This window comes from Beta vulgaris, chromosome 7 (assembly GCF_026745355.1).
Source record: "Beta vulgaris subsp. vulgaris cultivar EL10 chromosome 7, EL10.2, whole genome shotgun sequence".
NCBI classification, from domain to species: Eukaryota; Viridiplantae; Streptophyta; class Magnoliopsida; order Caryophyllales; family Amaranthaceae; genus Beta; species Beta vulgaris.
The window spans coordinates 1578472-1650560 of record NC_079208.1 but is presented as its reverse complement, the minus strand read 5'-3'; the positions used below and the strand labels follow the sequence as shown (position 1 = coordinate 1650560).

At 37.0% G+C, this 72089-nt stretch overlaps 4 protein-coding genes across 4 annotated transcripts in view; 1 reads left to right on the top strand and 3 right to left on the bottom strand.

Moving 5' to 3' along the window:
* Positions 1-11653: 11653 nt before the first annotated feature.
* On the bottom strand, positions 11654-16753 carry LOC104898215 (uncharacterized). Its single transcript, XM_010685261.4, has 6 exons — positions 16530-16753; positions 16370-16420; positions 16176-16227; positions 15132-15190; positions 14220-14265; positions 11654-12301 (listed from the first exon to the last, which is right to left on the bottom strand). Exons 1-6 carry the CDS (start codon positions 16611-16613, stop codon positions 12180-12182), a joined length of 414 nt encoding a protein of 137 aa, XP_010683563.2. The 5' UTR covers positions 16614-16753; the 3' UTR covers positions 11654-12179.
* Positions 16754-20012: 3259 nt separating this feature from the next.
* Positions 20013-40677, top strand: LOC104898214 (regulatory-associated protein of TOR 1). The gene is made up of 23 exons (XM_010685260.3): positions 20013-20901; positions 21982-22084; positions 23300-23382; positions 23504-23662; positions 23746-23862; positions 23965-24116; positions 30496-30650; positions 30740-30884; positions 32344-32422; positions 32888-32989; positions 33504-33587; positions 33716-33826; positions 33962-34315; positions 34415-34598; positions 35129-35734; positions 35934-36263; positions 36363-36486; positions 38094-38218; positions 38341-38486; positions 38567-38668; positions 38892-38977; positions 39504-39588; positions 39706-40677. The coding sequence occupies exons 1-23, from the start codon at positions 20554-20556 to the stop codon at positions 40042-40044; spliced, it is 4119 nt and encodes a 1372-aa protein (XP_010683562.2). The 5' UTR covers positions 20013-20553; the 3' UTR covers positions 40045-40677.
* Positions 40235-44803, bottom strand: LOC104898213 (probable transmembrane ascorbate ferrireductase 3). The gene is made up of 4 exons (XM_010685259.4): positions 44576-44803; positions 43591-43639; positions 43091-43290; positions 40235-41697 (listed from the first exon to the last, which is right to left on the bottom strand). Exons 1-4 carry the CDS (start codon positions 44732-44734, stop codon positions 41440-41442), a joined length of 666 nt encoding a protein of 221 aa, XP_010683561.1. The 5' UTR covers positions 44735-44803; the 3' UTR covers positions 40235-41439.
* Positions 44804-67165: 22362 nt separating this feature from the next.
* Positions 67166-72089, bottom strand: part of LOC104898212 (alanine--glyoxylate aminotransferase 2 homolog 3, mitochondrial) — a 6896-nt gene continuing 1972 nt past the window's right edge. Inside the window, exons 2-9 of the mRNA XM_010685258.4 lie at positions 71203-71433; positions 70019-70189; positions 69481-69624; positions 69211-69390; positions 68563-68788; positions 68163-68276; positions 67968-68054; positions 67166-67466 (exon numbers count right to left, since the gene is read on the bottom strand). Coding sequence (XP_010683560.2) covers positions 67423-67466; positions 67968-68054; positions 68163-68276; positions 68563-68788; positions 69211-69390; positions 69481-69624; positions 70019-70189; positions 71203-71433 — 1197 coding nt within the window. The 3' untranslated portion in view covers positions 67166-67422. The remainder of the gene's footprint in view (positions 67467-67967; positions 68055-68162; positions 68277-68562; positions 68789-69210; positions 69391-69480; positions 69625-70018; positions 70190-71202; positions 71434-72089) is intronic.

Below are 72089 nucleotides of genomic sequence, written 5' to 3'. Positions count from 1 at the left end.
TGGAAGGGACGAATTACGACATGGGCGCTCCTCGCCCGATCGGGCCCACGTCTATTCTGGCTTAATGATTTAGTCGCCCGACCCAATCGGACGGTTTCGCCCGACTCTATCGGGCGGTGGCCTATTTTGGCTTATTTCGATGCGGAAACGCGTTTTTTTCAAGGGAGTATAAATAGACTTACCCTAATGCGTTTTTTTTTTATCCATTTAAGCCACGAAGGCGGTACAAAGTACAAAGAAAGGGAGGGGGGATTCGAACCTGTGACCTATCGTTCACAGCACCTCAATCTTAACCACTAGGCCAAGACATCCTTTGTTACCCTAATGCGTTTATAATTGTACTTACATTATTATTCTCAAATTCAAGAGAGAGAAAGCTAGAGAGAGAGTTCTTGGAGTACTTTTGTAATCTTTCTTGAACATTCATCGATTCCTAGTCCAGATTCGTGGTTTTTCTCCCAATTCTTGGGTTTTCACGCAAAAGTTCTCGTGTGTCTTGCTTTTTTATTTGTTGTTCTATTATTATTTGTTATTATTTGCTAGATTGATAGTCAATTGAACTTACGCTATATCAAGTATAGAAACAAAAATTTCAAATAGAGATACGTCGTCCTCTCATACAAATATATTTACTTTTAAATACTAAAAATTCGATTTTAATTAATTTACGCGCACCTTTAAATCTTCCTTATCTTTTATGTAATTTCTCTTTTGTGTATATTTTCTCATTGCACATTATTATCAATCATTTTCACTTTCCCTTCCCCCTTCTTCATTGTCATAACTCATAATGTCTTCTTTAATTTCTTCTCTTTCAGCTTTTGGTCTCTCTTCCTCTTGCTCTATAGATTGTAATGCTTAGTTGCATTATCATTGTCGTTTCTAGAACTCCTACTAAATACTCAGTCTCATCAACTAAAGATGCCACTTTTAATGATATTTCTGATATAAGAACTATAAACCGCGAGAAAAATCATATCGAACAACATAGCTTCAATAATTTTTCCAGTGAACCCACAAACCAACTATAGAAAAGTCCCAGTAGTGGAGTCACAAACGGCGAGGAGAAGGTTGGAGAAGATTATGTGACGATCACGTACAAGCCAAAAGTGAAATAAACGATCAAACTTAATGATAATCTTAATCTTCGTCTGGTAATATATTGAAAAAAATTTGTTGGCAAAGATAGTTTTTTGAAAAAAAAATATATATATATAAGGTAGTATTTCGATAAATGTATCTTATAAAAGGTAGTTCCTTACGAATTTGCCAAATTTAAATCATATTTCCTCCGTTTCAAGATAGTTGCACCGTTTGCTTTTTCACGTTTGCCAAAACGATTTTTTGAACGCTAATATCTCTAATTGCGTATAAGTAAAAATTATAAAAAGTTGATATTTGGAATCCTCGTGTTGAGACGAATTTCCACTTGACTATGTTGTTTCTTATATATTAGTGAAAGAAAGCTTGTCAAAGTTAGTTAATGAATAGTGACCAAATGTCAAATGGTGCAACTATTTTGAAACGGAAAAAGTATTGAAAACAATCAACTCAGTACGCAATTAGGTGCAGATCTGCAGATGAATTTTGCCATGTCTTATTCCAACTCCAATCTCATGTCTCATATTGCCTTTTTGCTTTTACTAATCTTTTGGTAGGGCATCTGATTTCTGGGTACAGGTTGGATGTCATATGGCCATTTATGGGCAACTAGCAAATAGTTGTCCATGTAGTACTTCTCCCTACTGCTATGATGCTATCATCTTCTTCTTTAACCAGTGACAAAGATGTATGAAAAATGATGTATCCCTTTTGCACATCAGTCAACAGCAGAATTTTTTTTTTTCGGCAATTAACAGCAGATGTATTACTCCATATTAGGCTTAATTGGAAAAGTAAGGTGGTTAGTCTTATATGCACGCTATGCATGCGAAATCATATAGAAATAAAATTTTCGACATGCAGGCTGCAGCCCGCAGGCCAGGCTCCAGTGCCCCCAGGGTATGGTGCGCCAAGGTCGTGGCCGGCCTGCACAGGTGGGAAATGCCAGCCAGCCACCGTGGGCCTTGTCACACTGACTTTGGAGTTTGTTGAGTCACTCTATCAACTCATTATCGCCATTGATTACCACCTAAAATACAGAATAATATATTTGTTAAATGGTGTTAATGTGTTATGTCATATCACATGTTTGGTATATCTGTTGAACAAGTTAACTAATTAGGTTGTAAAATAGAGTTGAATATTTAGGACAAGAATTCCGAACTTCTAAGTTAATAGATGTGATTGCAGCTTGGGTTTATACTTTTTTGCACACCTGAACTAGCCCAAAAGAATCATCAAAATCTGATCTTATGTCTAAAATTGACGAAATAGATCGTCTAAGAAAGATTGTATACCCTGAATTTTGGCTCAAGTCTCAACACTTGGTTTATCTAGAGAAATACACTTTGTTTATCTGTCACCGATGCAAATTTACTTCTTTTTTTTCTATGTAGATAATCTAGCTAGGTGCGTTTGCTAGTCATCGATTAATGTCATGTCTGTTTGGAAATGGGTGATGTTATAAGTGATGGTAATGATATTTTCATTTCGTATACGTTTGAAAAGTTTCAATGGCTATGGTAATAAAGTATATCTCCTAATATGTTTTTTCCTTTAAAATCATCATTACCACTCAAAACCATGTTCCTAGTAGTAATCAATGATCTGAAATCTATAGTAATATATCAAAAAGCGTTCCTAAAAACGTATATGTGCCACGTGTCACTATTTCTCATTCAATAGCATTTTATCTACGTCTTTCTCATATAGTAAAAAAAAAAAGAAGCATTGTTGATGTGAAATTCAAACCCACAAACTCGAGTATGAAAGAAAGAGATTGATCAAACGACAAACCATTCCTTGTTTAATTGTCCTCGAGTGTAGAAGGATGTTGATTGTGCTGCCTTTTGCGTTAATTCGTCGGACTTGAACCTATATGACTTGGTTGAGAGTTGGCGGGCATGGCGGCAGTTTGATGCTGTAAAGCTCTCGCGAGGCATTGTCTTGGCCTGGTGCTTGTGGAGGGAACACAACTAGTGGGCATTCCAAGGGAAGCGCATGCCCAACCACATTTTCTTCATGTGTGTCCAGTGTCCATCACTTGGTCGAGGAGTATGGAAAATATTCATCTAGGATTTACAGCACACAAAGTCGAAGCCTTGCGAAGAACCGGGTTCGAAGACTTGGCAGGCTCCCCTAGTGGCGTTTTAAAACTCAATGTCGACGCCTCCCTTGTTGTAGCTAGATGAGTTGGCCTTGGTGTTGTGGGGCGTGACTCGAAGGGTCGTGTTGTCTTTGCAGCCACTCAAAGAGTCAAGGCCTTCGGAGTCCGGAAGTTGCGGAAGCTAAGGCAATTCAAATGGCGATTAGGCTTGGTAAACGTTTTGGTTTTGATGAGGTGATCCTTGAATCAGATTGCCAAGTTTTGATCAAGCGTCTTTCAAAGAGTGCTCTCTACCTCTCGTATCTTGACATTATTCTACATGATATTTTAGCTTCTTGTTCTTCTTTTTCTTCTCTTGTTTGGTCACATGTTAAACGTGATGGTAACTTTATGACTCGCCATTTAGCAAAGCTAGTTTTGGAGTTAAACAAATATGGGAAAATCATTCTCCCTCGAAGGTGGCGCCTATGTACTTATGGACACTTTGTCTATGATTTAATCTAGCTTGCTTTTCCCCTAAAAAAAACCATCACTCCACCATACTATTATTGCTTATTTAATAAAAAATAATGACAATATATGAATGAAAAACTTTTGAAATCCATATAATGGATGAGATGACTTTTCAAAATGGGTATGCAATAACTTATTTAACATATAAATTTGTGGTTATTATGCTTTGAGAGGGAAAAAGAAAGATTTGTGGTTAGATATAAAGGTGAGTGTACTCATGACTAGGGGTGTTGACGAGCCAATCCGAGACCAAGCATGAGATTGCTTTCCTCGGCCCATAACTACTCAAACTCGAGTCGAAACTCGAGCTTTTTCGAGCTTATTGTATTTTCTAGTTCAATTTACCTCAAAACTCAACTTGAGTTAGAAAATTATATTACACATATTCCATGAGTAGGTTTTATTGTGCACAATTTTAATATAATTTTTCATTTAATTTCTATATTATACTTCCTCCGTTTCTTAATAAGTGCAACATAGAGAAAGTGGGGGAATATTAAGAAATATATAGAGAGAGAAAGTTGGGACCATAATAAAGTAGAGTAAATCAAGTGATGAAACAAAAAAATGGTGGTCCCCTCCTGCTTTTTGGTAGCATATTTGTAATAATATTGAACTTTTTTTACCATTTTGAGCTTGGTTACACTTATTGTGACTATTCCAAATAAGGGAAATGTTGCACTTATTAAGAAACGGAGGTAGTAGAAGATAATATACCTAAAATATATTTCGAACCTACTCACAAACTTTCCGAATTGATCTTTGCTATGCTCAGCTCTAGAAAATTTCAAGCTGAGCTTGAATAGTTTGCGAGCCAGCTAAGCTCATTAGCACCCTACTCATAGGCTTCATATATGGTCTTTTTTTTTTTTTTTTTTGGCAACAAGAGCAAACAGACAATCTAAAATAAGTTACCTAGTCTAGCCGCTGTTGCTAAATTATGCGCTACAACTAGATTTTCTCTCTTAACCCTCGTAATTCCCCATTGAGGAACACGATGAGCCAGAGCCCTGACATCATGTATAATTGTGGCAATCTCAACTGGTTGATGTAGACTATTCACTGCACGGACAACCTCTGCTGAATCTGATTGAATTTGAATATTTCGGTATCCTTTTGAGACAGCTTCATAGAGACCCCGATATACTGCAAGAGCTTCAGCTTGTAGAGAAGAAGAAGCTGAAACTTTGTCGTTACCCTCAAATATCTTATAACCGTTCATATAGGCTGTCCATCCTATTCCCGCTCTCGGAGAATTTAGATTATATCTCTTCCAAGCTCCGTCTACTAAAACTGAGCATACGTTTGATTGAACAATACGGAAAAGAGGCGAGTCTGACTGATGTGAATCCGATGCAATAGAACCCCTCTTAAGTTGCTTCCTTGTTATTTTACCGCTTTCTTCGAATTCTTCGAGAAGAAATTTCTTTCTTTGAAATATAGCCATCGGGTGTTCAGCTAAGTTATTAAACACAATATTATTTCGATAAAGCCAGATTGACCAGAGAGTAGTCACAAACTCTCTTACCCTCTCAGATTGTAGCCCGTCTTCCCGCCAAAAGAGATGTAAGAAATTCCGAATCCAATCGCCAAGCGGAATGTATACACTTGACCGCGTATTAATTCCAAGTACCGAAGCAGACCATATTCGAGAAGAGGTATCACAGTCTCTGAATAGATGCTTTTCATCCTCTGGAAATTGGTGGCATATGCTGCAGTTAACACTGATGGGAATATTGCGCTTTGCTAGGTTGCAATTGACAGCTAAGGCATTCTGGAGAAGTCTCCAGATAAAAATTTTCCATTTGGGTCTAAGATCTGACGCCCAGAGTTTACTCCAGAATCTCCTTTGAGAACAAGTGGATTGAGGACCACCTCTCAGTCCCAGAAGGAATACGTAAGCATCCTTTACTCGGAAATCCCCATGCCTAGATTCACTCCATGCATAGTAATCCTGAATATGCTCCTTAGGGATGTAGGTTGTGAGGATCCTAATAGACGATTCTGGCATAAATATCTTCCAGATGAGCTCCGAGTTCCACCTCTGTTGATTTGCCACCAATAAATCTTTAACAGTGCGAATCCCCCTGTCTTGCAACTGAATTCCATGTTTAAGCTTGATGGGTTCACCTGTAACCCACTTATCGCCTAAGATTTTGGTGTCCGAGCCATCGCCTATTATTTTAGTGAAACCTCCCTCGCAAGCTTGCACAGCCCTACAGAGACCCCTAAAACCCCAGGAAACTCTTCCTAACTTTACCTTATTCAGGGTCAAGTTGACTGGAGATGCCTTATATTTTGCTATATACAATTGAGCTAACAGAGAGTTATTGGAGGTATGAATTCTGACTGCTTGCTTTGCAAGCAACGCTTTGTTAAAAAGATGGACATTTCTTATGCCTAGCCCTCCGCTACTTTTAGGTAACTCCAGCGTTGACTTTCCTTTCCAGTAGATAGGTTTTTTGTCGCTTGTACCAGCCCACAGAAACCTTGCAAAAATGGAATTCAACCGGTTTGCTACAGTCTTAGGGATGAGGAAAGTACTGAGAATATTCAGACTGAGCATGGATAGGATGCTATTAATCAGTATGACTCGGCCAGCAAGTGAGAGTGAGAGACTATGCCAGCTTGAGAGCTTTTTCTCAACCTTTTCTACTATCGGATGAAACAATCTGGTATTCCTACCATTCACTTCGATATTCGCACCCAAATATTTTCCAAGAGAATCAGCAACTGGGGTACTAACTAAATCTCGCATTTGCTGACGAGAATTGTGAGGCGTGTTTGGGCTGAACATAATAAGAGACTTATGGTAGTTGATAACTTCCCCTGATAGTCTGCTGAACTTTGATAAGATACTCTTCACTCCATCACAAGACTTTGGATTGGCTTTGAAGAAAATTAGAGAGTCATCTGCAAAAAAAAGATGTGAGACTGAAGGACCCAGTCTGGATATTTTAAATCCCTCAAAGGATTTGTCAGCCATCCCGTTAGTTAACATTCTAGACAGAACATCCATAACAAGAATGAAAAGATAGGAGGATAATGGGTCTCCCTGTCTGAGTCCGCAAGTCGGAGAGAAACGAGAAGTAGGCTCTCCGTTGACAATGATTGAGTAAGACACTGTAGTTACGCATTGCATGATCCAATGACGGCATTTACTCGGAATTCTCATTTGCGCCAACAGCCAATCTAGAAAATCCCAATCTACTTTGTCATAGGCTTTAAACATGTCAATCTTCAGAGCCGCCAGATGCTGCTTGCCGGATGTTGTCTGTTTTATTTTGTTGACCAACTCATGGGCGATTAAGCAATTATCAACCATTTGTCTCCCGGGAACGAAGGCATTTTGGAATGGGGAAATCAACTCCTTCAATATTGGTTTAAGACGGTTAGAGATGACCTTGGATATTATTTTATAAATAACATTACATAGGCTGATGGGACGAAATTGACTTGCTGCTTCTGGTCTTTCAGTCTTTGGAATGAGGCAGATGTTAGTGTAATTCCACTCCCTGAGTATGTAGCCTGTAGAGAAGAAATGGGAGACCGCCTTCCAAATATCAGTACCCACCGTTGACCAATACTGCTGATAAAACTGAGCTGGAATACCATCTGGCCCCGGTGCCTTAAGACTGCCCATCTGAAAGACTACTGACTTCACTTCCTCAAATGTAACTGATTTTATCAAAGAATTCTGCTGATCCTCTGATAACTGTGGAATTAAATTCCGTATAGTGGAAAGCTCCTCCCAGTAATCACTACCGTGATGCCGACCTTGATAAATCTGAGCAAAGTATTCCATCATCTCCGTTTGTATTGCTGTTTGATCCGATATCCAGTTACCCGCAGCTGACTTAAGCATAAGAATTTGATTACGCTTTTTCCTACTCTTTGCTTTGCGGAAGAACCATTTGGTGTTTGAATCTTCCCAAGCTCGATGTTTACTCTTGACCCTTTGATTCCAAAATTTCACCTGCAAGGTCAATTTTTCCCTTGCTGATTGCACAACCTTCTCTTCCTGAGCACCCCCATTGAAGTTCAGCAGATTTGCCTGGGCTTCGCCACACTGATCTAAACACTCTTCCCAGTTAATATTATTAGATCTTTTGAACTCCTGGCACCATTTGAATAGTCTATATCTTATGTGACGACACTTTTGGGCCACCCTATACATTGGGGATCCATCAACTTGGGTTTGCCATATGTCGTTAATAATGTGCGAGATTTCCTTAAAATCTAGACACCAAGCTTCCAGTTTAATTGGAGATCTCCTACGTTCATGAAATGGGGAAGTGTGAAGGAAAATAGGACTATGATCGGATATTAGAATAGGTAGGTTAAGAGTCATTGCTTCTGGATTTTTTTGGAGCCAATCCTCAGTGGCATACACTCGGTCTAACCTCTCATAAATTCTATCATCTGCTGATCTATTATTGCACCAGGTATATGATTGACCCTGATAACTGAGTTCCGACAACCCCAAATGCCTTCTCCAGCTAGCGAATTGCTCTCTTCCCGGGATTACGTCAGATCCCCCCAATTTTTGATTTAGAAATTCTACTTGATTGAAGTCGCCTAAAATTACACAATCGAGATTATTTTGCGTCACACAATGTGTGATAGTATCCCACACCATACCCCGTGACTCTATGTAAGGCGATCCGTACAACAAGATAAGATTCCATTTATATATTACATTAGCTACTACATCAGATATTATACAACCAAAATGATTAGCAGAACTATCATAAATATGTACATCGACGTCACTATGCCAAAATACCGCCAGTCCTCCTGTGTTATTTATAGCATCAACCGAAGCTGCTCGAGAGTACCCAAAATACGCAGCAAGCTTGTCTATATCAGAGGCTGAGGACTTAGTTTCAGATAAGAATAATATGTTAGGTGAGAATTTGCGGACTAGCCAGCTGATAAATGGAACGGTAGGGGAGTCCGCCGATTTTAGACCCCTACAATTCCATGCCAATATCTTCATGGTGCCCCCGGAGACTGTTTAGGCCCAGTCTCGAAGCCATCCTCACCGAAAAACACCATATGCTTAAATTTCTTAAATTTGCGCATGATTTCCTGTCGTTTGTCAGCAATCCATTTATGCAAGTCCAAAGTGACCTCATTAATGAAACTGTCAAGAATTGGTTCGAACTCCTCAAATTTCCTTTTTTTGTCACATACCAACGCCTGAACTACAACACGTTTGGGCTTAGGTGGTCGGCCTGAACCACGCCGAGGTGGTTCCATTTCAGGTTTCCCAGCAACAATTAAAGTGTTTTCGATATCAGTCTTGACATTGGTTTTAAAAACAGAAGGAGAGGACTCCTCTAACTTTAGCTTATCGGGGCTTACCTTGTCCATAGCTTGCAGACTACCACCTGGAAGAGACTTATTTGTAGGAGCTAAGACTGCTGTGTCACTTCCCTCATGATTCCCAGTCCAAGCGCCCGTTTTACCTGGCTCAGTGCTCACCTCAGGTAGAACATCATGATGCTGAATTGGAACATCCACCAACCTCTCTTTTTTTGACACCGCAGCATCCAGTACCTCTGACAGCTCGTCGAACTTCCGCTTACGTGAATCAAAAGCTTCAGCCTCGACGGGATCCATCACAGGAGGTTGATGATTCGGCCAGCACGGAAAAATGCGAAGATCAGCAAATTCCGCTGACGGAAGACCTGCTACCACCGAATGAAACGAGCTGGACGATCCGGTTTGTAATGAAGAATGCGAACCTGGTAAAAGGAGAGGAGTTTGCGGGGAATGGACAGAACTTGATTCTTGCAGAAGAGTTTGAAGCTCGCCCCAATTTATGGAATCACTGAGAGAATACGGATCAGCGTAAAAATTGCCAGCATATAGTGCATCATCTGAGTTGAAATAGGATGACAAGCTGTTGGATGCTATTAAGTTGTCCCCCGAGTTTCCAACGTCATTGATATTGACGTAGTTGAGGTTGCTTTCTTGAGGGAATAAGTCAGGTAAAGTTTCGAAAAGAACTGAACTATTGAACTGAACATTATTAACTTCTTCTGTAGGTTGAGAGTGATGTATATTAAGTTGGGAGTGAGAAGGTTGGGTAATAGAATTGGAAGAGTGAGGTGATGAGTGGTTAGACTCCATATTGACTTGAGTATTTTCATGAGAGGAAAGAGAGTTTAAATTTTTTGATGAAGAGAGAGAGTGTGAAGGAGCATTTAAGGTGTTTATATTAAGAGGGAGGAATGACCCAAGTTGATGAGGTTTAGCAAGATTAAACGAGTTTAATTCCTCATGTCTGCCAAGATAAGAAATAATTCGATGAGAGAGAAGGGAATTATTGTCTGAAAATCTGATTTCCGCCGACTTACTCCCCATGACGCCAGGTGGCTGCAGTGCATTAAATGCACGAAAATGGTTTCCCGCATTTTCTTTGCGTTTCCTTTTAAAGGAATGAGATGTAACTGGAATGACTACTTTACCCTTACATGTCCGCTTGTCTTTATACTGTGCGAAGTGGGATCTAACACCTTGGGCCTCACACAATGTGTCCTGTTGACTAAAATGATGCTGCCTGGATCCGGGCACATTGGGCCTAACGGATGGACCTGACCTTCCACTGGCATGACTATCTTCATGACCTCTAGGAGATCCATTACCTGAGGACACATTATGCATTTCTTCATCTATCGGTTGATTATTATCTCCACCTCCACTATCATTATCCGAACTACTACTGGATGAGTATACCATTGGTACTCTCCTGGGCTCATCTAATTTTACGATCGTTGTCAGAAACTCTGGTGATGGAGGAAGCCCGATTATTTTATTTGAGTACAACGAAGCGTTGGGACTTCCGAACATAACAGGGGAATCTGGAATACTTGCTTTGGAAATAGCTTTTTCGATTGACTTTTTTGCTTTTTCCCAGGAAACAGAACATAGGGAGCTTTTATGACCAATCTTGCCACAACGCTTGCAAAAGATAAAGACTCCCTCATACCTGAGATCAATCCAAATTGACCTTCCTTCTTGCATTTCAAGATACATCCCGGGTATTAGAGGAGATTTGACTTTGACCCAGACCAACGCCCGAAAAAACCTTTTGAAACCAGGTTGGCTGGATGCTTCATCATAGTAGAGGACTTTCCCGATACGCGAATAAATGAGATTTGCCAGAGATTTGGAACTTATCACAATAGGTAGTCCTTCAATTTTAACCCATAACGCCGCCTCTGAGAAATTAAATGACTTGAAAGAATCAAGCGGTTTCCAAGCCTTTATAATAATCATAGCTCCTTTGAAATTCATTGTATCATATAGACCTAGAATATCAGACCTATCTTGTTGCTCACGGCAATAGAAGAAAAACAGATTATTTTCTTTCTTGACTGCAATTCGATCTCGTGTAAACCATGAGTCTACCCAATCTTGGATTTGTCGTACGGAGAAATCTCGATTATCAAGGAATTGCCCAACTAAAACCAATGAAACATCTTGAGGTCTAGCACTGAAATGTTCAATAGGGGCTTTTAGTAGAGGCCCATGCTTCCGGTGCCAAACAACGAAATTGGATGTAGATTGTGATTGATCCATAGAGTGCAAATTAATACATGAGAAAACAGATAATCGGGCTGAATTATGGGTGAGATTGATAAACGATATGATCAATGAAGATTTGAGCTGAGACAAAGGACGTTGGAAAGAGGATAGTTAATGAAACAGTAGAATAGAATAAAATGATAGAGAGAGAATTATTAAGAGAGTTTTAGAACTAGAGAGAGAACCTCTCGCCCTATGAGACGTTATTTTAGATATCGATGCTTTAGATGCTATGTTTCTTTAGTATATTCATATATGGTCTTGCCATACGAATAACTTCAGAGTTTTGAATGAGACGTATGTGCGTACCAGGAATGTGTTTGCGAAAAATGAGGCTCACCAAATATATTCTAATTGATTATTGTGATGTCAAGCAGTTTTACCTAATTCGTTATTCAGCCCACGAACCATGACCTGAAACGTAGGTAAAGACTAGCCAACTAATGTTTTCTCAAACAAGCCAAACATAAAAAGACAATCGATCCTAATGTTTCTCTTTAAACAAGCATATACATAATAATAATGTAAGGCCAGAGGCTCAAGATTACTGTAAGAAACCACAATATAAGACCCAAACTATATTGAGCATCACCCCAGAGAGTCAGAGATAGTCCTGAAGCAAGATCCTGAACACACTGAAGAGGTTCAATACCCAAATGGAGAAGCAGCAATCTAACACCTCTCCCTCAACCAGCTGTATACTATATAGCACAGTATGTCGGCCGCCTCACCAAGTCATGACCACAATGTAACGGTCTTTGAGCTTACTGCAACCTGGCGAAAGTACCACAAACAATCCGGATTTCCCACGAAAGTGGTGCCTCAAACATCATCACAACCATATCCGAGATTCAAAAACGTGTTACAAAGTTGAGGAGGTCCTAGATTTGTGTGACTTGTCATCCTGAGAAGAATGTGATGAAGATAAAATTGCAGCATGATATGATGAAGACGCAAGCTGAGCCAAGGCTGGAACTGCACCACCTGGTAGATAGAAAATGAAGACCGGGCAGAATTGCAATCAAAAATCTCAGTGACAAGTAAATTAGAAATCCATAAAGATAAACGTGCAGTGTTGTTTCGATTAAAAGTTCAAAGTATTATTTCCTCCTTACATGGCATATCATTATTGAGATATTATTAATACGGTTTTTCTAACCTATGCACCTAGTGCAAAGGTTAAGTCTTATCTATTAAATAATTTAATCAATTAAAATAGAATAACCTCCCTACAATTATGTTAAATAGTTAGTTTTCTTATTTAATATATTTCCTCCGTTTCACAATAAGTGAAACATAGAGAAAGTACACACATACCAAGGAATATAGAGAGAGAAAGTTGGGACCACAATAAAGTAGAGTCATCAAATAAATAGGTTGTGGTCCCCTCTTACTTTATGGTGGCATATTTGTAATAAAAGTGAATTTTTTTTATCATTTAAAGCTTGGTTTCACACTTTCACCTATTGTGAATATGTCAAATAAGGAAAGTGTTTCACTTATTGTGAAACGGAGGAAATATATTTTATCTTTTTTTGTAAATCAAACCAAAATCACGTGAGACAATTTAGGAAACAAATTTCCCTCAAAAATCTACTGCTTCCTTTTCAAGCTTGCCGCCATCACTTACACTTTTTTTTTCAAACCCAATATTATGTATGAGAATTTGGGAAACTAAATTTTCCTCGAAACTCTAGTTGGCGCCAATCTAGTGCTTCCTTGTGAAAGTATATATTTACACTCATATTTCCATGGATACAATAACTTACATGATTTAAAAACTATTAGCATATCAAAATTGGGGATTCAATGGAGATAAATTTAAATCGAAAATTGACATCGTCATCGAGCATAGATGGCAACAAGTATGCATTGTTGGTTTGTTAAAATCCTTATATTCATTTGCTCAACAAGAGTACCAGATTGATAATATTTCGAATAAAAAGCTAGTATTATATAAAGAAAGGGTATTGAGATTGTATGATGCATACATGTTGCCATGTACGCTCGATGTTGGTGTCAATTCTCGATTAAATCTATTTCCATTGAGCCCAATTTTTGATATGCTAACAATAGTTTTTAAAACATGTAAGCTACTATATCCATGGAAATATGAGTGCAAATATACTTTCAGAATGATGCAGTAGATTGGCGCCAACTAGTGTTTTGATGAAACTTTCTTTTCCCAAATTGTCATACGTGATGTTGGGTTTGGAAAAAGTGTAAGTGATGAAGGAAGCAGTAGATTTTTGAGGGAAATTTGTTTTCTAAATTGTCTCGCATGATTTTGGTTTGATTAAAAAAAGATAAAATATATATTAAATAAGGAAACTAACTATTTAGCATAATTATAGTGAGGATATTCTATTTTAGTTAATTAAATTGTTTAATAGATAAGCCTTAACCTTTGCACTAGGTGCATAGGTTAAAAAAAACGTTACTGATATTCTATGCAAAAGGTAAAATAAAAGAAAGAGCTACAGCAAGTTTCCATGTACGGGTTACTTTTAAGTCTCTCAACCTCCAAATGGATAACTAACCACAATTATTTTATGTCTCTCAACCTCAAAATGGAAAACCAACCAGTAACTTACAACTGAAAAGCTGCAAATGTAGAATCCTCAGTGCCTGATGTTAATGAAATTCATCTATGCTAATTAAGGGAAAAAAGGATAATCATCCATGAAATCAAAGACTGAGGTGATGCAAATTAAGATCAATTCACCAATAGCATCCATTCAAAATTATCAAGAGCGTAGCGAAGAGGGTATCCCACTGTAGAATTGTCATCTCAACAGTGTGTATGTATCTGTGACTCTGTGTACGTGGGTGTGTGTGTGTGTCTGTGTGCCTCTGCGTGTGTTTTGAGAAGAGTCGGGAGAGAAAGAGAAAGAGAGCAAACCTGCCAATCCAGCACAAGCGGATGATAAAACTATTACTGGCGGTGCCTGAATAAAGTCCAAATCAAAAGTTAAAAGAGTAATAAGATAAAAGCCAAACTGAGGCTCCAAGTGCACATACTAGCAACTCAAGATAAAACACGTATATAAAAAACAATCAATACGTTGGGATAAAGCAGGCAAGAATACAGTGCCACCAAAAACAATAACACAATTATCAATGGGCTGAATAACAGGATCCAGATTGACCAATTGCCCCATAGCTAGCCCTTAATCTACAGGCAAAATTTCGACCAACTACCAATGAATAATGTTTTCTCAACTGACAAGTAGACTAGTAAGTAATCCTAAAAAGATAGGATCTCAAATTTCACACCTCCCATAAGAGTTTCAAATGTTCAGCATAACCACACAAAAAAGGCCAGTAAATGAAAGCAAATGATGCAGCGGATGAGCTAGCAGTAATACACCATTAACATTCACATATAGTGCCTTCACTATCTGGTAAAACAGAATATGTTTTTACTTTTCAGTTGCCCACTCTCACAATCACCCCTGACACCCCCCCCCCAAAACCCCCCCACCCCTCCCCCAGAAAAATATATCCATCTCTCTACATCAATAGTTATGACCCTAGCATGTCATCATTTTTTTCCGGGGTAAAATGCATTCCATCACTTGGTCCAGACTACCATTATGTTAAAAATGAAACTTTGTGGAAGAATACATCCTTCAAGACAGACTTATGAGGAAAACAGGAAGCATAAGAATTGTCTTTGTAGAACTCTAAGAACAGCCAGATAAGATAAAAGGCAGCATCTAGCGATGATTCTTACAGAAACTAATGGAGAAAATCCAAGTACAATATCACATGGAGAATGTTTGGGAAGAGGTCAGAGAAAAGGGAGACTTACTCCGATAAGAAAATGCAACCACATTGGCCCTATCACAAACTTACGAACAGTTGGCATCACTGCAAAATGAAAACACGTAGTATTAGCAGGGAGTAAAAACAACAGAACTCAATAATGCCACAATTAACTTATAGAAAAAGTTGCACAAACCATATGGTAAGAAATGAAGCAGCAGAGGAGTTCATGGGAAAACCTGCTGGATTCCTGGCACTCCAAATTTGACACACTAACTGAAAGTAATCAAGTACAGCTGTATGGGTGCAGCTCAGTAGAACATGCACTTATTCTCCTAACTAATTCGAGCTTTCTAGTCATAATACTGTTCCAAAATGAAGCATCACAACACTTCCTGACCTAGTTAGGTACTAACCCATCTCCGGGTCCCTAAGACCCCAACCCAACCCACTAAAAGATAAAGCTATAAAATACTGAGTATAATTTTCTTCAGACTGACTTGAGTCAGACTGTGAAGCTCTCCCATTATCATATACCAGGATCATACTAGTCTTATCTATTCAAAAGTAGCTACCACATCAGTTTCAATAGCTTGAGATGAGCTAGTAACGGTTGCAGAGACGAATCACTCACCATTCATAGAAAAGTTCCTAAATAAAAAGCATGTTCAATCTCTTTGCTTTTATGTCAGGAATACGAAGTGCTAATTCCCCATCATGCAGTGCCCCTTCAACAACCAACAGAAAAGAAGAAAAAACCCTAGTCCAATGGACCTTCCAAGACAATGAACTTTATGTTATCACAAAAACATAAAGATCAAAGACCCTAATTCATATAACACCCCGTATCTGCTTTTAAGATATTCCGGTGACAAAAATTCGGCTTCTGGGCATAAAAATCCATGTCCAAGATAACTCAGCCTGTAGCTGCTTTTAAGGTCTTCCGGTGACAAAATTTCGGCTTCTGGACATAAAAATCCATGTCCAAGTAACTTTTCTAATCATCTCTAAATTTCGCAATCACTTATAATCCAAAATGTTACACAGAGAACAAGCAAGCTAAGATGAAGCATTGAACAAAAGCATTTACCATAATTGAAAGCATAGAATGCACTTGTTGTACCACCAACAGCAGAACCAATCTGAAATTCATCACAAATTTTAAGCAAAAACTGATTAATTCAACCAAAATCAAAGATTAAACTAACAAATAAAAATCAAAGATTAAGCCAACAAAATAATAACCTAAATTCTGAAAAATATAAAATTGCATATAAATTGTACCATAGAAAAACTGTCTCTAACAAGCGGGGGAACAGTCCAACGACTAGTTTCCTGTGTTTTCCACAAAAACAAAATTCAAATCAATTTCAATTGAAAACCATAAATAATAATAAAGCAAGATATTGAGCTCAAAAGAATTGAAATTTTGTAGGAATTTCACCATTTGTTTAGAAAGAGGACCAGCGCAGTGTGGACATGTGAGTGGCACAGTCACAATTTTTGAATTTGAAGAATTTTTCGCCATTTTTTTCTGCAAACGAAACCCTAAAAATCGCGCAGTATGTGATGGAAAATGGTGGTGCACGGCGGCGATATCAGCGAGGGAAATACTGAGGAGAGGAGAGGAGTGTATTGGATGAGAAAGTGTATTTAATGGATTGAATTTGAATATTTGGATTTAAATCTTCTTAATTATTTAAAAAAGATGAACAAATTTGTTCTAATAATAAAAGAAGATTACCTGAGATTTTCTATCAAAATGATAGAATTGTTTTTAGGGTAATGTTATATGTAGCCCTTAGGGCTACATATAAGCATTAAATACATTTCTTTAAATGGAAACAGTTTAAGAATTCAAGACACATTTTCACATTAATTGAGGTAATAAATGCTTGATTTAATATTTTATTTCCATTTTAAGCACCTTATACATAGCCCTAAGGGCTACGTATATCATTTTCCTTGTTTTTATAACATTTTTTTTCCGCAATTTTTATACTTTCTCCGTTTCATACACTTTTCATTGTGTGAAGTTTCACATCACTTACATTTTCTTTTTGGGCAATTAAGGCTATGTTTAGTTCACCTGAAATTTTCTGATCTGAACTTATCTGATCTGATCTGAACTTATTTTTTCTGATCTGATCTGATCTGAACTGATCTGATTACAAGATCTTATCTTTTAGTTTTTTCTCAATATATAAGAAAATATAGTCATGTGGGGTCTTGTTTGATTCGTCTCAATGAGTACTTTATTATTCAATTATTATATTTTTTACTAATATGTAATGAAAGATATAATGATTTTTAAATATAAGCATGATCTGAACTGATCTGATCTGAACTTATTTTTTATGATCTGATCTGATCTGATCTGATTAGATCTGAAATAAGCAAAAATAAGGTGAACTGAACATAGCCTAAATCTTTTTATTTCTCTCCTCTCACATGGGTCCCTTTTTTAAAAAACTCTTTACCTCTCTCTTTCCAAAAGTTGTCTAAGAGTTCGTGAATTGACAAGTGTAGCGAGTAATATGAAAGGGAGGAAGTAAATGTTTTCCGCGTGATAAGTGTTCTTTTTACATGTCAAGTTTATTTAAGTTACAAAGGACCTTGGGTTCAATGATATGACTTTCTATCTCCCACATGGGAGACCAAGGTTCAAATCTTGGTGGAAGCAAATATTCAATATTGTTGGACGAGGGGAGGGGGGTTGGGTTTGTTGGGCCTCTACGTGAAAAAAAAGTTTACAACTTTTTAGGAGAATATGACAATTCAGAACAAAGTTATAAAATTCCCGATAAATTCAAAGAAATATTGATGTTCAAGAATCCAAATCGACCGCTTGAAGACATCATCAGCATCATCATCGATCATCTAAGGCCTCAAATCAACAAATTAACTTTAAGCAACTCTCTTTATGCTTCAAAGTGACAAAATTCGGAAAGTTAGGAGAAATTAAGCCATGCACGGTTCACAAATTTTCAACATAGATCGTGCAAAAACTCTAATACAATGCATTTCTAGACAAAACTCAAGAAGAATTAGCTCGAAAGCAGACATGGACCATGATACTTTAGCACGAATAACCACGCTTCAATCTACATGGATTGTGCGCTTGAAATGGACCTCCTTTAATTTTAGGTGGCTACCTCTTGTTTGCCCTACTTCCTCCGTTCCTATAAAATTAAGCAAAACTTTTGTATTAGTGAGAAAAGAGAGAATTATGGAACTAACCCTAGTTACTAAATACTTCAACTAGCATTTTAAATTCGGTTTTTTCACCAAGTACCCCCGAGTTTTCAAAAAATTCACCTGGTACCCTCCAAGTTTTCAAAATACACGGGGGTACCTTTAAGTTTCAAACTAATACACCGAGATACTCGTAATGACTAAAGGCGTTAACCGCCGTTAGTCATTAACACTAATTTTCTAGATTTCAACCCAATTAACCACTAACCCTAACCCCAACCCTAAAACTAGCCTTAACCCTAACCTTAACCTTAACCCTAACCCTAACCCTAATAATAATTACTTGGAGAATAATCCTCAAACCTTAAACCTAGTATATACAAGATTCTTAGTCCTTTTAGGCCTAGAACACAATTTTGGTTTAATCTATGATTTCATGTGTGTGTGACTCCACATATATGTTTCAGTTATACTTGGACCATATTCTTTTAGGCTAAACTAAACTTAAACGAGATGAAGTGAAGTGAATTGATTTGAAGTAAAATTGTAAGAGTAAAGTAGCTGAATTGAAACGAGCTTAATTGAACTAAATTGAACTGAATTTGTGTCCGAAAAAGCTTAATATCTAGTCCAATCTCATTAGGCCCACAAATCATAGTTGCTTTCTAGCAAAACACTATAACTACCTAAAATAACCTAATCAATTAACGTTCATCATTAACCCTAATCTATTATTATAGATCGCTACCTTGATCAAAGAACAACTCCTTCATATTTCCTCACACTCCTCTCCTCCTTGTTGGTTACACGACAGTAAAAGCTACCTTTTAACCTAACTCAAGTTAAACACAATTGTATTATACTAGCAACTATATTATAAATGACATATTTTAACATAAGCTAAACCTCAAGAGATACCTTCACAAAACAACATCTCTTCCATTTGCCTTTCTCTCAAATAAATATTTTTATCAAATTCAACAACCAGCTTTAACAAACATTAACAAGTTCCAAAATCCATTTCGATAACTAACATTTAACAACTAACCCGCTTTAAATCCAATATAACAACTAACAACAATTTTTCCCAAACAAGCCCAAAAATCAATTTTGTTTGAGATTTCATTTATTTTTATCAAATTTATGTTCATTTTTTTACCTTTCTCTCAAATAATGTATTTACCAAATTCAACAACCAGTTTTAACAAATACTAACAGATTCCAAAATTCATCCCGATAACTAACATTTAACAACTAACCCGCTTAAAATCCAATATAACAACTAACAACCACCTTTACCGAACAAACTCAAAATCAATTTTATTTGAGATTTCATTTATTCTTATCAAATTTATTTCATCAATTTTTTTTAACCATTCCCTCAAATAATGTTTGTACCAAATTCAACAACCAGTTTTAACAAACACTAACATATTCCAAAATTTATTTCGATAACTAACATTTAACAACTAACCCGCTAAAAGCCCAATACAACAACTAACAACCACCTTTACCTAGCAAACCCAAAATCAATTTTGTTTGAGATTAATCAAATTTATTCTCATCAAATTTATTTTCGTCAAATTTATTTTCATCAAATTTATTTTCATCAAATTTATTTTCATCAAATTTATTTTTATCAAATTTATTTTTATCAAATTTATTTTTATCAAATTTATTTTTACCAATAACAAAATATTTGAAGAAAATAAAATTTACACTTGACCATACACCAGCTTCCTCTCCTTTCTCATTCTTTCACATTCTCTCTCCTTCCTTTCTCTTTCCTCTCCAGTCTTTCGCAAATCCCCACTTTTGCAACGCCTCCCTTCTTTCTTTTTCTCCCATCGTTTCGCCGCCACACTTTCTATGTTCTTCTCACTCTCTTATTTTCTCTCTCCTCTCAACTAAATCAAATTTCACTTCGATTTCTAGGGTTTTTTCCGACGACGCTTTTTTCCCCCCTTTTTCGAGCTGGATTCTCTCTCCTCTCTTCAACTCATCTCTATGCGTCGCTGGTGTACTGGTTTCGTTGATTGAGCTCATACAAAAACTATACAATTGATTATATATTATATAGTATAGTATATTATAGTATCGTTTTGATTATATTATACTAATTTAGGGCAAGAAAAGAAGGAAAAAGAGAGCTATTTTAGTTTAATTTCTTTGATTGCATTTCTTTTATGTAAATAATTTTTGTTTTTTTGGTTTTTTTTTGGAATTGGATTGGTAAAAGAGGGGGGAGGGGGATATTTGGGTGTTTGATTTGGATGGCATTGGGTGATTTGATGGCCACTAGGTTTGCACATTCTACAGTTGTGGTGTCTAATCATTTGGATGAGTATTTGAGCCGTGATGATGTTGAGTTGTATCGAAATCGAGACAATTCGGAGACCGCTAGCACGAGTGGTGGTGGTGGTGGCAATGTTATTGAGAATGCCATTACAACGTTGGCTACTGTTGCAGGGACTACTAATACTACTACCACTGCTACTACTATGGTGTATTTTCCGCAAACGATTGTGTTCTGTGAGCTTCGTCATGAAGCTTTCGAGGATTCTGTTCCCACTGGCCCTGCTGAGAGTGGGTTGGTTTCGAAATGGCGGCCTAGGGACAGAGTAAGATTTCTTTTTAGTTTTCGTTTCGAGGATTAGGTTTGATTTCATTATTGATGCTTCATTTTGTGGGAAAAAATTATATGCTGAATTGGAATCGTTTTGAGGAACTGTTTAGGTTGTTTTTATGTAAAAAAGTTTGGGGTTTAATTGGTATTGTTTGTTTGAGCTTTAGGTATCCTATGTTTGATAGTGGGTGCTATAGTTGAAGGCTGAAATTATGCTGAATTTCGAAATAGGGGACTACGAGGACCCTTCTATCTATGTGATACTTTAGGGAAGTCAATGTAACATAAAGGTAGTTGTGAATGGTGAAGTTAGCTCCTGTTGAGAAATTGAGATTGTTTTCCACTAATTTGGTGGGGATGCAAGTATAATGGACTAGACATGAAAATTGGGAGGATTTTACACTTGCTTTGTGGGTTCGTGTGCATACTGGTCTTAAGTTTGGATGTTGCTAGGGTTAATGTTACCAGATGGAACATATATGTTAACACATTGATTAACTTGGTGTTTTTCGATGGCTTGCTATAAAGAAGGCTAGCTGTTGCATCATAGAATTTGGCATTTGAGGATAGAAGTATAGGAAGAATGGGAGGTGGATGGCTGTCCTACAGTGCCGACTCTTAGCATCCAAGGGTGTTTGGGTTGATCACAGTATACATGTTGGCGTGGCATGCATTTTGCTTGATCACAGTATACATGTTGGTGCATCATGCATTTTGCTTAGGTCATATGTAAGTTCAGTCTTGAGTAGAAGAATATGCATATAATACACATTGTGGTAGTTAATTTCTTTAATGTTAATCTAGTAGCCAATCATAGGGTTGGTTGTTGAATGTTAATTCAATCAATTACTTCTACAGAAGCTGTGTCATCAGATGTTTTCTTACTGATTTTGAATCAGATATACATATTTTCGGGGTGTTTGCACTCTGCAGTCATTTTATTCTCTTAGATGCTGATTTCTTCTGGCATGAGATTAGGCTGTCTTCAATGCTCAATACTTATGTTAAGCTACAATATTTTTCTCGGACTTCCTCAGTAGAGCCATCATCTTAACACCAAGATGTACTTTTGCAGATGAAGACGGGAATGGTAGCTCTTGTTTTATGTTTAAATATCAGCTGTGACCCGCCGGATGTTATTAAGATATCTCCGTGTGCGAGGCTGGAGTGCTGGATAGGTATGTCTAATGTTTTTCTTGTTCATTTAACTGTTATCGTTCAAGCCAATGAATTTTCTTTGTTGATAGTGGCACAACGGAATTGGAGATGGGCTGTCTCTAATGATATTACAAGTTTCTTAGCCGAAATGGAACTGTTTGTTACTTTAATTTGTAGGCAAGAGAATTATACACAATGGTGTAGTGCTGGAATATGGCTTTTGTTTTTTATAATAACGTGTAAGAACCTATTTGGATCAAGAAAGTATTATATTTGGAGAGCTTCTCATAATGATGTGAAAGAGCTGGTCTACTAGGCCAAGTTGTTGACCGTAGAAGTTTTGGAGATCCTTTAGGAAGCTCATTTAGCATCTCTACGGTCAAATATGTATTGAATGTAAAAAAGGAAAAATCTTTTGGATTGTTAAATTAAGATGTAAATGTGATCTTAGTGGCACTGTTATTTGATGCTAAATTGAAGAGGTTACATTAAAGATGACAGAATTTAGATTAATTAGGTGTCAAACGATAATATCAGAATGAATATGTTCACTGAAACAGCTGATGGGGACAATAATCAGTAAAGCGTTGAAAAGTTTGATTACTGTTAGGCTGCTCAGCAATTGCCTCATTCCCAGTTACGCTGCTGCTGGTGAATTCGTGAAATGAGTTATTTATTGATATGTATTGCTTTACCAAGGAGAAAAGAGTACCTATAATAAACGTGGACGGGCCTGTGATGGATGTTTTTGCTTGATTTCAAATTCTGCCTTTCGGACATACCTTGTAATGGAGAATGTTGATGCTGTGGAGTTCATTTTCTATTGCCCGCACAACTAACATTAGATGAATCAATGATGAAACGGTTGACATATGAAATAATGTTTGGACCAGCACATAAAGGAATGAAACTCCTCTTTTTTGTTTGATATGGGCTGTGGACTTCTTTTATTTTATTTTCACCATTTTTTATTTAATTTTTGGTCATTGTTGTCTTTTTTTTCCTCGTTCCTGTTATCTGTTGTTGCTCTCCCCATTATTTTTCCTTTGGAGGCTTGATTGGGGGATCCTTAAGAGCAGCTTCTTTCGTAGTGTTTCTAATCTGATTTTCGTTGTTGTGATTGAGCTGTATCATATAGAGGCTTCTATATCCTTTCTGTGGCTTCTAAGTTGTTGCCACCTCGTGTTATGAGTATTGTACTTCTATTTATTTTAACCTATGCCCCATGTTGTCAGACCCATTGGCCATGGCACCTCAAAAAGCACTGGAAGCTATTGGTAAGGCCCTGAGTTCGCAGTATGAAAGATGGCAGCCCAAGGTGATTACCTTCTATCGTTTCCGTAACACAAACTTCTGTTTGGTTCATCATGGTGATATTCCGTTTGCCTAGCTATTTTATGATATGATGTTGCTCATTATTAAGTTTTGGTTCTTCACAGGCTCGGTATAAGTACCAACTTGATCCAACTGTAGAAGAAGTGAAGAGACTATGTAATACTTGTCGTAAATTTGCAAAGACCGAGAGAGTTTTGTTTCACTACAATGGACATGGAGTGCCAAAACCAACGACGAATGGTGAAATCTGGCTTTTCAATAGGGTAAATTGTCTCGTGAGTGACTCACTTCCTTTTCAACTTTCCCTCTTGGAGCTGACTGTTTGCTTCAATATGCGCTTATGCAGAGTTATACTCAGTACATCCCCTTGCCAATCACTGAGTTGGATTCCTGGCTAAAATCACCCTCGATCTATGTGTTTGATTGTTCTGCTGCTGGAAATATAGTCAATGCTTTCATAGAGGTATAGAGTATAGACCTATTTGCTGGTGCCTATAAGCTTTCTTTTTCTGATCCTAAAGATAGTAAGTTGGTGGATGATACGGTTAGTTTTGAATTTTGACAGCTTATTGATGCTTCTGCTTCGTCTGGTGCTACAAAGGATTGCATTCTGCTTGCAGCTTGTGAAGCTCATGAGACGCTCCCTCAGAGCGCGGAGTTTCCTGCTGATGTTTTCACTTCTTGCCTGACAACACCCATCCAGATGGCCTTGAGATGGTAATAACCTTTATCTATACGATGCATTTAAATTGAGTTTTGACTTCTGATTCAGTTGTTTGAGCATGTGTGTCTTTCCACTTGCTTAACACGATCATGTTATCTATAGTACATGATTTGTCCACTACTCCACTCCTGTGAAGCTCGGACTCGGCCAGCCACCCTGCCGTACCGGTGTCGACACGGAATCCGGACTGGACGCGGAGAGGAGAAAGTGGACGCGGCATCGATCACCTGTAAACCCTAGATCTGAAAATTGACCTAGAAATACACTATTTTATTTCTTGAGATATTGGGGATTTTACTCGGGAGGGTGAGTCGTTCACAATGGTCTAACTTTCGTCATCTTACCGTCACTTCTCCGCCGACGGTAGAGGAGAGAGAGATGGAGGTTACCGGGTGTTGCTAACCCAGATGGTGAAGATCTCTTTTTTTTTTATCTAATAATTTAATGTGAGGTGGGAAACCATAAGGGGGGAGTTGAAAAAATCACGTGAACCAAAAAGTGAAAAGGTAAAGCAATAAAACTGGCCTATTAAATTCAAGAAGTAGTACAGCAGCAGACAACTGTACTACATTACATTTACACCTTTTTGTTTTTTTAGGAAACATTACATTTACTGATTTACACCTCTTTCTCTTCTCTCTCTCAAAAAATATAGTAAACCTTTAGCTTCTTTTTCTCTTTTACTTTTTTTTTTTTACAATTATACTAGAGCTTTTGAAGTTAAATCTCGAAAATAAGATTTCCTAATACTTAACTGCCGTGTCCCCGAGTCCATATCCACAATTTGCACTCTTCAAAAACGAGTCCACGAGTCCTTAAAATTAGAATTTGAAGGGTCCGACGCTTGGACCCGTACCCGAGTCCGACACCCGTACCCGAGTCCGAGCATCCTAGCTCCACTCCATGAAGTTGTACTTTTGAGCTAATATCTATTTTTTTACTTCAAAACTGGGGTTTTCCTTCCAGTGATCAATTACTAGTCATGTTGAAGTTTCCAACTACCAACCTGATTAGTGTTTACTAGCCATGTTTATGTGGACTTAAATTAACTCTTAGGGTCCTCTCAAAAAAATAAATAAATTAATTCTTAGGGTAAGTTTATTTCATCTTATTTTCCTGAACTTATCTGAATTTATTTGAACTTATTGAAGCTCATTTTTAAGGTGTTAGAACTTATTGGAACTTACCAGATTTTATTGGAATTGATTTGAACTTATTTGAACTTTGCCTGACACTTCTATTTTGAGGTGAAGAGAATGCACTCTTAATGAAAAAGCTGAATTTCGTTCTCGTGAGGGTTGATTTATTCACTTTGCGTCCTTGGTCCCTTACTAATGTTTAGATTGAGTATGAAGAATATTTCAACCTATTGGGCTCACTGTCAGTGTGGTGAGCCTTTTTTCTTTCATCTGTATGATTGGAGCATGATCCGACTCGGGTACAGAGACATAATTGGAGTCAGATCTGGAAGGAAAATCAGTTCCAAGCCATTACTTTGCATTTCAATTAAACGAGATTAGGCTGCTTTTCTATGGAGAGAGCCAATCTCTATTTGGAATCCCTGTCGCTGGTGGGTGGTGGGATTGGGTGATTATCAGAGAAGTGGTTGATGGTGGCTGTAGCTCATATCCAAAATTATGGACAATTCTTTTACGTGTCCATATGCTCTTGATCTAGAATTTTCTGTGTTTGATTCTTGGATCCACACTCGAGTCCAAGACCTGCATACAATTCCGAACACCATATCTTTCCGAAAAGAGATTGATGTTGGGTTTTTATGCTAAGTGACCATTTGGTTGGGGGTAATCAAGAAAGGGAAAGGGAGTGGTTCTACTAAATCCCTTTATTGTTCTCCTCATTGCATTTGTTCTCACCATCATCTGTGTTTACCACCACCGTACGAAACCCTACTCCACCATTGCCACGCCAATGCTGCACCGCCGGCCGCCCCATGTAACTAATGACTCACTACCACACCCACTTCACCAAAATCACGCCGCACCACATCAATCAGACAATCACCCCATGATCCACATCCTGCTGGAGCAGTGTTGCAACTCACCACTACATTTCAGCACCAAACCGGAAAACCACCAGCCTAGCCCCCCATCGTAAAACCGCCGACCTACCCTTAAAATTTAAATTTTGAAGTAGAAAGGAATTTTGAACGATGAGCTACCACTATCATGGTCTTTAATGTTTGAATTCAATGATCAAAACTTCATCTATTTTGATAATTGATTTGGACATTAGAAGACCAAAGGTAGTTGAGCTACATGATGATAGATGTTCTTAAAGATGGAGGGCTAATATGGAGATAATGACGAGTATAATTCGTGGTTCAAATTTGGTTGAACTTCATGGGAGAAGATGAAGGGAGCGAGATTTTGGGTGGGGTTGAAGAGGATGAAGGTACTGGAGGTCAAAAAAGGTTGTTGTAACAAGAATGCTGAGTGAAGGGGTGAAGGTTTTTTTTGCCCACTTAATTACACCTTCAACCCAACACTTTACCCTTTCTTAAATCCTTTTTCCCTTCTTGTAGGATGAACTAATAGGCCCCTTGGGGTTTCCGTTACTTTTGTGTGCGAGAGTAGGGACACAATGATATAATATGCGTTTTGCTCGACTTTAATACTTCTTCCTTTCAACCTCAACTTTGGTTTATGCTAATATACAATATACTTACTTGAGCCTTGGGTCAAAATTGCAATTGAAGTCATTAAAATGCAGTTGGTTAATGCTCAAGATGTTATAGAACAATAGGAATGCACTTCCCAAAAGTTAGCTCAAGAGGAGGAGAGCCCATTGTTCTATATAAACCACACACCAACCTCCCATGCGATTGGTGTGGGATCCTTTTCATGGGATCAATCCATAACATTTGTCCCCCATAAGGACCAACGTCCTCGTTGGTCACGGCTGACTGGTTGCGGGCCACCACTCTGAGGTTTGGCTCTGATACCATTTGTAATGAACTGAGAAATTGGGTAGTGAAGTAAAGAAGTAGATGATATTTGATTGATGGAAATGCAAATTACAGAAAATAAAAGGATAATTGCTAAATTTTCGAGTGACTTAGTCACTCTCCCAAACTAACCTCTAAAATAAACTTCTCCAATATTTTCTTTGTAATCTTTTTCCTCCCTCATCTCCCCTATCTATAGTCTACTTGCCTTATTCTCTAAGCTAACATATTAACTAGAGTATATTACTAAAATACCCCTGCTTTCCCTAAGCTAGTATATTAACTTTAACCACAGCGGTTCAATTCAGGGAAGTTAAGTTGCTGATTTTTCGATTTCACACTAAAAAAAAAAGAACAAAAGAAGAATGGGGCAGATTGATTTGATCAATGAGGGGTTCACAAAAATCATGAGGAACTTGACTTCATGGTATCCAGATTTGTAGAAATTGCAACATATCCGGTATGAGCTTCAACTCCCTCCATTTGATGGAAGAAATTTGGATGAATGGATTTGGGAAATGGAAGAGTACTTCCAACTTTTCTGGTTTAGTAAAGAGGAGAAGTTGAAGGCTGCTTGTGTTGGCCTGAAGGATGACGTGCTTAGATGGTTTGAAGCAGAGCACGGGTGACGACCTTTCTTGCGGTGGGAGGATTTGAAGGAAAAGTGATGCGGCATTTCCTTTCTAACACTGGATTTTTCACACCAGAGCTTAGCAAGGCTTGTGAAAAATCAAACTAATCTTCAAGCTAAGGGTGGGCCTGATTTTTCCACAGTGAGTTCTTCTTTCAAAGAACACCCACAATCCCAATCACAAGGATTTGGGAAGCTGTCAATGGAAACGGAGCAACCTGAATGGGAGGAGAGGAAGGGACGACCAACTCCGGTGGAGGAAGAGAAAGTGGTGGAGGAAATAAAGGAAACTCAAACCATCATTGTTGCCCTCCAAGCTTCCAGCGAGGAAGAATTTGACGCAGAGGAAGAGGATTCTTCAAATGTGAAGAAAAGTGGATCTGGAAATAATCCATCTCTCGTCGCCGACGAAAATAAGGTGGCATTGAATGAAGGGAGATCGGAAAAAGGTGCCTCAGGGGGTGCTTCCAAAAGTTTCCCGGGTGGTTACACCGGCGAAGGGTGGCGAGGCTTCACCGGAGACACGGGTGATGGTGAATCTGAGTGGGTTGGAATGAACCACATGGAGGAAAATTCGAGCGTGGCGGTGCTGCCGAAAGTGGCTCTGGCGGTGGTCCGAGTTTTTGGGCCTAAAATTTTATGGTTGTTGTTGGAACCGCCTGAAAAGAGGAGATTTTTTTATGCAGGGAGCTGCTGGAGCAAGTGGTTCAGGCAGGGGACCCGGATATCGTTCTAGTAGGAACACTGGCAGTGGGTTAAGCTTTCTTGCTGGTAATGGTGAAGTAGGGTGGCGCTTAGGATGTTTTTTTTGGCAACCATTTATAGTCATAGCTTGTGGAAAAAGCTTAGAAGAATTCTTAGTTGGCTTGAGGAGGAAGACATATTTATTTGGAGTAATTATGAGTCATGAGTCAGCACATAAGGACAGGTGGAGGCCACTGGAGGAAAGAGTGGAGAAGGTTCTAGAGACTCTTAAGGGAAAGTGTGAAAGGGGCCAAACTAATGACATCAGCAGTAAAGGCAACATTTTCAACTTAACAAATGCAATTAAAGGTAAAATGATGTGGGCTGGCCCAAACGTTGGGGAGTTGACTCAGGAAATTGGGCTTGCTCATTTTGAGCACAACTTCCATTTGATCAAGCAAATGCCTGACTGAAAATAGAAAAAGAAGACCCACTGACTCCACCCATGTATTTAAACCCAAGTGGTCAACCCTTCAATTCATGGACCCACCTATTTTCAAATTAAAAAAGTTCCAGCACGCACTTGTATCATCCTTATTTCCATTTCAGCTTAACCCAATTTTATTTAAACCCACCCGACTTTACCCATTCAATCTGCACAATACAGCCCACCTCTTCACACTATTTCTTTTACCACAGTGAGTCCAATTCATCCAACATCTTTATTCATCTGCAACTGGTGTCCAAGGAGCTCCACCTACTCTGCTTCAAAAATGGTACTACGAGGCTCATTGTTGACTGCTTCAAACACCAAGAATTCACAGTCTTGTTTCTTCACAATGGTGACAAAGATGATCATGATTATCCACCTTGAGGACAAGGTGAAAGTTTGGGCGGCCGGTATTGTAATAGACTAGCCTAGGGGGAGCAGGGGTATTTTAGTAATATACTCTAGTTAATATGTTAGCTTGGGGAATAAGGCAAGTAGACTATAAATAGGGGAGATGAGGGAAGAAAAAGATTATGAAGAAAATATTGGAGAAGTTTATTTTAGTTGTTAGCTTTGGGAGTGTGACCAAGTCACTCGAAAACTTTGGCAATTATCCTTTTATTTTATGTAATTTGCATTTCCATCAATCAAATATCATCATCTTCTTCCTTAATTCTACTGTTCAAGTATTCAGTTCATTACACAAGACCAATGTTCTAATAAGTCCACAATGTCTGGAATATTATTTTTTGTTTACGTGTCTGAAAACCTATGGAAGTAAAACAAGAGAGATGTGGAAATCCCAGAGCTATGTTTGGTTTGCCTTTCTTGTGATTTTTTTTAATCTTTTACTACACTTGCTTTAGAGGTGTTGGAAAAATTAGACAATTCGTTTATGTATTTTCATGTCCCACTTTCATAGTTTCACTAATCACACAATTGAAAGCTGTGTAACTCAAGTACTTTTAAATAATCTATTACGTTAAACAACCAAACAATCCAAAATTAATACTTCCTTCGTTTTTTTAGATGCAACATTTGCCTTTTTAGTGAATGGTCTAAAAAATCAAATGTTGCGTCTTAAAATAACGGAAGGTAGTATTTTTCATAGCATTACTTTTCTACAGTTTTTCCTTATTTAATTTTCATATATTTTCTTGTTAAGGTGATCAAAATATGTTGTATATCTTTCATGTTGACATTGAGAGAGACAAAGACAGCAATCACAGCATTGGGCAGTTTGATTATCTAGTATCTTTCTGATTGAATAAGCAATTCCATATGTTGCCTACAGACCTTACATGTTTTCTATAGAGAGTCAGCTCCTCAATGAATTTGTTTCAGTAAATTGACTACTTTAGATTGCCTCTCTCTCGATGATCTAGGGTTCTGAGGACCCAAGTACCTGTAAAGTCTACATGCATTTGAATTCTGGTTTTGGTAATGCTATTATGTACAGGCGTACCTAGGAAAATGAATGGATATTCTATTTCCTTGTTGGGAACATATAGTTGCTTATTTTTCAATCCTAACAACATTCTTTTGTGCTTGCTTGCATGTGAAGTTTCTTTAATTACTCATATATTTTTTATTTGATATCAGGTTCTGCAAGCGTTCATTGCTTCGTGAATCTCTAGACAATTCACTCATAGACAAAATTCCTGGTCGCCCAAATGATCGTAAGACACTTTTAGGTGAACTTAATTGGATTTTTACTGCAGTGACAGACACAATTGCTTGGAATGTTCTCCCACATGGTAAATTCTTTTTTTTTGTGATTTTCTGGCTTTAGAATTCTCTATTCAATTTTGGAGTTTGATGTTTCATTTTTTTTTTCATTTGTCAGATCTTTTTCAGAGGTTATTCAGACAAGATTTATTAGTTGCTAGTCTGTTTCGCAACTTTTTACTGGCGGAGAGAATAATGCGTTCAGCTAACTGCTCTCCAATTTCGTACCCGATGTTGCCTCCAACTCATCAGCATCATATGTGGTATGCATCTAAACTTGAGTGAACCTTTTAGCATTGATTCATGTTCTGGGTGCTTCACGTTTTTCAGTTTGTTCTGTATTTTGTTAGCATGAAACTTTTCCTTTTCAACCAAAGGATAAGCTAAACATTGCTAGATTGATTTGGAAGCTAATTTGTATATGTTATTGATAGTTTTGTACCCTTCAATTCTTTTTTGGGTATTTCTTCATGAACTTTTGCATAGGCTCTTAAATGGTACTATCTTTTCGTAAAGTTTTGGTATATGGGCGACTCTTTATATTCTGTTACCGTTGTATTTTCTAGCGAGGCTAAGTTATCTTAATCTTTACAAATTTTATATGATACAATAATGTTTAATACTTTCTCCGTTCTAAAATAAGTGAAACACTTCTCTCTTTTATGTGAGAGTTTTTTGAGAGAAATGTTTCACTTATTTCAGAACGGGGGAAGTAAATAACTTATCAATTATGCGTCACCACTTTTGTAAGTGGTCATTGGGAATTTCTACCAATACCTGAAGAACAAGTGATGATATATATCACCTATATGTATTCTATGTACATGACATAGGAGGTAGGAGTAGTTAAGTGATGGCACTCCCTATCTTCCAGGGGGCTTGGGATCAGAACCTGATCCAATCAATTTTTTCCGGGGTAGGTGTATGAGTTTAAATGTTGGGCCTTGGTTTTGTGCCAGAGGGAAGCCTAAGGAGTTCATGACTCCATGTACCCCCAAAAGCTGTTCATGCCGTTGGAATCGAGATTTGCTCAAGTAAAATAGTTACTGACCTCATGTGCCATCTGTTGGAAAATTTTTATATAAATGATGCAGAAAATCTATGCGTGAACAGAAAATATATTTTATATATGAAATCAATGAGGTAATAGGCTTGGTCAGAGTGCTGCTGTTGACCTGTGTTTGTCTGGTATTTGTCGCGGACAAAGAGATCTCAATCAAATTCATGGAGTAATTCTATTCGTTAAAATTTTGTGGAGTTGAGCAAGCCAGGTTGACTAGGCTCCTTTTTTGATGGAAATGAAGTAGTAGTTAACCAATTTGTAAAAAGGATTCTAAAGATCTACAGAGGAAAAACATTTACTGAAAAGTTGTAAGACAGAGTGTAAAGAAGAAGGTAATATCTCTATATTTGTATTATGTAATGGGAATTTTAGAATCCCTTGAACGTTTGAAAAGAGACAAAAGGACTTAAGAGCAGAAAAAAAAAAGTCAAATCTTAGTCCTTCCATTGTTTTCTTATGCATTATAAAGCAGTGTTTTCTCATAGAAATCGTTGAAGGCTAGATATCGATGCTGCGTATTATTTCTTTCTTTCTCTGAAACATGTTTGCTGAAGATGGAAAAATTGAAATTGTGTTTGGTTAGTAGTAGCAATTCTCGCTCTAGCTATTCTGTTTCCTTCTTTAAGCATGTCATTGTTTTTCTGTTAAATTGACTGCAGGGATGCGTGGGACATGGCTGCTGAGATTTGTCTTTCTCAACTTCCATCACTGATTCATGATGCAACTGCAGAGTTCCAGGTGTCTGCTTTTATGCCTTTTATCCCAAATTGTCACGGATTTCTCACTTAGGGTATGCTTGGATTTGGGGCAATGGAAACAAGGTGAAGAAAATGAAGATGAACCTAAGTCATAATATAAGAGATTATGTAGATAATGCAAGGAAGGGGAGATGGAAGGTCTAATATTACCCCCCTTTTGTGGGTAATACAATAACCTAGGGGATGGTAGGTAGTGATTACCCCCATAACGAGGGTAATAACCCCCCCGCCCCCCTCCTTACACAATCAATACCTCATCCGATCTACCATCACCTTCTTCCACCACATTTCTCTCTTTTTTTTCCTTCTATAAATATCCTTTATCTATTTTTGCCAATTCAAGCATGCCTTTAAAGTTGAGATGAACAATATCTAGTATACCTTCCTGGGGACCTTTGGTCATCTGAAATTATCATGTGTTATAATGTGTTTATTTCTTTTTCAGCCTAGCCCTTTCTTCACTGAGCAGTTGACTGCATTTGAAGTATGGCTTGACCATGGATCTGAGCAGAAGAAGCCGCCGGAGCAGTTGCCTATTGTTCTTCAGGTGTAGGAAATGTTATCTTCTCTCTTTCTTGTCTTCTTTTTTTCCCCCCTTCTTTTAGGTAAGTTACCTGGAGGTCAACATGTTTTCAGTTCAAGTGAACGCTATGAATTGTCTGATGCAGGTTAATAGTATCTTAACTTGAATGTAATAGAGTGTATGGCTATCTAAAATTAAGGGTGTCTTTAATAAAGGGGATTGGTTCAAGTTGATTGCTTGCAAGACTGTATCTTAGTGATCGCTAGATCAGTGTTCTGGCAGCTCTCTTCCCCACCCCTTTTTCTGTTGTCTAGATCTCTGTACTCTTACTATGGAAAAACTTATGGTTTCTTGGATGTGCTGTGGGAAGAGGCTACTGTATATTTATGTTTTTGTTACTTCAGAGTTAAATTCTATGCTTTTGTTCCTTACCTTCTCTGATAATATGATTATTGTTTAACGCTGGGATCCTATTTCATTTTCTGAATGCATGTTTCTGTTTGCATTTGGTGCTAACTAATCTCATCTTGTAATCTAGGTTTTACTTAGTCAATGTCACCGTTTCCGGGCTCTGGTGCTTCTTGGGAGATTCCTTGATATGGGACCCTGGGCTGTTGACCTGGTAGTTACTCGAAACTGAACAGATTTGCTCCTTTGTATTCTTTACTAATTCTTTAACTTGGAGATGTTGCATCTCTTCCTGTGCTCACAGTATATTTAGCATTAACAATGAGTTTGTGCTTCTTGTAGGCGTTGTCTGTTGGTATATTTCCTTATGTTCTTAAGCTGTTGCAAACTACAACACCTGAACTGCGGCAAATTCTTGTTTTCATTTGGACAAAGATACTTGCTCTTGATAAGGTAACTGTATAGCATATTGTCTATCCTTTCTCTCCGCTCCCCCCTCTCTTTCCTCTCACACATTTGAAGATCTTGTCCGAGTTATGTGCTTGCATCAGATTCTTAGTAAAGATGTTTTTGTTGTGGGATTGTCAGTCATGCCAGGTTGATCTAGTGAAGGATGGAGGTCATGCATATTTTATTAGATTTCTTGACAGCTCGGAAGCCTATCCTGAACAGCGTGCTATGGCTGCATTTGTCTTAGCGGTCATTGTAGATGGGCATAAAAGGGGACAAGAGGCTTGTATTGAAGCTGGTTTACTCGATGTGTGCCTTAAGCACCTTCAAGCTTCAACGCCAAATGATGCTCAGTCTGAACCTTTATTTCTTCAGTGGCTTTGTCTCTGTTTAGGAAAGATATGGGAGGACTTTACCGAGGCTCAGATAGTAGGTTTACAGGCAGGTGCTGCGGTGATATCAGCATCTCTGCTCACTGAGCCCCAGCCTGAGGTTTGCATATCTGCAATTCCTTACTTCATATTAATTGATGTGGTTTCTCCATGTATCCTGTTCTTCCATTTATATAGACAAAACAATGCCAATTTTCAGGTAAGAGCCTCTGCTGTCTATGCATTGGGAACTTTACTTGGTGTTGGATTCGACTCTTCAGGAGATGGAGGGGATGAAGACTGTGATGATGATGAAAAGCTAAAAGCTGAAATTAGTATTATTAAGAACCTTCTAAATGTTGTTTCAGATGGAAGTCCTCTCGTCAGGGCTGAGGTTGCAGTGGGTAAGGGATTTTTAACAATCATATGTTCGAAACTGTTACTTTGGCATAGTAATGGCATGGTCCATAGAGTTTGAAAGTTTGATTATGCACTGCACAAAGTTGAATTATTATTTTTTTTTTGTTTGAAGTTAACACGGAACCTGTTTTTTTTAAAATCATTTTTTTGGATGAGTAATGTTTTACGTCTTCTGAATTTATTGCTATGTGGCGAAAATCCATTAGCTAAATGGTTTGGCTTAGGAAGACGAACTTATGTCATGCATTACAACAACAATGCCAGAGCGTTAATCCCAATAAGACGGGCTCAGTTGCATGAGTCAACGATGCATATTAGATTGGATTTAATGAATATCTAGATTGTTATGCTTGTGATTGATTGAAACATGTTTTGTTATTGATACATCTGGACATTACATGTTTTGATTCTGTGTACCTTGCCACATGTGCAGTCTTTCAATCTGAATAATTTGTCCCTTTTTTGACTGGTAGTTTGCATTTTTAACATTTTTTTATTGATGCTATTTGAACAGCTTTAGCTCGATTTGCTTTTGGCCAAAATAGGCATCTCAAATCTGTTGCTGCCACATATTGGAGATCTCAGCCAAGCTCTGGACTCAGTACTTTGCATGTTAATAGTACAGGTAGTGGTTATAGTACTCCGAACCACTATATGCCTGCAGGAAGTATTATTTCTTCTCAAATTGGTCCTCTGTTGAGAGTCGGTGGTGACAGCACTCCAGGTATTCGAGATGGGAGAGTCTCCACAAGTAGTCCACTGGCTACTGCTGGAATAATGCATGGATCTCCTCTGTCAGATGATTCTTCTCAACATTCTGATTCTGGTGCATCAAATGATGCTGTTGGCAATGGAATTTTGAACCATGCTAGGCCCAGACCTGTTGATAGTAGTTTTTATCTGGAGTGTATATTTTCCATGTGTACATTAGCAAAGGACCCATCGCCTCGTGTTGCAAGACTTGGGCGGAGAGTTCTCTCTATTATTGGAATCGAACAAGTTGTTGCAAGACCCATAAGGTCCTCAACGATCGGTGGTCGGCCAGGTGAACCTACTAATTCTGCTGGTGTGAGGCTTGCTGGACTAGCTCGTTCGTCATCATGGTTTGATATGAGCTCAGGTATGACTCATTTGATGTGCTGTAGTCCATCAAACTTAAGTGCAACATATGATTTATTTTATTGATTTTATACTCTCAACTCTGAAGCCACAGTTCAGCTGTTTAGGTTACACACTTACACAAGTTGCTATATTCAAAATCGACTGATGCTTTACTGAGTTCTTCTATTCTGAAGGATGATTTTGGGGTGATTTGACAGGTCATCTCCCATTGACATTTAGAACTCCACCTGTTAGCCCTCCCAGAGCAAGTTACTTGACGGGAATAAGAAGAGTTTCTTCCTTGGAGTTCCGACCACACCTGCTTAGTTCTCCAGATTCAGGGTTAGCGGATCCACTTATAGGTTATGGTGGATCTACTGGCCATACTGAGCGCAGTCTTCTTCCACGATCAACCATATATAATTGGAGCTGTGGGCATTTTTCAAAACCTCTTCTTACTGCAGCAGATGATAGTGAAGAACTAATAGCGAAAAGGGAAGCGAAGGAAAGATCTGGCTTGGACCTCATAGTGAAATGCCAGCACTATTGTAAGTTTTCCATGGTTTATGTTAGTCTGTATTTGATTTTATCTACTTTTCTTTCTGACATGCAGATTGTGTGTTTTCTTTTTCTAAATGGCTTTGTAGCTGTTAGCAAGCTTAACAATCAGATTGCAAGCTGGGATACCAGATTTGAGACTGGTACAAAAACTACCCTGCTACAACCATTTTCTCCTGTTGTGGTTGCCGCAGATGATAAAGAACGGATTAGGTATGAAATTGTGCGTTGATTTGTTATCCTTCTAATGGCTTCATGAATTCTTGAAGAACTGAGTATTTGTTTGTCTTTATATCATACATGCTCTGTCTCAAAGTATGCTTCTTGGTAAAGTTCTGGCTCTTAAGATCTGTGAAGTGATGTCTGATGTAAATGCCAAAGTTGAGACTAGTTAGTATATTTCTCCTGGGGTTCTGAGCAGAAAAGGTTACAGTTAGTTGCCGACTTCATAACAATATTGGATAGCGTGGAGGTTTCTGTGAGTGAGTTTGTTATGGTGTGATTCTCACTTGGAGAAGTTTGATAATTGAGTCAGTTTGTTTCTGGAAGATCTGATGATTTACGAAGATGAATATGGATAAAGCGTTGGGAGTATTGAGGTTGTGGGAGATTTGTTATTTTCTTTTTTGGCTCTCTCCATGTGTTGTTGCTTTCTCATGTATTGGGTTCATGTTCTAAATTTTGGTAAGTGAGTGTTTGCTCAATTATGAATGTTTCAATTGCTTTCCAGATTTTATTTGGAGACTACCTATTTCTTTGGCGAGCCTTTTTTTGTTCTTTTTTAGTTTATGCTGAAATTACATGATAGAACTGTTGGGGCTCAGTAATCAATTATATGTATCGTTGATGACTATATGAGATTGGGTACAGGAGGGTAATTTTGCTACCTTGTTTTGTCTTATCAAAAGCATATCACTTGCATCTACCAATTTGCCTTTAAAGGATTGCAATTTTGCAGGGTCTTAGCAAATTAGGCAACAATGATATGTAAGGAATTTGGTTCAACTCTCATGTATGTGCTAAAAGCTTGGTTTGCATCAGGTGCTTTGATTTGTCATAAGTGATGGTACATTTTATCTTTGCTTATTGGGTCTAAAGGTAGAGACTGCTTAAGGGTTTTAACAGTGGGCATTATTTCTACTTTTGTGTTTCATTTTTTTTTTCTGCCATTCTTGTCTGAATTGTCTCTTAGGCCTTAGTTACTGCAGATGACTTGGGGGCACTTACATGTTGTAAAAGTGGGCTTGTCAACAAATATACAGATACAGAAGTGGGGAGGGAGGGTGAAGTGTAAACCGTATACGTGAGGGAGAACACGAGGAGAACAGAATTGCTGAGGGGTTTGTATATTAGGGACTGCCATTGCCAATGACTGTATCAGGGTTCGGTAAATATGTCTCATATGGCTAGATATCAAAATACACGTTTTTTTTTTCTGAGGATTGAACTTTGGCTATAAATATCAGGTCACAACTTAAATGGTACTGCTTGACCAAACATTTGCTAACTTCCATTTATGATCCCTTCAATGTGGATTATGATGTGATATTATTGAAAGCTGCTGACTTCATTCTGTAGCTACTTAAGAATCGTTAAACATCGACCATATTTATCTTTTCCAGCAAAATAAGTTTCACTTTTTCCTTCTGTTCTCTTGTTTTTTTTTGTGTGTTTGATACCAGATCTATGTGCATAAGCACATTACTGTTGGTACCCTTTCTGTGATTGGCCTCTCAGCTTGATGAAACATCTCACATTTAGTACTTATCACAATTTAACTCTTTTTTCTGCTTACAGCCTGTGCGTTGTGTTTCTTTCAGGGTTTGGAACTACGAGGAACCAACCCTCTTGAATAGCTTTGACAATCATGAGTTTCCTGATAAGGGAATTTCTAAGCTCTGCCTTTTGAATGAACTTGATGATAGCTTGCTTCTTGTTGCTTCTGGTAAAGCTTTCATATCTGTCTTCGCCTCTCTACACCATGAAATAGCTCACAAATTAAGTAAATAAATTGATGAATCAATTAAAGAATCAAGGGTGAACTTAATGGATGTCTTCTTGATGAAGGTGATGGAAATGTTCGGATATGGAAAGACTACATGCAAAGGGGTAAACAGAAGCTCGTGACCGCCTTCTCTGCTATACCTGTTCATGGGCCTGCTGCTCGAAATGTGAATGCTGTTGTGGATTGGCAACAACAGTCTGGACACCTAGTAGGCACTTATTTCGTCATTCATCTGGATTCTATGTAAATGGAAAATATTCTAATATATGTCAATCTACTTTTCTTTAGTTTGTGGCTGGGGATGTACCTACAATTAAGGTCTGGGATCTTGACAAAGAACTGCTTGTGCATTCCATTCCTTCATCTCCTGATAGCAGCATATCAGCACTGGTATTTCTTTAATTCATTACTCTTGCAAAGTCTTAACTGTTACCTGTCATATGAGGATCGATGTTCAAGTCTTAATCTTTAATGTTTCATTTATATACGAAGCAGTAAACTATACGTAGCATGTTTCTTTGAGAAATTCTATGTTGTGATGTGTATCATGTTCAGATCTTACTCTTTGTGATTAGTTTATTTTAGTCTGTAACACTGTAAATTGTGTTTGTAGGCTGCTTCTCAAGTTCATGGAGGCCAATTTGCTGCTGGGTTTGTTGATGGCTCTGTCAGACTCTTTGACATCAGAACTCGTGAAATGTGAGCTAACCTGGAGGGGTGTCTTCTTTTGACTGTTGTTTCTTATGGATTGTGCTATGGTTCTTGTCAGTGTTATATGTACTGCGAATTTACCCTCTTTCATACTCTAGCTTTTCTTTTGTTGATCTTGAGTCATATGAGCAATTGACATGTCAATCTGTCAACAATGTTGCAAAACTTTCATTGACGAATCAAATAATTTTACTTGTAGGTTGGCCCTTAAAATGTTGTTCGGAATATAGTGTAGCATTTTATCATGTTTAGTTACTATGTCGAATGCCATAATTTACCATTTGGGAATTGTGTTATAGAATACATGTAATAAGAACTAAAAATAGCTCTATAATAACATGACAGGTGTTGCATAGTAAGAAAATGTAATTTTTCAAGATTTTCAAGGTTAAGATATTGGCTAGATATAATTGAAAGGACTGGTGGGACGGGGAGTCTTATCACTCTGACCACTTCTCATGGCTATGATACCTGTTTTCTTGACGATTTTCTAAATGGTTGCTCTCCTCTTTAGGCTTGTTTGTGCTACCCGGCCGCATACCCAAAGAGTCGAAAGAGTTGTAGGAATTGGCTTTCAACCAGGGCTAGATGTGGCTAAGGTGAGTTTTGTATAGCCTATCAATGACTCCTGTAAACTGGACCTTTTTTTGGAACTTTGTTTGAATTTTATTGCATATAGCACTACCTGACCATGTCTTTGCTTCACTCTTATTTAGATTGTCAGTGCATCTCAGGCTGGTGACATTCAGTTCCTAGATATTAGAAATCACAGCGATGCATACCTCACAATTGATGCCCATAGGGGCTCACTCACAGCCTTAGCAGTTCATCGGCATGCTCCAATCATAGCCAGTGGCTCTGCAAAGCAGCTTATTAAAGTCTTCAGTTTAGAAGGCGAGCAACTCGGTACCATTCGCTACCATCCAACATTCATGGCTCAGAAGATTGGACCCGTGAGCTGTCTTGCATTCCATCCGTATCAAGTGCTGCTCGCTGCTGGTGCTGCCGATCCTTTTGTCACCTTATATGCCGATGACAATAATCCCACAAGATAAAAATGTTTACTAGCTAAAGCCGAAGGCTATTGCTTTGTTTAAGATTCAACATGGTGATATGATTGAGATTTATGTCGAAGTTGCAATGACGTGGGATATTCAGGAGATGTTGTCGGGGTTGATGATGTTACTATGATGTCATACCGAGCGAGTATAATGGAGTTGTGATGGTTGGCTTTTGGAGTTGGGATTTTTATGCTGCACATTCATTAGCCCCCCTGTGTAAATTTCAAGCCAGTTGGGAGAAGAATCCATTAAATTCCAGGGAGGCTTTGGCTAATAAGTTTGCTATATAGGTAACGACGTTGTAAATATATAATTGCCTTGTGTCTTTGTCCATCTTTTACTAGTCTTAAGAGGGAGGGGTTTTGTGATGTTTTTCTTTCCATTTGTTTCAAATTTGTAGCATTTTACGAGCAAGCGTTAATAGGGGATGTGAATTTGGGTGATTGACCCAAAAGGTTCAGGTGATGGAGGGGTGTTGATGCCATATTTATGCTTGTATTAGCTGATTAATGGGTGCTATAGTGCTAGAGAGATGTTTAATATCCAACATTGATGATCTTGTACATAGAATTTTTTTAATTGTGAATTACTTAACTGTAACAAGCGTGTATCATTATTTCTTCAGAATTTTCTTATGTGCTCTCAAATCTTACTCCAGTACTGCTCTTGGAGCTACCAAAAATTTTTCTACTCAAACATTTCAGTTACAGAGGTGATTAGTGCCTTGCATCCGCATTTCATTCGTAGCACAGACGGTGTCGACTTCTCGAAAGTCGAGAAAACGTGATGAACGTTTCTGAAATTGCTATGAGGACTGCCTTTGGCTTAGAGTGCTTCATTAGTTAAAGAGAACAAAAGATTGTCCATGAAATGGTAATTCCTTTTGTTGCCCGAAAGTATCACTTTTTATTGATATGTTGGGTTCTTTTGAGTTGAATTGAGCTAAGTTAAGTTGAACTAAATCGGAACTTTGAGAGGAAACTAGCTGCTTTAATTAGACAATGTAATATATATTAGTATGAGATCAAAAAGAAAATGACATATGTAAATGAATTAATATAGAATAGATGCTAAACTCATTTTAAGAAAGCCTAACACGTTAACTTATTTTGACAAAAGAAGACGACTTTAATTTGTCAGCTATTTTGGTAATAGACGATAGATAATTTTGAGGTGAAATTAGAATTCGGCTAAAATACAATCAACTATTTACGAAAACTCAGTATACACAACACTGAAAAACTATATTTATATGAAAAATAACATGAAAGGAAGCAATCTAAACTCAAAAGATAATTAATACTCCACTCTAAACAAGTATACACAACCTTTAAAATTTATAATATGTTAATATGAACACTCAAAAGAATCAAAAGGAAACAATTATTTTTACACATGACGAGCAAAAGCAACAGAAAGATCAACTGTAATGCCAAAAAGCAGAATAGCAAGGCCTGTAAAGTTAATTAATCGAGCTTCATGATTGTCCACCAATTTTAGGATTGTGAAAATTTCCATCAAACCAGTTTCTGCAGTGCATATTGCCATATAAAGCAGTGCTCTCCCAAAACATACATGCCATGGTGAAAATAATGCTCTTGTAGACTGTGGCCTTGGAACCCAATATGTGACAAACCCAAATAGCCACTACAAATAAAGTGTTAAACAATCAAATGTAAGATTTTTTTATATAAATAATCAATGTTTAAGAATTGCATTTTATAATTGAAACTTGAATTATTAAAACTATTATATTCCATGCACTTTCTTATTAGCATGTATCTATATCTATGTTGTACGACCTATTTGGCATATAAGCGGTACTAAATAGTACTCTCTCTGTCTCATAATATAAGTCTTTTTTTCTTTTAAAGTGTCCCAAAATATAAGTTTTGTTTCGATTTTTAATCAATAATTAAGTCCAAAATATCCTTATGAAAATAATTTAATTTCCAAAAAGTTCTTATAATTTTAGCTTCCAATGCATCATTATTAATGATAAAATGAAATATTTTACCCCATTGAACTCTTCTACACGTTAATCCATGCAACATTAATGTTCAGTTTTTATTTTTTGTTAAAAAAAATGTAGGTGTTTTCCAATAAAAATGATTTTTTTTTTAAAAATAAAACAAGATTTCACTTTACATTAATTCCTATGTAGAAACAAAATCAGGACTTATATTATGAGACGGAGGGAGTAGTAATGATCATAAAATTATATCTAATATGTAATTAAAGCCCTCACTCCGTCACTCGTTATCATGCATGATAATGAAATTTCATCGCTAAATATATGCTTCTTTTCATATATTTTTATTGCCACCATTAAAGTTGGGTGAAAATAGACACTCTCAAGAAATGAAAACTATTATCTCACTTCTTCTACCAAACTACATGTAATAAAAATGGTTTCTTAATTTGCGTTTCCAACATTTAAATATCATACCAAATATGCTTTTAATATTAATATCATGATGTACGAAATGGCAGTACATACATATTCCAATTTCACACGTACATCATTTAGTAGGCATTCTCATAAGATTATTTCTACTTTGGTGTCATTGACATAATTTCACATACGTACCCTATGGTTATAGTAATTCCATTTAATGGACGTAAGTTTTTTTTTTTTCACTTTGGTGCAATATGGTCAAGTAATTCCAATTTGGTACCATTAAGAGTTACATTAATATTCATTTCGGTATGTTCTAAATTTTAATCAACATTTAATTCTTACTTTCGGTAACCTATAATTAACTTCATCACTATTTGTGGATGTCAACTAACTTAATTGATATAGTCTTGTGGACTTGTGGTGGTAATACCCAAAACCTGAGATCAAATCCCGTTTACATCACTGCATTTAGTCGCTCATTCACACCAAAAAAAACTTCATTATTACTCTTTCTTCGCCTAAAAAAGAAGATTCTCCCTAGCAATTTCAGTCATGCAATGGTCTTTTGTTTGTATTTTATAAAGAGGAGTGCTTTTTAACAAAGTATCTAGCCAAAATCATAGTGGAAACGTTATATACCTGGAAGCCATATAAAATGAAGGTACTGAGACCAATCCATGAATGTAAGCTATACATGTTTGTAAGATTTTGCTTGGAATGGTATTTAAAGGCAGCATATATCCCAACAATCCCTAGTGTAATTGCTGCTACGTGCATCATCATGTGTATCATCTTCTGCACCCGTGTATCCGCTATCACGGTCTTGTACACCATCATGGCTGTAACAAAATAAATCAAGGTCTACTCATACAAAAATTACATATTGAAGTCATAGAGTATAGATCTATTCTTGGGGTCTCAACCATCAACTTAAACTTTCGGTTGAGTTGGTCCTTGTTACATGGTATCAAGAGCCAGCGTGAGAAAAAGGTCACGGGTTCGAATCTCATCCACCCCTCCTGAATATAGTTCTATTCCTGGGGCCTCAACCATAAGCGCTTAAGCTTTTGGTTGAGTTTGTCCCTTTTACATGAACAAATAATTAAAGAATGTAAGGAGCAAGGAATTAAACAACTAACCTTCACCAGCAAAGAATATGAATCCAAAAAACATAAGAAATGGATGAACCTGCAAGAAATTTGTTTAATTTTCCAACTAAGTTCGATGATAAAGCAAGATCATAGCTTCCGAAAATACATTGAATAAGTAAACTTGAAGACATAAAACTTGCAAAAATGTGTTTTTTTGTTACATTTGTTTTCTGATCATTAATATCTTAAAAGACATATATTCGTAATTGTATATAATTATAAAAAATACATATGGAGGAGATATTCTCTTTTAGTTTTTTTTTATCCTTTTTGCACTTTAACTTTCAACTTTCACTTTTACAACTAACAACTTTAATCTGTAATATATTTAAGTCTATGTTAATCAAAATTTAAAATTACTTTCCTTCTTTTAAGTTAGGTTAAGCTTAACCCATTTTTAGCAATGTCTTATTAACAACTAACCTTCTTTTAAGTATATATATTAATACATTTATTAAGACAAATCACTTAATATTTGGTTCTCTATATACTTGCAAACAAAGTCAAAGAAAAATATGCAAATAATGCTAAAAGTCAAAGCGAAGTATCTAACAAAATATGATATCATAATAATATCTGATATACTAGTTAGAAAAAGGCCAAGGCTTTTTAATAAAAAATTAACCCTCAACATAATATATAGAGTAAAGTATAAAAGAGGGGACTATAATTATATACTTTTTTGGTTCTAATCTTTTAATATTACTATATTTATATTAAGGGATTTTAGAATCAAGGAGAGTGAGAAAAGGGAAAGGGTAGTGAACACACAAATCATGAGCTACATATGAACGAAGAGAGACTAATGGATTGTTAAAGAATAAAATAGAGTGTTATACAGTATATGGTCCAACTTATTTGATGGGTAAGAAAAAGAAATCGTTATCAATAATGATGGACATCCAATAATATAGCGATAATTAAAGAAAATAATAAAAGAACGAAGAAAATATAAAAGAAAGTATTTGCTAACATTGAGAATACGATACGGATTATCTGAATCGAGATCAAGACCTCCTCGATAATGCAACAACCAAACAAGCATTAAGATGAGAGCTAGGATGCCAAAAATATGTGCTACTACTGTCATGCGAGTAGCACGTTCCCTATACCACTCCCTATCAAAATCCATATCACTCGCTCTTTTTTTTTAATTTTGTACGTATAAGTAGCTTCTTAGTTGGTTGTTATGGCGCTAAGATATGTGTTAGTGTTACAGGTTATATATATAGAGTAAGAAGAATTAATCAAGTTGGATATCTCTCAGCATGCATGAAAAATAAGAAATTTAGGTTGCTGAATTTTCAGCTTTGGGATTGCTTCTTCCACAGGCTTAGTATACAGCCTAAAGTGCCTCTAATGCTTTTCTAAAGAAGATTTTTTTTTTATCCATCTCTTGTCAGTATCAACTGACTCAATTTTTTTAGCACAAGTTTTACCTATATATTATTTTACTAGGCAATTGAAAGATAACAGTTTGTGTTGACTAGTTGATAGTCTAATGTCTAAGTTGCAATTCCAAATTTTGAGTCCCATCCTAATATTTATAGCTGACACTATAACATTAAAATCTTGTATGTATTTGACACTATTGTAAATATAATAATTAAAAAGGGAATTATTGGTAGTACTATATAATCATAATAATAAAAAAAACCTAACCTCCTCTTCTCCTAAAAAAACCCTAATTTTTTTTTAGTTCGGGGATGCCATCTTCTTTTAGATGGTGGTAATCCCCCAATTCTTCTTTTTTGTTCTAGTATTTATTGTTTTTGTTTCTAATAACCCTACACTCTCTCTCTTTTTGGGAGTTTTCTAACCAATTTTTGGGTTCTTTCTCTCCTTCATGGGAGTTTGGAGTTTGATTTTAAGCTCTCCCTACGTGAAAGTTTAAAAAATGGTATGGAAAATTGTTATTATTGGTTGAAGTTCAAGACTATCAACATAAACGTGTTCAAAATTGGATGTAGTCAACATGGTTAAATCAAGAAGTTTCTTTCGCAAACTATGTCAGAGTAATAGACCTCCGCATCAATAACTGCTTGATTCAGCAAATGCAAGGGGCTACACAGGTTTGCTCGATCTAGTTTATTGTAGTTTATTCGAAGACGATTTTGATTTGATCTGTCTAATTATATGTTATTTTTCTTTAATACTTATTGTAGATGTCTGAAGAAAAATCAAGAAAGAAGTTAGTTTTATGTAACTATTTTGTTTTATAGTGCACCTTTATTTCTTTTTTGTCTGTTTGTATAGCTTTGCACAGCTGAGGTAGTGCTGCTGTCCTTCTCTTATTGAATAGACCTTTTGTATAAATGTAGGAGGAATGTAGGGCAAGGATCCCAAGAGAGAGAATTAATATCTCAGCCGTCACAGAGATTTATGTGCAAAGAGCAATGAAAAACATCCTAGAGAAAGTTTTCTCATAGGAACAAATCAGTTCATGTTTTATTTATTTTACCAGAAAGTTTGAATCCTTCTTTATGGTATCAGAGCAGGATCTTTAAATCCTGAGCGTTAACAAACATTCCTAATTTTCCACAAAAGGTGAGAATTTTTATTTCTCCAAAGGGCAGAAGGTAAAATGGAGAAAGAAGCTAAGATAAACACTTCATGGATCCCATGTTTATTTCCTCGAATGAGAGTACTCAAATGCAACTATCTCCAATGTTGTTTGATGGAAACAACTTTCTGAGTTGGAGTAGGAGTATCAAGCTTGGACTGGAGAAGATGGGTTTTATTGATGGCAAAGTTGGGAAGCCTGAGATCACATCTAAAGACTACCAGAGGTGGATGAGGTGTGACTATATGGTCAGGTTCTGGATTTTTAGATCCATGAAGGAAGAAATAGGCACTGCTTTCAGCCTAGTGGAGTCATCCAAGCAGTTATGGGATGAACTCAGTGAGAGATACTCACAGAGCAATGCTCCTCTGTTGTACCAACTCAAGAGAGAGTTGGGAAACATAGAACAAGAAGAGATGAGTGTGACTAAATAATATGGAAAGCTCGAGAGATATTGGGACGAGATTTATGAATTAGAAGGCATTCGAAGTTATGAATTAATGCACTGCTATGAGCAAGTGTACCTGCAACCTATATAAAAAACTGCTAGAGAGAGAAGAAAAATGCAAGACTATGGAGTTTCTGATGAGGTTAAACAAAAACTATGAAGATATCAGGGGTAGTATCTTAGCTGTAGAGCCTACCCCATCTTTGAACAAGGTGTTCCAACTTGTCCATCAAGCTGAGAAACAAAAACAAGTCACTGGTTGTCTGTAAGGTGGGTTGGAATTAAATGCTTTCAATGTGAACAAGCAATACCACAACCAGGGGTATGGTCATAAGAAAGACTTCAGGAAGAACAAGATGGACAAAAAGTGTGACTATTGTGGTATCAAAGGACACTTAAAGGCAGAATGTTTCAAGTTGGTCGGGTATCCAGAAAGGTTTAAAGGTGGAAAAGCAGTAAACAACTACAGAACAACAGCAAATGTAGAAAAAGTGGGATATGAAGCTTGTGAAGCCACACCTCTTGATGGAGAGAACAATGGAAAAATGGGAAAGCCTGATCCTGATCTCATAAATGCTGTTGTCCAACAAGTAATGAAGGTTTTTTCAGAGAAGTAAGGGACCAGCAGTACATCTCAAAATGGAGAAAGCCATATGAGTTGCAACTTTGCAGGTAAAGTTTCTATTTCTAATGCCACAAATATAAACAGAAAGGTAGACAATGAATCATGGATTGTAGATTCAGGGGCCTCTGACCACATGGCAGGAAATAAGAATGTTTTTTGTGAATTGAAAGAAATGTGTAAGCCTGTGAATGTTGGTTTACCTGATGGTAGTTTGAAGAGAGTGAAATACATAGGGAATGTGAAGTTGAGCCCTCATATCACCCTCACAAATGTGTTGTTTTTACCCGAGTTCAAACATAACCTATTATCCGTAAGTAAGTTGATTAAAAACAACAACATTATTGGAGTTGTTTTTGACGATGGTGGGTGTATTTTTCAGGACCTTATTTCTAGGGAGAAAATAGCTTATGGAAGGAAGGCTGGTGGAGTTTATTTGCTGAATTTAATCTTAGAAGAGGAGAAAGATGCTGAAGTTTTAGTAGAAAAGAACAAAAAAGTTTTTGCTAGCAATGTACCTTTAGAAAAGGAAGAAAGTGTTTGTAATCAAGTTGTATCTGTTGATATCATGCATGCTAGGCTAGGACATGGATCCTTATCTAAAATGCAACATTTGAGCTTCTGTGATTGCAAACATGTGAAGAATTTTTTCTATGACACATGCAGTTTGGCTAAGCATCATAGATTGCCTTTTAATTCAAGCAAAAGCAGTGCGAAATCTATGTTTGATTTGCTTCATATTGACTTGTGGGGGCCCTATAAGGTTCCTAACATTACAGGAGACACTTATTTTCTAACTATCTTAGATGATTACAATAGAGTCACATGGACTCATCTACTGTCTACTAAAGATAAAGTTAAGAAAATTATCACAATGTTCCTGGCTCATGTTGAAAATCATTTTGGGACAACTGTCAAAACTATCAGAAGTGATAATGGTACTAAAGTTGTTCAAAGTGAACGCAAGCATTATTTTAGAAGCAAAGGAATTAAGCATCAAAAAAGCATACCAGGGGTTCCCCAACAAAATGGGAGAGTGGAGAGGAAACACAGGTTCCTTCTTGAGATAGCAAGGGCTTTAAGACTTCATTCAGGGTTGCCTAAGTTTTTGTGGGGAGAGTGTATCTTGGCTGCTACACACTTGATAAATCTTTTTCCTAGTGTTGTGATAAATTGGGAAACTCCTTATGAAAGATTAATGAAAGAAAAGCCTATTTACAGTCACCTTAGAATCATTGGATGTCTCTGCTATGCTAGTGGAAGTGAGAAGAAAAGAGATAAGCTTGAAGAGAAGGGGATTAGATGTGTTTTAGTCGGGTACCCATATGGTCAAAAGGGGTACAAGCTTTATGATTTGCAAATGAAAAAATTGTTTGTGAGTAGAGATGTAGTGTTCAAGGAACATGTTTTTTCGTTCCTTACAGCAGGCAAGTCTCATGACAAGTTAAAGCAAGATTTTAATGCTTTACCCTTGACTTCACATCCTATAATGACTCATGATGATGAGCATGACAGCAGCATGGAAGAAGCACATGATCTGCACACAGATATAACAATTACAGAACATGAAGATAGTGGTGAAGCTCATGATACTAATATAGGATCTGAAACAACAGAACTTGCAACCCCCCCCCCCCCTCCTAGGGAACTTAGAAGATCCAGCAAAGAGAGACAAGTTCCTTCAAGGCTTGCAGATTATGATTACATGTTACCAGAGAGCAACATTCCTATTGATTATGAGAACCCGATGTCTCTTGCAACTCAGAAACTTGATGATGCTCAATTTTATTCCCATGAATACATAGTTTCTTTCAATAATGTCATGAAAGTAACTGAACCAATGAGTTACAAACAAGCAAGTCAAGACAAAGATTGGGTAGAAGCTATGGAAACTGAGCTTGCCGCTCTTGATTTGAATCACACATGGGAGTTCAGTGAACTTCCGGAAGGAAAGAAGGCATTAGACTCCACATGGGTCTATAAGGTGAAGTATAGACCAGATGGGAGAATGGAGAGGCTCAAGGCCAGGTTAGTTGCAAGGGGGGACAAGCAAATCAAGCACAAAGATTATAAGTGCACTTTTTCACCTGTAGCAAAGTTCTCTACTGTTAGAATTTTGTTTGCTCTAGCCATCATGAATGACTAGAAATTGCATCAACTTGACATCAACAATGCATTTCTTCATGGTTTTCTGGAAGAGGAAGTTTATTTCAAACCTCCACAAGGTTATAATAAGGTTCCTATAGGCAAGGTGTGCAAGCTGAAAAGAAGTTTGTATGGATTGAAGCAGGCTTCAAGACAGTGGAATATACAACTCAAGGGAGTCCTGTTGAGTAGGATATTCTCTCAATGCAGGAGAGATTATTCTCTCTTCTATAGAGTTGTTAATGGAAAATATTGTATCATCTTAGTTTATGTTGATGATTTAATCATCATAGGAGATGATGAGTTATATATTCAGCAAGTAAAGAGAGAGTTGGATGATGCTTTTACCATTAAGGAGTTGGGAGAAGTGCGATATTTCCTTGGATTGGAAGTTTCAAGAACAAATTCTGGACTTCTCCTCAATCAGAGGAAATACATATTAGATTTGCTTGCTCATACTGGTCTTACTCATGCTAAACCCCTGAAATGTCCCTTTCCTAAGCATGTAAAGCTCTCAACTCATGAAGGAGTTGTTCTAAAAGATCCTGAAAGGTTCAGAACTCTCATTGGAAGGTTATTATATCTTAATTTGAGCAGACCAAATATTTCTTATTCTGTGCAGCAATTGAGCCAATTCATGAGTTGTCCTAGGGAACCACATTGGCAGGCTGCACTGCATGTTGTGAAGTATTTGAAGGGTACTTCAGACTGGGGATTATTCTACTCCAAGTCTTCTAATCTATCTATCACAGCTTATTCAGATGCAGACTAGCGAGTTTGTGATTTCACTCGAAGATCTCTCACTGGCTAGTGTGTATTTTTGGGGTCATCTCTTGTTACTTGGAAAACTAAGAAACAAAAGACTGTTTCTAAGTCTTCCACTGAGTTTGAATTTCGTAGCATGTCTCACACCACTAGTGAAGTAGTTTGGGCAGAAGGGATCTTAGATGATCTGGGTTTTCACATCCCTAAACCTATTCCCCTTTTTTGTGATAACGAAGCTGCTCATCACATTGCTCATGGTCCTGTTCTCCATGAGAGAACTAAGCACCTGAAACTTGATTGCTTCTATGTTAGAGAAAACATAGAAGAAGGTTTTATTTCCACTCACCATGTTAAATCCTCATTACAACTTGTAGACATTATGACCAAGTCTCTTCCTGAACAACAACACAATTTTCTTTCTCTCAAGTTAGGACTTGTTCCTTACACCCAAGTCCAACTTGAGAGGGGGGGGGGGTTTGAAGAAAAATCAAGAAAGAAGTTAGTTTTATGTAACTATTTTGTTTTATAGTGCACCTTTATTTCTTTTTTGTCTGTTTGTACAGCTTTGCACAGCTGAGGTAGTGCTGCTGTCCTTCTCTTATTGGACAAACCTTTTGTATAAATGTAGGAGGAATGTAGGGCAAAGATCCCAAGAGAGAGAAAATTAATATCTCAGCCGTCACAGAGATTTCTGTGCAAAGAGCAATGAAAAACATCTTATCAGAAAGTTTGAATCCTTCTTTAATGTCCTTCGATCTTTAATTAATAAAATTCTTCTTTCAAAAAAAAAATTAAAAGGGGAATTCATAAAAGATAACACCAATTATAATTTAGGTTCAAATAAATTATAGTTGGTAAAAGGAGAAATTTTCCATCACAAAGTAGGAAACTTCATTGACAATGTATGTACTTACTAGAGATGACAAAATAGATTGAAGTCAAAAGCTTAAGATTGTTATTATTAAAGCTAATTTAGATAGGAGTAGAAAAATGTATCTTAAAAATATCATAAAAGATTATCTCTAACAAGGTCTAATAAAGACTAATAGGTATATGATAAGTTTAGATGAGTTCAAATAAGAATTAATAAGTTTAAATAAGTTTAAATAAGTTCAAATAAGTTCATATAAGTAAAAATAAATTGAATAGAACATCCCTATATAGATTATGAGGTCTGTAAATTTGTAATTTTGTGAGTTAAAACTTGTAAATTCATGTTACTGAGTTATCATATGTGAACTAGTGAATAATATGCAGATTGTGATATTATAAATTTGTACAACAGTTGTGAAGTTCCTTTTTATTTTCTATATCTATTTCTAGGGGGTGAAAGTTTGGTGTAGTGTTTTAATCCAATCCGATCCGAACAAAATTTGGATTTTAATTTTCCAATCCGAATCTAAACCAATTAGAGTTTGAATATAATCCAATCCAGTCCGAATTTTCATACTCTAGATTGGATTCGATCCGAAAATCCGATTTTTTCAAAACTCTAGTTTTTCGATGAAGTAAATTAAACATAACAACAGCCTAATAGATTTAGTAAATGAGTAATTAAGTGTTGTCAGGATTTTTTAGGGAAAGGGTCAAAGTGCTACGCATACTGAGCTATGGATTAGGCTTTTTTTAATTTTTTTTAAAAAAATTCACTTAATCACTTAACCCCAATCCAGATATAGAATACAAGGCATATTACTATTCGGTTATATTGGATTTCTGGATCCAATTACCCTAAATCCAATCCAAAAATTCATTTTAAAAAAAAATCTCAATCCAAATCCAATACGAACACAATTAAACTCCTATCCGACTTACTAATTGGTTTGGATTGAATTTTGGATTTTATCCAAATAACTTTCACCCATATCTATTTCTCTGTTCACCTAAATTCTTGTGCACATTCGACCTTTCGACTATTACAAATGAAGGAAATATTTAAAATTCCTTCTACTCAACCACCAAGCGAATAAGCCATATGAGTACTCCATCTCAAAATTGGCACAAAAATATGAGAACTTGCAATTAGCAATTGTAATTTTGCTTTATTAGAGTATTTTCATTATTTTCTTTTGTTGTTCCTATTTAGAATCTTTCTGTGAGAGAAAATTGATCAAAGTAGGAAGAACTTTCGGAAATGAAGGGAAAACTATAAAATTGTATTTGGACTTTATATATGTTTTCGTTATATATAGTAGTCATGTATAACTTTTTCAAAGCGTGGATTATGCTTTGAAAACTGTATTTGGATTAAACGACGTAATTTAGGATAGGGTACACCATGCTCTACATGCACTTGGGTGTATGTACTTATTTATATTACTTTTTTCCATATTCGATACTTTCATAATATTACACTATCCTTGATTGAAAATCCTAAATTCACCACTGGAAATAGTTTCCATATTGGGATATCACATATTTTAGGCAACATATAATATGCCTTGATGTATTTTCTATTACGTAAATTAGGCAACATATAATGCCTTGATGTATTACCTTCCTTGTATAATCTTATATATGGCAAAACCGAAGCAATGAAAAAGTCAGACAAAACAATTAAACCTATAAACTCTTTTTATTCATGGTATCAGGCTTACAGCCACCACACTAACACATCCATGGCAGGTGATGAAAATCCGCCGCCTACAAACACCCCACAACCACCTATACCTTCTTATTCTCCATTTTTTCTTGGCCCCCAGGATAGACCTGGTGACTTCATTACTCCTACGAGACTTACGGCAGATAACTACGACGCATGGTCATCAGATATTCAAATGGCTCTTGAAGCCAGGCGTAAATTTGTGTTCCTAGACGGCACGATCACATCGCCTTCTCCTCCTTGTACCTCCTCGGACTGGAACACGATTCACGCCATGCTCATCTCGTGGCTAATGAACACTATCTCTCCGGAGATTAAAGGTACGCTCTCGAAATACCGTGACGCAAAACGTTTATGGGATTCTTTAAAATCTCGCTTTGCTATGGCTAATGGTCCTCGTATTCAACAACTCACTTCGTCTATCGCTCGTTGTGAACAATCTAAGTCTATGACTGTTGCTCATTATTATGGTCAATTAAATGCTTTGTGGGAGGAATTACACACTCATGAACCTATTATTCATTGCACTTGTTGTACATCTTGTTCTGCGGGATTGTTACATGAGGATCGACGCGCTCAACGTAAACTTCATGAATTTCTTATGGGGCTTGACTCAGATTATTATAGCCATGTTCGCACTAACATTCTTTCTCAGGATCCTTTGCCCACTCTTGATAGGGCATATCAGTTGGTGGTTCAAGCCGAGCGAGTTCGGCTCGCCAAAACCGTGCATGATGACTCTCCTACTGTAGTAGGATTTGCTATGCGTGCTGCCCCTCGTGGCAGCAGCTCTTCTTCTGCTTTGAACTTGTTGGTTACCCAGCATGGTGGGATGAGCGTCAAAACAATGCTGCCACTCGTGGGGCTGCTCGGTCCTCTTCTTCGGTTCCGGCTCCTCGTGGCCGTGGCACTACCACTACCGTGCGTGCTAATGCCACTACTACTACCGTGGCTGCTGCTCCTTCCGGAGCCGTGATTGGGGCAGCCTCTACTGCTCCTCCTTCCACTTTATTTACTGCTGATCAGTGGAAGGCCTTGGCCGATCTTCTTGGTAATACTAAGCTTTCCGATGATCGTCTTCACGGTATGTTTTCTTCTACTGACTGGATTGTAGACACGGGTGCTTCTAATCATATCACTGGGGATTTCTCTTTGTTATCTGATGTTATTTGCATACCAGATTGTCCTGTTGGTCTCCCTAATGGTACTGTTGTTATGGCTAAACATGAGGGTTCAGTTCGTCTTTCTGATGTTCTCACTCTCACTCATGTTCTCTATGTACCTCACTTACACTGCAATCTACTTTCTGTTTCTCAATTAACTGCGACAGTGAATTGTCTTGTCTCTTTCAATTCTAATGTTTGTGCTATACAGGACCCATCGCGGAATCTGATTGGAACGGCAGTTAGGCGGGATGGACTCTACTATTTTGGAGGTGGTTCTTCTATGTGTCACGTTTCAGTTGATGCCGCTGCTTCTTCTCTGACTCTTTGGCATCATCGCATGGGTCATCCTTCTGAAAAGATCTTGAAATTACTTCCCCCTGTTCTATCTTTGCGGGGTAGTTTAAATAAAGGATGTGAGGTGTGTTTTCGTGCCAAACATCCTTGTTCTAAATTTCCAATTAGTGATCATAGAGCTAGTCGGATATTTGAAAAGGTTCATTGTGATTTGTGGGGACCTTATAAACATGTATCTTCTTGTGGTGCTCGTTATTTTTTGACTTTGGTGGATGATTATTCTCGAGCTGTTTGGGTTTATTTGTTGATTGATAAAACTGAAGTTTTTAAGATGTTTATGGCCTTTATTGCTATGATTGATCGACAATTTTCTCAAACCATTAAAATTGTTCAAAGTGATAATGGAACTGAGTTTAATTGCCTTCTTGATTATTTCACTGCTACGGGCATTCTTTTTAAACCTCATGTGTCCATACTCCACAACAAAATGGGAGGGTTGAGCGTAAACATCGTCATATTTTGAATGTGGGTAGAGCTCTTCGTTTTCATGCTAATCTTCCTATATTTTTTTGGGGAGAGAGTATTCTCACTGCTGCTCATCTTATTAATCGCACTCCTTCTCCCTTGCTTGCAAACAAAACTCCTTATGAATTGTTGTTTGGTTCTCCTCCTTCCTATGATGCTCTCAAAGTTTTTGGTTCTTTGTGTTTTGCTCACAATCATCGCACAAAAGGGGATAAATTTGCTAGCCGTAGTCGTAAATGTATGTTTGTGGGTTACCCTCTTGGTAAAAAGGGTTGGAAATTATTTGATCTAGACACTCAAGAATTTTTTGTCTCTCGTGATGTTAAATTCTTTGAAGAAACTTTTCCTTTTTGTGACCCTGAAGCAGCAAATATTGACCCTCATACTATCGTCCCTCAAACTGATGATATCCACTTGGATTTTGCTGAATTTGAGCCTCCTACTTTTCTTCCCTCACAAAATGATGTCCAGCCTCCTAATACCTCCACAAACATCCTGCCAGATCAACCTGACCCACAAACCAATCCTTCCCAGGCCCACACTTCAGACACGCCCACAACATCTCCTAACACTCCTTCCATCGCTGCTGGGCCCGACCCCTTACTTCAGCCCACTGCCGCGCTTCAGCCCACTGCGGTAGCATCCTCTCCTTCCACTGCTGGGCCTGAGCCTCCCCTTGAGCCCACACTTCCTTTACAACCCAATTCCTCTATTACGGATTCCACCGCATCTCCTACTCTTTCTCTAGATTCTACGACTGGGCCAACTTCCTCTCATGAGTTGGGTCGTGGACTTCGTACTAAAACTCCTTCTGTTCTTCTTCGTGATTATGTTGCTCACAATATCCAGGTAGAGAGTCCATCTCCTTCTACTTCTGCTCCTTCACATTCCTCAGGTACTTCCTATCCTATAGCTCACTACATTAACTGTCAAAGTTTTTCTGTGAAATATCGAAAGTTTATTGCTACTCTAACCTCTATCTCTGAGCCGAAATCTTTTAAAGAGGCTATGCAGGATGCCGGGTGGCGCAAATCTATGAATGATGAGATTCGCGCTTTAGAAGAAAATGGCACTTGGACTATGGTTCATCTGCCTCCGGGCAAACGGGCTCTTGGTAGTCAGTGGGTTTATCGAAACAAGTTTGATTCTGCAGGTAATCTTGATCGTCAGAAATCTCGTTTGGTGGTTCTTGGGAATCATCAACAGGAGGGCATTGACTACTCTGAAACCTTTGCCCCAGTTGCTAAGATGGTTTACTATTCGGGCTTTTCTTGCTATTGCTGCTACTAAGAATTGGGAACTCCATCAAATGGATGTTCACAATGCCTTTCTTCATGGTGATTTGGAGGAAGAGGTATACATGAAACTTCCTCCTGGGTTTGAAGCTTCTCAACCCAATATGGTCTGTCGTCTTCACAAGTCACTCTATGGTCTTAAACAGGCTCCTCGGTGTTGGTTCTCCAAGCTTGTTACAGCTCTCAAAGGGTATGGCTTTCTACAATCATACTCCGATTATTCTCTCTTCACCTTCACTCAGGGCTCTGTTCAGCTTAATGTGTTAGTGTATGTGGACGATCTTATTGTTGCTGGGAATGATTCCGCTGCTTTGAAGGCTTTTAAGGCCTATCTTTCCGACTGCTTCAAAATGAAAGATTTGGGTGCTCTAAAGTATTTCCTTGGTATTGAGGTTGCTCGTAGCTCATCTGGTGTTTTTCTATGTCAGCGCAAATATACTTTGGATATTATTTCGGAAGCCGGTTTTTTGGGTTCTAAGCCTGCTGGCTTTCCTATTGAGCAGAACCACAAACTTGGCCTTGCTACGGGCGCTCTGCTCGACGATCCTGAGTCCTATCGTCGCCTTGTTGGCCGTCTTATCTATCTCTCTGTCACCCGTCCTGACTTGGCTTATTCTGTGCATATCTTGTCTCAATTTATGCAGGCACCTCGTATTGATCATTGGGAAGCTGCTTTACGAGTCCTTCGTTATCTGAAAGGCACACCTGGTCAGGGGATTTTATTGCGTGCTGACAGTGACTTATCTCTTTCAGGATGGTGTGATTCCGATTGGGCGGCTTGTCCTATTACCCGCCGCTCTCTTTCAGGATGGCTTGTTTTTCTTGGTGCCTCTCCTATCTCTTGGAAGACCAAGAAGCAGGCTACTGTGTCTCGATCCTCGGCCGAAGCTGAATACCGCTCCATGGCGGCTCTCACTTGTGAATTAAAATGGTTGAAAGGTTTACTCTTGAGTTTGGGTATCAATCATCCTGCGGCTATTCGTTTGTTTTGTGATAGTCAGTCTGCTCTTCACATTGCTAAAAATCCTGTCTTTCATGAACGTACGAAACACATTGAGGTGGATTGTCATTTCGTACGTGATGCTATCACGGAGGGTCTCATTGCTCCATCATACGTTCATACCACGGAGCAACTGGCCGACATTTTCACTAAGGCCCTCGGCAAACTCCAGTTCGACACCTTGCTTTCCAAGTTGGGCATTTATGATCCCCCTGCTCCAACTTGAGGGGGGGTATTGGGATATCACATATTTTAGGCAACATATAATATGCCTTGATGTATTTTCTATTACGTAAATTAGGCAACATATAATGCCTTGATGTATTACCTTCCTTGTATAATCTTATATATGGCAAAACCGAAGCAATGAAAAAGTCAGACAAAACAATTAAACCTAAACTCTTATTTTACATTCCACAACACGAACTATGCTCTCCTCTCACAAATATATAAACTAAAATGCTAGTACTCGTAAAGTGATTTGGTATTATTTAATTTTTTGATATGCATATGCATATGCATGTAATTAAAGCAGAGATCAGGAAGATATTAAAGATGACGACATAATTTCATGTAAAGTTCAGAAAGAACCAAGAACACATGCATGGTGGGCTATACAACGCAGGTATTAACCTTTGTATGACTTCATAATGTGGTCATATATATTCTTACATTCCCCACCGTTGAAAATGGGACAGAATACAGATACATACATAATGTGGGTGGCACATTTTTAATCTTCAATCAATTTTTCATATTGATATAGAAACATGATGGGGTAGTACTATTCATCAAATTTTTCGTTATTTCTCTCATGTAAATGTGGAAAAGTTCCCATATTTATTGGTTACTAACTTATTACTATATATACTCTTTATTCCATATCACTTGAAAATATATACAAAGTATATGTCATTTAAAAGACTAATATGTTTTCTTTTTTCCAAACAGGTAGAGAGAATAAATTATAGAATTATAGTGGCAGAAATTAATTATAGAGTTTATATAGTATTATTTTAATTAACCTAAACATAATGGCCCTAAATCGAACCCAACAAAAATTGTCTACTAAATTACATATATTGAAAGGTTTCATGCTTGATTAATTCTAGCGTCAGATAATTCAATACATATTTCAACTCAAATAATATGCATGAATTTAGTAAGTATTAAAGGACCAAATTTTGCGTTGTTCACTTGTTTGTGTCATAAAAAATACGTAATACTTCCCTTCAAACAAAAAACCCGTAATACTAAGTTTTATGCTTTTAGTTATCTACTCCCTCTGTCCCATAATATAGTGTCTATTTCATTTTTGGTGGTCAAACTTTAAAATCTTTGACCGAATATTCTCATTTGTATATATAAAGAAACATATTCATGTAGGATCTTGTTAGATTCGTCTCAATGTGTAGTTTCATAATATCAACTTTTTATATTTTTTATCAATAAGGAATTGAAAATATTAAAGGTCAAAGTTGCGTTTTGGAGACCGTGAAAAAAGAAACAAGCACTATATTATGGGACGGAGGGAGTATTATGGACTACATGGTTAATTGGTTATGTCTAACATTTTTTTCTTCTAATTAGTGTATATATATATCATATGTATTAATGTATATGAGACATTGATATACTCTAAAAAAACCTATATATATAAAGCTGAAAATAAAAGTTCTGAAGTGGAGTAGTGTAGGACTATAGGAGCTAAAAGTAAATTAAACCTAATCTTGTTCCCCAGATAGAGAATGCAATAATCCTCTGCATCTGTCTACGCTTTTCCTTTATAAGTTTGAAAGTGGTCCAAAAGCAGGAGCTGGTGTTATTCAGTTAGGTGATGTTATTTTTGGTGTTGAATGATAGGTTTGATAAATTTTACGGTACATTGCATATATACATCTAACACAATTTTTGGTGTAATAAATATTCTTTACATATATAACAAATTAAATATTATTTGTGTTTCGTATAAACAAATAAGGGAAAAACAACACAAGCAATATTTATATATACACAAACAATATTTATTATATATACAAAAATTCATGTTAAATGCATTTAACCGTTAGATGTTTATCATACCTCGTTAAATGATGAATGCAAGTTACTTTAACTACATGGATGTTTCAATTTTCCACTTTATGAACATAATGACTAAGGTTGCATGCTTTCTACAGTAAAAAATAGTTCAGGTAAAATTTTAATTTGATAACTTTAATTAAATTAATTCAATTAAATTTAGATAAGTTCCAATACTTTATAAAATAAACTATAATATATTCAGTTTAATTTAAATAAATTTAATCTAGAATTGTATTTTGATCATGCGAAAATATAAATTCACTTAACAATCAAATAGTCAAGTTTTTCTGTTATCCTCATTATATGACAAAAATCGTAGTAACTCTTTCATATAGAAGTACCTAACATCTATATATATATAAAAAAAAAAGTTAATAAAAATTGTCATGAATAACTTGCTACCAACTTTTTAATAACCCTTTTCCCTTTGTAAAGAAATAATCCTGATTTTTATCTATTAGCAATACTAAATAGTCTAAATTGATGTTTTTCTACGTAATAGGCCTAAGACTCGATTATATAGAGAAAATAAGCGAAAGTTGAAACTATTCATATCAATATTTCAAACAAAGAAATAAAATTCACAACCATCAAATTCATTTATAATCATCAAAAATTATATTGTTTGGTAGCCCAATTAATTACTTGTGACTATTCTTATAAATAATAAGTTATATGAATTATATAGAGAAAATTAATCAAAAAGTGAAACTACTCATATCAGTATTTCAAACAAAGAAATAAATTCCACAACTATCTAATTCATTTATAATCATAAAAAACTATATTGTTTGGTAGCCCAAATTAATTAATTACTTGTGACTATTCTTATAATAATAAAATATATGGATTATATAGAGAAAAATAATCAAAAGGTGACACTACTCACATCAATATTTCAAACAAAGAAATAAAATTCACAACCATCTACTAATTCATTTATAGTCATCAAAAACTATATTGTTTTTCTAAACAGTTGCTTACAAGAAACATCAAAATACATCATTTGGACTTATTGTCTTCCATTTGTCTAGTTGACAACTATAACTAATAAAATCTCTCTCTCTTCTCTATGCTCTTATATAAACTACACATGTATGTAGCATATATAGTATTGCTTAAGAAACATCACCAAAAAAATTAGTAGTACAGCAGAAATATAATAATGGAGTTACCAGCTCCAATCTTAGTGTGTGTGATTTGTAGAAGAAGTCTTTTAATGTTTTCAGAAATTGCTCAAATGTTATATGATTTTGTCACAGTTGTTTCATCTGCACTCATTCAGATTTCATCTTCTATGGTAGCACCCAGAAGATCCACAAGTTCTGCACCTTATCCTTCATCTATCACTGTTAGGTATACTCAGACATCCAATCTTATGATGGCTGTTTAATTACTTAATTACTAGTCACTTTTTTTATTTTACTTTTTGGATCTTAATTATTTCTTGATTTTTGTTGCTGCATTATTCTCTAGATTAGGATATAATATATGGTTGTATTTAGTTATGATGAATTATTTCATAGTTGAGTCTAGGATTTTGCAGCTTATTAACTTATGTTTAGCTTTTTGGAAGTTTTTATTTAGTTAAGTATAATAATTATTATTATGTTTGAATGGTGGCTCTACTTTGGAAGCTCTCAACAAATATGGCCGATGGAAGTAAAAAAAATCCTATGAATTCTTCTCTACACATGTACAAACCAACACTCCGTATTTTACAGAACTCTTATTTCATAGAGAATTCAATGTTCCATGGATAATATATGGTTATATTTAGTTATGATGAATAATTTCATAGTTGAGTCTAGGATTTTGCAGCTTATAAATACATTATTACTTATGTTTAGCTTTTTGGAAGTTTTTATTTAGTTAAGTATAATAATTATTATTATTATGTATGAATGGTGGCTCTACTTTGGAAGCTCTCAACAAATATGACCGATGGAAGTAAAAAAAATCCTATGAATTATTCTTCATATATGTAGAAACTAATACTCCATATTCCATAGAATTCTTAATAATTTCATAGAACATTCAATGTTCCATGGATAATATATGGTTGTATTTAGTTATGATGAATAATTTCATAGTTGATAGTTGAGTCTAGGATTTTGCAGCTTATTAATACATTATTATTTATGTTTTAACTTTTTGGAAGTTTAATTTAGTTAAGTATAATAATAATTATTATTATTATTATAAGACTGAAAGAGATGTTTCAACTATATTTTGGTAGCTTAATATATGTGCTCACATCTTATTTACAATCGGTTCGACTAATGCAACACTCTAGGGGTTAAAGTATTAGTTTAGAATTTTATGACAAGTTACACATCGAGTGATTTATTAATGTTTACTTTTAGTTCAATATTTTCATTTTTAGGGTTATGCATATTATTTTTCATTTTTTTTCTCGATATATTGTAAATCTGGAGGAGTCTTGGCTTAATATAATACTATATTATTCTTATATGCACGCAATGCGTGCGAAAGCATAGAAGAATTATATTTGTATTTTATTTTTTCAAAAAACTGTTGTTCAGTTTAAATGTGGTATCCCCTTTCCCCCTTTTTTTATTTAAATGAAGCAGTTAATTATCTCATTTTTTTTCCTTTCTATTTTTTAGTGTCTCCAGTGTATTGCCACATATAATAGAGATTCCGTAAGATCAATTCTTTTTTTTTCCCAAAAAATTACACCAATGAATAGCAATGAGGAATAAGTAGTAGCAGTTAAACATATTAAAATTATGAAGGTACAATTTAGTACTCCACTTGAGAGATATTAAGTTAATTAAGTTCAGGATATGTCCCTTTTTTTGTAACAAAGAAAGGTGGGTTTGATGAGCATCATATAAAAACGAGCTTGAGATAAAGCAAAAATTACAAAAATTATGTTCAAAATAGAGGATGCCATCATATCCTACCCATTCTTTTTTGTCTCCTCCAACACATTTGAGAAGTGTGCATGAGTGACCTACAAGAATGCAAGACAAATTTGTATCCTGGTGTTTTTCAGTATTTTTGTGCTTTTTAATTCAATAAAATAATACATTGTATATTTTGAGAACTTATTATTAATTTGCGAAAAAGAATAAAAGACTTTGTTGAAATATTTGCTTGTAGAAGTCAATTTTATATGTGACCAAGACAGCATCAGTGAGGCTGTGCGTTTTACTGAGCAGCTCTTGCTATCCCTCACTAGTTACTCCCTTTGGCTTTATAACATTTATGTCGTCAAAGAACCAACTCAACCAAAAGTTTAAAGCGATGGTTGGAGTAATCTTAAGGGGTTGCAATATGGATGCAAGTATGCAACATAGGTCCCGTTATACACAACGCTAAATATTCTACTTTAGATAGTAAGAGTGGGTAAGATACGAAGTCGTGACCTCCTTGTTACACCGAACGATGGATTTATGATCTGATTTTTATTCAACCGTGTGTGCTATTCACCCTTAGCTTTGATTAACTTCTTCAGCTTAATTAAATGTTGTTAACTTTCTTCTACTCTTTCTTCTTAATTGGGCTTCAATTTATGTTTCTCCAAACTCTCAGCCAAAAGAACCTTTGAGTATAGACTATAGAGACATAGAGTGTTCTTAGAAAATGAATTGATAAATGATGTTAGCACCTTACTTGCACGGTTGCACCATCATCTTTCAATTAGATAGAAGCTTCTCACTGCCAGGATACATCTTAGGTTGAAGAAAAGCAAAAAGATTAATTACTATTGTATTCTAAAAGCTTCTCATGAGAGAAAATTTAATATTTACTGTATCAGATTATTGTTTTCTAAAATTTTGAATAAATTATTTTTTGTTATTAATGGACAATTTTGTTATCAATGGAGCCTTTCTCCACATTTAAGATAGTTAGCTAACATTTATCAAATAATGTGATTTCCTTTATATAACTAACTATTGGCTCAATTGTACAAGGATGATTTTTCTCCTACTCTAGTTTATTAAAGAGTTATTTTTATGCTAAGCTACTCATTTATTCCAAATCCTTAAAAATTGTGTCCAAACACATTGTTGTAATATAAAAAGAACAGAGGAAGTATTAGTTACGCAAAATTATAATTGGATTGGGTCACCTTTAATTTTTACTACTTATAACCTTCAATTTTGGAAGTTTTTAGAGACATTTTTGGACTTCCCCGGGCCTGGTTATATTTTCTCCTAAAATATTCCTAGGAAAGTCGACGTGACTTGTGACATTGCGTGGGTGCTTGGCACCATTTGTGTTGCCTTGAAAAGTCTCTGAATACCCCATCTGTTCATTTATCGTGAACCCCAAAATTACCTCGCAATGAACATAAATGCATCCATATATTCGTTCCAAGCCACATGACTCCTTTCCAATGACCTTCCATGTTCCTAGGAGGAATCCCATGGCATTCGAAACTTGGGTCCGAGAAAAGGCCGAAAGCATGTATTATAACCTTCAATTTTGGTTGTTTTTGCGACATTTTTGGACTTCTTCAGGCTTGGTCATATTTTCTCCAGAAACATTCCTAGGAGTGCTGACATGACTTGTAATGTTGCGCGTGTGCTTGGCGCCATTTGCGTTGCCTCGAAAAGCATCTAAACACTCCATTTATTCATTTCTCGTAAAACCCAAAATTGCCTCGAAATGAACATAAAGACATCCATATATTCGTTTCAAGCCACATGACTCCTTTCCAATGACATCCCATGGCCTTAGGAGGCATCCTGTGACGTTCAGAGCTGGGGCCTCGGGAAAGTTCAAAAGCGTGTACTATAGACTTCAATTTTGGTTGTTTTTGGGTCATTTTTTGACTTCTCCAGGTCTGGTCATATTTTCTCCCGAAACATTCCTAGGAGTGCCGACGTGACTTGTAGTGTTGTACGGGTCCTTGGCACAATTTGCATTGCCTCGAAAAGCCTCTAACACCCCAATTTGTTCATTTCTCGCGAAATCCAAATTGTCTCGAAATGAACGTAAATGCATCTACATATTCGTTCCAAGCCACATGACTCCATTCCAAGGACCTACCATGTCCCTAGGAAGAATCCCGTGGCACTCAGAGCACGGACCCCGGAAAAGTTTGTAAGTGTGTATTATAACCTTAAATTTTTGCAGTTTTTGAGACATTTTTGCACTTTTTCGGGCCTGATCATATTTTCTTCCGAAACATTCTTAGGAAGACCGACGTGACTTGTAATGTTGCGCGGATGCTTGGCACCATTTCTGTTGCCTCGAAAAGCCTCTAAACACTCCATTTGTTCATTAATTGAGAAACCTGAAATTGTCTCAAAATGAACGTAAATGCATCTATATATTCGTTCCCACGCACATGACTCCTTTCTAATAACCTCTCATGGGCCTATGAGGCATCTCGTGGCGTTCGGAGCTCTGACCCCGAGAAAGTCCGGAATCGTGTATTATAACCTTCAATTTTGGCTGTTTTTGGACATTTTTTTTACTTCTTTGCGTGTGGTCATATTTTCTCCCGAAACGTTCCTAGGAGTGCTGACACGACTTGTAACGTTGTTAGGGTCCTTGGCACAATTTGCATTGCCTCGAAAAGCCCTAACACCTCATCTGTTCATTTCTCGTGAAATCCAAATTGTCTCGAAATGAACGTTAAGGCATCCACATATTCGTTCCAAGCCACATGACTCATTTGCAATGACCTACAATTTCCTTAGGAGCCATCTCGTGGCGTTTGGAACTCGGACCTCGGGAAATTCCGAAAGCGTGTATTATAACCTTATATTTTCGCTGTTTTTGGGACATTTTTGGAATTTTCCGGGCCTGATCATATTTTCTCCTAAAACGTTCCTAGGAAGACCGATGTGACTTGTAACGTAGCGCGGGTGCTTGGCACCATTTGTTTATCCTCGAGAAGCCTCTACACACCATTTGTTCATTTCTCGTGAAACCTAAATTTGCCTCGAAATGAACGTAAATGCATCTATGTATTCGTTCCAAGCCACATGACTCATTTCCAATAACCTCCCATGGCCCTAGGAGGCATCCCGTGGCGTTCGGAGCTCGGACCCCGAGAAAGTCCAAAAGCGTGTGTTATAACCTTCAATTTTTGGCTGTTTTTGGGACATTTTTGGACTTCTCCGGGCTTGGTCATATTTTCTACCGAAACATTCCCAGGAGTGCCGACGTGACTTGTAACGTTGCGCGGGTGGTTGGTACCATTTGCATTGCCTCGAAAAGGCTCTGAACAACCCATTTATTCATTTCTCGTCAAACCCAAAGTTGTCTCGCAATGAACGTAAAAGCATCCACATATTCGTTTCAAACCACATGACTCCTTTCCAATGACCTCCCTTGTCGATAGGAGGCATCCCGTGGCGTTCGTAGCTCGGGCCTTGGGAAAGTCTGAAAGCGTGTATTATGACCTTCAATTTTGGCTGTTTTTGGGACATTTTTGGATTTCTACGGGGCTGGTCACATTGTCTCCTGATACGTTCCTAGGAAAGACGATGTGACTTGTAGCGTTGTGCGGGTGCTTAGCACCATTTTTGTTGCCTGGAAAAGTCTCTAAACACCCCATATGTTCATTTCTCGTGAATCCCAAAATTATCATGAAATGAACATAAAGACATCCACATATTCGTTCTACGCCACATGACTCCTTCCTAATGACCTCCGATTTCCCTAGGATGCATCCTGTATCGTTCGGAAGTCAGGCCTCGGGAAAGTCTAAAAGCGTGTATTATAACCTTAATTTTGGCTTTTTTTTGGACATTTTAGGACTTCTCTGGATCTGGTTATATTTTCTCCTGAAATGTTTCTAGGAAAGCCGATGTAACTTGTAACGTTGCGCGAGTACTTAGCACCATTTGCATTGTCTCGAAAAGCCTATGAACACTGCATTTGTTCATTTCTCGTGAAACCCAAAATTGCCTCAAAATGAACGTAAAAGCATCCATATATTCATCACAAGCCACTTGACTCATTTCCAATGACCTACAATGTCCCTAAGAGGCACCCTGTGCGTTCCGAGCTCGGACCCCGTGAAAGCCCAAAAGCATGTATTATACGTTCAATTTTACCTGTTTTTGGCACATTTTTGGATTTATCTGGACCTGGTCATAATTTTCCCCCGAAACGTTCTTAGGAGTGCCAACATCACTTGTAACATTGTCCGGCCCGCGTCCTTGGCAGTTGGCACCATTTCTGTTGCCTCGAAAAACCTTTGAACATCCCATTTGTTCATTTCTTGTGAAACCCGAAATTGCCTCGAAATGAACATATATGCATCCATATATTCGTTCCAACCCACATGACTCATTTACAATGACCTCTCATGTCCCTAGGAGGCATCCCGCGGCGTTCGAAGCTCGGGCCCCTAGAAAGCCCGAAAGCGTGTATTGTACCTTTAATTTTGGCTGTTTTTGGGACATATTGGGACTTATCTGCGCTTGGTCATATATTCTCCCGGAACGTTCCTAGAAAAGCCGAAGTGACTTGTAAAGTTGCGCGGGTACTTGGCACCATTTGCGTTGCCTCGAGAAGCCTCTGAATACCGCATTTGTTCATTTCTCGTGAAATCGAAAATTGCCTCAAAATGAACGTAAAAAAAAATCCAAATCTATATAAAAACACTAATAATTCTATATTGTTTATAATCGTTACTCGTATTAGTTGTTAAAACTGTATGTAAAAATGAACTGTTATAGTCTAATGAAAGGTTCTAAAAGAATGAACTTACTTATGATTGTATTCATTTCTCTTTGAAGGTATGCTTGTGAAATGTGTTTCCTGCACGAATCCTACAACCCTAGTATCCTTTCTCATCAACCCTCGATGTAATTCATTTATCACAATAAAAGAGTACTCTACTATCAAACCCTTGAAATAAAATACATACATCAGGTTAATAAGAATTCTCTTATTAGCCCACAACCTCGCATAGATCAACCAAACCCAACTACACATGCGAGACCCCTTAGAGTAGGAGTAAGAGAGAATTCCATTTTCCACCCCTCAAAGTGCCTCTAACGGGTTAGATCTACGGCTCTACCACCAGATCAAGGCACCAAGCAATGCTTTGAAACAAACAAATATGAATAGTGATGAATAACAAAGAAAGCAACTTTTTGTTCAGTAACATACAGAGGCAACGAGATGTTGACTCATCATTGTCAATATGATTTCCAGTTCACCAAAGGAGAGAATTCCATGACTAAATGGATGCTATAAAACTAATGAACAAGCGAGCAATAGATACAACACTTTTTATCAATTACGATGAATAATTACAACATGAACATATGATACTGACAGGATCACATTTTCACATCTTACAATTAGATGGCCTCACATCTTCGCCATTACACAATCCATCACGTCCACGAGGAAATCTGCGACATAGCCAAAGAGATACAATGTGATGAATAACTTCAATCATGGAAGAAACAGAGCGAGTAATGCAAAAAGGTGGAGTGTCAAGTAGGTTTGTTAAACGGGCCAATTTGAATTTATTGGATTTGAAGTGTATTTTCCTAGTCACATTTAGGGTGAAACCTCTTCATCTTAATGGTCAAGTGTACGGCAAGGTTGGTTTAGATTTTCAGGTTGATCAAGCCTCCTTGATTGTTGATATGGCTAGGTTTAGGTTTTCGGGTTGATCAAGCCTTCTAATAACTCTTCATAAGCTTTCAAGATTTAAATTCAATATGGCCAGGTTTTCGAGTTGGGTCATTCTTGGATAAATCTAACACCAAGCATAAATTTCTTTAGGTCCATCGAAAAGAGAAGACGTTCAAGTGTGCAGCAACCACAGTGGTGTGTTCTTTATAAATATAAGAAAACATTTCATGTTTAAATTTCAACTAGAGGAAAATTAAAGGAGCAGAGTTTACCAGCGTCCTCTTTGGTGAAGCAGAGGGGAGGTGTGATTCGGAACACATTGCCATAAAATCCTCCCTTTCCGACCAATACTCCCATTTCTATACAATTCAGGCGGAGCAATATTGTTAATAGAAAAGCTTATAACAGACAAAAAGCACACAAGAAAAAAAGATGCACACAAGTAAAATCCACAACACTCAACTCACCTTTCATTTGGTCCATCACATGAAGGATCTCAGCCTTTGCCGGAGTTTTCTTTTCGCGATCTGTAACAAGTTCTACCCCCAGCATCAATCCTCTTCCCCTCACATCACCAATTACTGCAATCAACATCAGTAAGCAGCATTCAGGCTCTGTTTGGTTTGACCAGAAAACTCTTACAATGAAAAATGTTTTTTCATGAAAAATATCTTCCAATAGAAAAAACAATCATAGCTTCAAGTTGTAAAATAGTTCTCCACCACCAATAGGAAATCTATTTTCCTACACTAACCAAACACAAGAAAAAGGGAAATGGCATTTACTTGCAATATCCTCCCAACCAAACACTCACACAGAGATAATCTGAAAAATATGTTTCTTTTAGATTGGAGATATGTAACCTACAATCAAATTTGTCCATCAGAGCGGTGAGTCGCTTTTTGAGATGAGTACCCACAACGTGAGCATTTTCCTGAAGCTTTTCTTTTTCAATCACTCTGAGAACAGCATGTCCTGCTGCAGTGCATACAGGATTTCCACCAAAGGTGTTGAAATAACTTCGACGAGTTAAGACACTTGCGATCTCCGGAGTGGTTACTACAGCACCAAGGGGAATGCCATTCCCAATACCCTGAGACATCAAAACCCAAATATGTGAGGCATGAATTAAGTTAGAAATCTTTTTTAATTTAGTCCCAAATGGAGAATTTTAGGTATTCTTCAATCGACAAAACAACAAGATCCGACCTGTACTTCTAAAAAATACTCGTTTGGATAAATTCAGATGTTAAACATTTCAATCTTCACGATCCATTCTAGTTGCAACGATATATCCGTAGCAAGTACAATATCAAGTCTCCCAATTACTTTTGCATCATACATCAAATGATTTGGAAGATGCAAGTATAACACATGATTAACTTAGGCACATATAAGCGAGAACACCTTATTATTAGTCAAACATTGGCACATATAAGCAAGAACACCTTATTATTGGTCAATACAGAAGTCTACGCAGCAGACATATTGTAGAACAGTGAGAAGACTACCCACCTTTGCCATGGTCACAATATCAGGGACAACTCCATGAGCCTCAAAACCCCAAAAGTGGCTTCCAGTGCGAGCAAATCCAGCTTGAACTTCATCAGCTATGAAAAGCCCTCCAGCTTTCTTTACAAAATCATACACAGAAGAAAGATATCCAGGGGCCAATTCTATGATTCCTCCAACTCCCTGGGGAACAAATAAAAACGATCAGAATATGGCAGATGAAAATGCCAAAAATCAACAACACAATGCATGTGCTTATATTATTATATCGACCTGAATGGCTTCACAGATGAATCCCGCAACATGACCAGATGTTCCAAATTGGATAATATCCTGAACATCTTTTGCATACATCTCTCCATCTGCTCCAAACAGACCTCTATAAGGGTCAGGATTCATGGCATGATGTACCCCGTTCTGTCACAAATTCAGGTATTAGCCAAAGAAATTATGCCTTTGACACCTAAAGAAATAGTAAACAAGAGACTTTGAAGTTTGAACACTATCAACAACAGCAATCTAGCATGTTGACTTAGTGCAATTCAACAAACAGAGCAGCGCAGGAAAACTTAGAAGTTTCAATACTATCTTCAACGGGTCAATCTTAGAAAGTGAGAGTTTGATTATCAACGACTATTTGTACCAAGATCATCTAAGGAAAATTGAATCCCTACTACTATCTTGGCAAGTCAAAAGTCAAGAACTTGAGTTGCCGTCACATAGAACCAAGACAAAATAATAAAAGTGACTCAGAAAGTCGAATATGGGCGATCTTTTTAGCGATTTAAGGTAGCAGATGAGCCTTATATACCTGAGTAACATTGAACTTCCAATTGCACTGAGCAGTTGCACCCATAGTTCCAGCAGCATTTCCATGGTAAGCATTCCTTATAGAGATAACATCCTGGCACCCAGTGTACAGCCTTGCCATCATTAAGGCTAACTCATTTGCTTCCGTTCCGGAGTTTGTGAAGAACACAACCTGCAGCACGTAAAGCAAAACCATAAGTTAAGAGCCCAAAAAAATCCTAGATGGGACCACGTAGCGTTCAAATTAGTTTAAACATCATGAAAAAGTTTGTTGGAGCTTAGAAAAACAAGGAAAACTGTTCACATAGTATATACGCCAACAAAAAGAAAATATGAGATGAAAACTAGGAAAGAAGCCAAAGTGATACTGAGTCCACATAGGAGGTAGTCACTACCACCTTTACTGTTCCTCTTTTCCAATGGACGCTTCATTATAAATCCATAAAGTCGTAAATCTCTCTGCCACTCTAGGGGTAAGGCTGAAAGCCTCAATAATTGCTGACCCATTAGCCTATATAAAGTGGGGTGGCGGGGATCAATCCCTATAACAATTCTCCTTAATCTCCACAAAATATGGAAATGTTAGGTTTATAAGTGACAAAGGGAGTTAACTCAAAATCCTAGAGTGAACATAGATTGTTATTTGATTTCCACACATCCATCATCTAAAAGAACAATGGAGAGAGGATGGACATGAGACATATCATAAGGGGTATTTATTGATATTATGGATCTGTAGTTATCCGTAATAGGGATGTGAAAATTGACTCTGGATGGAGCATGGAGGCAGTACTGAATTGCTCTTCCACACCTGCCTATATGCCCTCCCAAAATAACAAAAAGAAATATGAAGAATAAAATACAAATTCATTGCAAAAAGAGTTGCACCAACAGAATATATCAATGATGGCCATCAAACTAAAAGGCAGCTTTGCTACATGCTTTATCACATCTCATCTTAAAGCAAACATTCACAGCAAAACTTTTGCATACATGTAACAACCAAGTAAGAACTAGTAAATGAAGAATTATCAGAAAAAAAAACTACTAGTAAATGAAGTAATAATAGTTTAAGAAAAAAGCCACTTTCTTTTTAATCATCAAATGTACTCCAGTAAAGTCTAAAACCAACAAGTGGACTAACACCAAACAAGAAAAGACAAAAATGAAAAGGAGATGACATACTTTGAGATCACCAGGCATTTTGGAGGCCAAAGCCTCAGCAAAATCAGCAACTGCAGGGTTTAAGTACAAGATAGTTGAGTGCTGTAAACGCTGCGTTTGCTTGACGATGGCCTCGACCACATCGGGGTGGCAATGACCGCAGCACACAGTAGCGATCCCCCCAAATGCATCCAAATATCTTCTCCCTTTATCATCATACAGATATTGCTTCCTCCCATCTACCACGTTCAGCTGCCACCCCACAAAAATACAAACACATTAATACAAAAAATCATTAGATACATCACCCCATATTTCATAAAAGCTAAAAAGAACTTTATTAGTTACTCCAACGTTTTTTGTAGTCTCCAAGACACACTTTTGGCCCACTTTAGATTTGATCACATACAAATAATTTGAAGATACACATTGAAACAGGTCGAATATTTTTCTTACATTAGTCAACAATTACAATCAATATTTGCTTATGAATAAGCAAGTAAAGCGACTAGATTCAAAGCGATCGATCACTTGCCAATTATTGATATTGTCAATCTAAAAAGGAAAGCACAACCATAACCACCTAACAATCAAAATTCTAATTCTACTTTAAGCAATCATTCCCTCGCAATATACATCAACCATTATTTGCTCTAAGATCAACCATTATTTGCTCTCAGCACATAATTTAGGAGGGACGATAAGTTGCGCCATTTATGAACATACTTCCTCCGTTCCATAATAAGTGAAACACTTCTCTTTTTTATGTGAGAGCTTTTTTAGAGTAGTGTTTCACTTATTATGGAACGGACGAAGTATAATATTACAAAAAGAGTGAAAATAGATATGATTGAAACTAACACGGACCCGGGACCACCACTTTACTTTCGGATTCACTATATTTGGTC

Coding starts and splice junctions, on each gene's coding strand:
- LOC104898215 (XM_010685261.4), bottom strand. CDS start 16,613: ATGGCGAAAAATTCTTCAAATTCAAAAATTGTGACTGTGCCACTCACA. Junction 14,266..15,131: donor GGTTGCATTTTCTTATCGGA/GTAAGTCTCCCT, acceptor GACTTTATTCAG/GCACCGCCAGTAATAGTTTT. Junction 12,302..14,219: donor CGCTTGTGCTGGATTGGCAG/GTTTGCTCTCTT, acceptor TCTATCTACCAG/GTGGTGCAGTTCCAGCCTTG.
- LOC104898214 (XM_010685260.3), top strand. CDS start 20,554: ATGGCATTGGGTGATTTGATGGCCACTAGGTTTGCACATTCTACAGTT. Junction 22,085..23,299: donor GAGGCTGGAGTGCTGGATAG/GTATGTCTAATG, acceptor CCATGTTGTCAG/ACCCATTGGCCATGGCACCT. Junction 39,589..39,705: donor CAGGGCTAGATGTGGCTAAG/GTGAGTTTTGTA, acceptor ACTCTTATTTAG/ATTGTCAGTGCATCTCAGGC.
- LOC104898213 (XM_010685259.4), bottom strand. CDS start 44,734: ATGGATTTTGATAGGGAGTGGTATAGGGAACGTGCTACTCGCATGACA. Junction 43,291..43,590: donor CATATTCTTTGCTGGTGAAG/GTTAGTTGTTTA, acceptor ATTTTGTTACAG/CCATGATGGTGTACAAGACC. Junction 41,698..43,090: donor TCATTTTATATGGCTTCCAG/GTATATAACGTT, acceptor CTTTATTTGTAG/TGGCTATTTGGGTTTGTCAC.